Source organism: Musa acuminata, chromosome BXJ2-5 (genome assembly GCF_036884655.1).
Source record: "Musa acuminata AAA Group cultivar baxijiao chromosome BXJ2-5, Cavendish_Baxijiao_AAA, whole genome shotgun sequence".
Classification (NCBI taxonomy): domain Eukaryota; kingdom Viridiplantae; phylum Streptophyta; class Magnoliopsida; order Zingiberales; family Musaceae; genus Musa; species Musa acuminata.
In genome coordinates, this window is record NC_088342.1 from 11133069 (window position 1) to 11203664 (window position 70596).

The 70596-nt window shown below is 37.9% G+C and overlaps 7 protein-coding genes across 10 annotated transcripts; 3 read left to right on the forward strand and 4 right to left on the reverse strand.

The window, feature by feature from the left end:
• The first annotated feature begins 12791 nt into the window (after positions 1-12791).
• LOC103985025 (lipid droplet phospholipase 1) lies at positions 12792-18901 on the forward strand. Of its 2 annotated transcripts, XM_065108867.1 has the most exons (11): positions 13071-13087; positions 14800-14867; positions 15077-15191; positions 15552-15622; positions 15776-16018; positions 17040-17203; positions 17313-17368; positions 17467-17519; positions 17647-17767; positions 18559-18656; positions 18737-18901. In XM_065108867.1, the coding sequence occupies exons 4-11, from the start codon at positions 15566-15568 to the stop codon at positions 18806-18808; spliced, it is 864 nt and encodes a 287-aa protein (XP_064964939.1). In that variant the 5' UTR covers positions 13071-13087; positions 14800-14867; positions 15077-15191; positions 15552-15565; the 3' UTR covers positions 18809-18901. The 2 variants fall into 2 exon arrangements, with proteins under 2 accessions (XP_009400913.2, XP_064964939.1); XM_009402638.3 differs by lacking the exon at positions 15077-15191 and having other exon boundaries at positions 12792-13087.
• A 564-nt stretch (positions 18902-19465) lies between these two features.
• LOC135612495 (cell division cycle protein 48 homolog) lies at positions 19466-26913 on the forward strand. The gene is made up of 9 exons (XM_065108868.1): positions 19466-19623; positions 19743-19905; positions 20198-20426; positions 23581-24347; positions 24438-24659; positions 25023-25094; positions 25175-25456; positions 25538-25897; positions 26376-26913. The coding sequence occupies exons 1-9, from the start codon at positions 19589-19591 to the stop codon at positions 26673-26675; spliced, it is 2430 nt and encodes an 809-aa protein (XP_064964940.1). The 5' UTR covers positions 19466-19588; the 3' UTR covers positions 26676-26913.
• Positions 26914-39030: 12117 nt separating this feature from the next.
• Positions 39031-41125, reverse strand: LOC103985028 (alpha carbonic anhydrase 7). Its single transcript, XM_065108871.1, has 8 exons — positions 41065-41125; positions 40646-40957; positions 40323-40540; positions 40125-40231; positions 39892-39994; positions 39648-39815; positions 39488-39541; positions 39031-39388 (listed from the first exon to the last, which is right to left on the reverse strand). Exons 1-8 carry the CDS (start codon positions 41108-41110, stop codon positions 39287-39289), a joined length of 1110 nt encoding a protein of 369 aa, XP_064964943.1. The 5' UTR covers positions 41111-41125; the 3' UTR covers positions 39031-39286.
• Positions 41126-44769: 3644 nt separating this feature from the next.
• Positions 44770-46837, forward strand: LOC135583708 (probable inorganic phosphate transporter 1-3). 2 transcript variants are annotated; one of them, XM_065108869.1, is made up of 2 exons: positions 44770-44826; positions 45017-46837. In XM_065108869.1, exon 2 carries the CDS (start codon positions 45055-45057, stop codon positions 46621-46623), a length of 1569 nt encoding a protein of 522 aa, XP_064964941.1. In that variant the 5' UTR covers positions 44770-44826; positions 45017-45054; the 3' UTR covers positions 46624-46837. The 2 variants fall into 2 exon arrangements, with proteins under 2 accessions (XP_064964941.1, XP_064964942.1); XM_065108870.1 differs by having other exon boundaries at positions 44774-44821.
• A 6051-nt stretch (positions 46838-52888) lies between these two features.
• On the reverse strand, positions 52889-55371 carry LOC135612496 (probable inorganic phosphate transporter 1-8). Its single transcript, XM_065108872.1, has 2 exons — positions 55221-55371; positions 52889-54748 (listed from the first exon to the last, which is right to left on the reverse strand). Exon 2 carries the CDS (start codon positions 54684-54686, stop codon positions 53079-53081), a length of 1608 nt encoding a protein of 535 aa, XP_064964944.1. The 5' UTR covers positions 54687-54748; positions 55221-55371; the 3' UTR covers positions 52889-53078.
• Positions 55372-63260: 7889 nt separating this feature from the next.
• LOC135612498 (alpha-1,2-galactosyltransferase gmh3-like) lies at positions 63261-65076 on the reverse strand. 2 transcript variants are annotated; one of them, XM_065108873.1, is made up of 5 exons: positions 64526-65076; positions 64401-64433; positions 64207-64297; positions 63573-63833; positions 63261-63488 (listed from the first exon to the last, which is right to left on the reverse strand). In XM_065108873.1, exons 1-5 carry the CDS (start codon positions 64961-64963, stop codon positions 63388-63390), a joined length of 924 nt encoding a protein of 307 aa, XP_064964945.1. In that variant the 5' UTR covers positions 64964-65076; the 3' UTR covers positions 63261-63387. The 2 variants fall into 2 exon arrangements, with proteins under 2 accessions (XP_064964945.1, XP_064964946.1); XM_065108874.1 differs by lacking the exon at positions 64401-64433.
• Positions 65077-65158: 82 nt separating this feature from the next.
• LOC108952884 (uncharacterized) lies at positions 65159-66563 on the reverse strand. Its single transcript, XM_018826233.2, has 3 exons — positions 66366-66563; positions 66034-66107; positions 65159-65891 (listed from the first exon to the last, which is right to left on the reverse strand). The coding sequence occupies exons 1-3, from the start codon at positions 66483-66485 to the stop codon at positions 65513-65515; spliced, it is 573 nt and encodes a 190-aa protein (XP_018681778.2). The 5' UTR covers positions 66486-66563; the 3' UTR covers positions 65159-65512.
• Positions 66564-70596: the final 4033 nt, after the last annotated feature.

The window sequence follows — 70596 nt, forward strand, 5'->3', positions numbered from 1 at the left end:
GCATTTTTCCTCCCGACACGCCAACCAGCATCCCGACAGAGAGATGTCAATCAATATTCTGGTACCGACGCCCCATCCTAAGGGCGTGACCAACCTTAGCAGACAACAACCGATCAAACATTCTCGACATCGACCTGTGGACCAAGCCGTACTGATTCATCAGCCACAATGCATCAGTTCCTTAACAATTAGTACTAACAAAAAATCTAACAACCCCATTATTACTAGTATGAATAAGAAATCCGACAACTCCATCCCCTAATACATGATCAAAGGAGTCATCTCTATTTAATTTGAGCTGATCCTCAGTATGCATTTGTTATTTAACCCAAGTTTAAAGATTCTGAAGATTATTCTAGCTTTATTCCATCCCTAATGTATACAATTATCTTATAGAAAATAGGAGGAGGAGGAGAAGTATTTTCCCCTTTAAAAAATACTTTCATATAAATAAAATAGTATATAAAATTAAAGAGCTCAAAATTAATGAGCCTTGTCGATCCACCTCAGAACTCTCATTAAGTCATTCCCCATCATGCGAATATTCACTATGTTCTTTTTCAATCGCTCAAATGGATTTAGCAAAAGAGTAATTCATGAACAAATAAATTCATTAAGGTAACACACCTGAATTAGAAAATTGCCTATTTGATGCAATCTTTCATTGATAGATAATATATTAAATAGCATCTTCCACACACGAGTAATCCAAAAATTCTTCTATTTGTTATATTGAAGAAGCCATTTTGATCCCTCAAGTATTTATTATATACAAATCTAATTGATGAATACCCTTTCACCTCTAGGTTTTTTGATGGTCATCGATCTTCGTATGTGCACAAGGGGATGTCAAGCTTGGATGTTTATTATATACCAAATGCTAATTGCTATTCTAGTAATTATTATGTTTCCTCTTTGATCAATTAGATTTGTATATAATAAATATCCAAGCTTGACATCCCCTTGTGTCTGAATAAACAATGAATAGGAGTCGCACCCAAACCTACATTTTAAAGAATAACTCTACCGAGAGAAATAGTTTGACATCGACTAAGTTTCTTTTATATTTATTTGATTAAGAATACCTTCATTAATCTCCTTAAGAATTCTCCTAAATACTTATAGAAAATTTCTTCTTTGATATAAAATATAGAACAAATTTACTCCTAATGTTTCTAGTAGTGTGGCAAAGGAACAAATTTTCAGTTTTATTAGTATTAATATTTTAGAAGGTCAAAAGTTCACAAGTCTTAAAGATATCCAAAATAACATTGTACGATTTATGATTAACATAAAAATAAAGAAAAATATCATTGATAAATATTAAGTGAGAAATCTTATATTTATTCTTGAAATGAAATGGTGATAGCTTGCTCATGGTGCATTATTCAAAAGGTGGGTAAGTAATTAGCTTAAAAAATATATAAATAGGAGAGAGAAGGGATTTTTTTTTATGGATACCCCTATAATCTTTGAATTATATGGAGGGGAGCCCATTAACTAAGCAAGCATATGATGGGGATATAAACAGGAATAACCTTTGTATATGAACAAATACTATAAGACCATAATACGTAGTGGAATTAAATGGAACCACAATCAAATAGAACACCAAGATATACGTGGAAAACCCCTTCAATGTGAAGGGAAAAAACCATGGGGCAAACTAGAGATAATCCACTATGAGAATAATGAATATACAAATCTCAATCTCTTGCCCTAAACTCTAGTAACAATCACAAGAGAACAACTGGGATATAAGGATCATGTCACTGCCCACAATATCTAAAACCTCCCCAAGTAATCACAGCAAGAGTCTACTATAGATTTGATCTAACCTGAGATGAGAACACTACTAGGTGATTAAGAATAGTCTCTCTGTGTTGTCCTTGTCTTATTCCCTTTCTTTCTCTTCCTTTTCTACTTTGTTTTTTTCATTTTCTTTGGAATCCCGTGGCTCTATATACTTCTCCCATATTGCTGCCCTATTTAAGTCTTTTTCTGCCTCCAAAACGTAGTCACCATACCTCCCTAATGTTAATTAGGGTTAAGTTAAGAGGGGGTGTGGGTTGTGGGCTATCCAAGCCCACTATGGGCTAAATCTATGGACTGCCAACCCAACAGCATAGTAAGAAGTGGATATACAAATAAAGATGGGAGAAAACTTAAATACTAAAAAAACATTAACCACGATATCCCAAATGATCTTGAGCTTTTTCTAATCTTAATGATCACTCAATCAACGATTCTTGCCCCTATAAGTAAATGTAAAAGTGTGTCATCTCTTAAGCTATTATCGTATATATATACCTTTACCCGTCAAATACTTTAGCAAGAATTTTATAATTAATTTTACATAAAAAAGGGGTTTAAAAGTCAAAACTATACTATGGTCTTTACATTTAGATATAAAGGTCAAGTGTGTGTGTGTGTCCAATTTTGATGAAATTGTACTCATAGATCACAAATAAAGTCCCAACACCCTTGATAAAATTCACTTGTGAACCCATCAGGCCTAAGACTTTTTTTTTATCCTTAGGGACTTAATGACATTATAAATTTTCTCATCCTCAAAGAGTTTAATAAGGTTAACATTAGCATTATCAAAAATACACCTAACTAACTATAGACCAATGTAGTGTTCAATATTATTATTCCAAAGCTTACTATAACAAGAAGCAAAGAGTTCTCTAATTTCACTTGGGTGGATTTTAATATAATTATCATCTTTGATGAGAATTTGATTTTGCCTCCTACATTTAGTGTTATGATCTTCATCATTAATCCATCTAGTTTTATCTATGGCTCAATATTTTAAGTTAACCTATCAAAGGAGAGCTTGATATTTGTTATAAAGAGAAGCCAACTTTAATTTTAATTTTTATTTTTTGACAAGATTTAAGTTATTATCCATCCAAGTTACATGAACAATTTCAATTCCACTTTGAAAGCACCGCTAAGGTTTCTTCATAATCAATCCAAAAATTTTAAGATTTAACTTATTCACCTTATTATTTTCTCATATGTATTTATTGTATTCAAAGTAAATTAGGTCTATATTTAAATGGAAATCTAAGCTAAGCAATCCCTAACAAACCTATGCTTTAGCTCCCCTATAATTTCAACTAATAAGGATCACTTGGAAAGACTGAGAGAGAGAGAGGGAGGTAGTTGTTTCTAATAACAATTACTATAGAAAATCTAGCATCTTCTCTAAAGATAAAGATTTCAATAACAATCATCATAGGAATCTAACATCTCCTCCAAAGGCAGAGACATCCATTGCTTCTTACACTTAATAATTGAGGTGACAACTTTGAGCTTTGCATTGGTCATATCTCTCGATCACCACCGATGAGGCCACTTAGAAAATGATTGTGAGATGTCTTCCTCTCATCACATTCTCCATTTCCATGGGTTGCAAGTTTTTAAGCACCAATTCCATGCATTCGATTAGCATTGAAAGAACAAGTGGATTAGCATAGAAAATGATTGCAAGAATGACTCAATCACCCTCCGAGATATTATCCGTAGCCCCCACGCGATCCATGCACACATGTTGCTGCAATATCTCTTCAATACGTTGTTTATATGGAAAGTTTATACTCGGATTCGAAGTATTTATTATCTCTAGGATAGGATATACGAATCATAGGCGGAGATTGCTTTAACGGTGCTTTCCCATGCACGTTGTCCATGCGATCTCCTTGATAGCTATGGATCCGAGACTTTAGGAGCAAGAGAATGCATCTTTATCTCTTGATCTCCAAAGATTTGATCATCCATTCTGATCTCCATAAAAGGTTGTAAATCATGGCAATTAGTAGTGAGAGATAAGGTGATTTGTGAAACTTTGACATAGATTGCTCCATCTCACATTGTCGTTGCTTCGGATTTTCACGTTAGTTCCAATAATGACAACTCGCGAGCTTCCTAGATTTGCACTTGTTTCCATTGTTGAATCATATCCCCTTTCACCTACATCATCTCTAACACCCACACCTCCTTATTGCCTCATTTACTTGGTCATCGTTTAGTGATCCTAATCCAGGAACCATACACTCATCATCATCTTGTGGCATAGACGAAAAGTTTGAATTTGATCTTACATCATTCAATTTTTTTGGAGAGGTTGTTCTGATGCACCCAAGCTGCTTGCGCCTTCCTTCTCGGTGGGAGTTTGAAGATGAGCACTTTCACTAGAAGAAGACACGTTAGTCACCCTATTCAAGATATTTCCCTTATTCAGGACATTGCATATTTTTATAAGAGGATGACCAATCTAAATACCTTAATTTTCAAAATCAATTTCAACCCAAACACGAACAAAACAACCCCTTTCAAATAACTTAGATTTATTATCTATCTTCGAGAGTCTACCAATCAGCTAGGCAAGTTTAAAAATTCTTTCATTATTTCAATACTTAAAAGGAAAGCCTAAGCATTTGAAAATTAGGGTGCTAAAGAGTTTGATGGTCCATCTATCACAACCCAAGCCTATAATAAATTTCTATCAATTTTATTTGTCCAAACCATTAGTTAAAATACTTAAACTAAAATTTATAATAATATACTCATCAGATCCTTACAAACCAATTTTAATGTTGTCTACTTCCGATGTAGGACTAATCGTAATATTATAATTTTCTTACTCCAAGGGCTTGACGTCCTCTTCAAAACCCAACAGAGCCCAAGTCAAGCCCTAATATAGTGTATATTATTGGGAAATCTAAGACGATATCACAAGCGCAGCAGAATAATAGAAAAATAAAATCTCAAAATTCCTGTATAAAAGAAGGTTTCATCGTCGTGCAAAAGTTAGTACGGAAAAATCTACGAAACTGAAAAACTACACGTTAGATAATTACCTAAGGAGATCGTATATCATTGAAAACCTACATATCTATAGGAGAGGATGAAGGAGGACAGCTGTCCTCCTTCTCCCTAATAACATAGGTTACGAAGATGCTCCTTAAATTACTGTCAAAAACTCTTCCTCGCATGTACCATACAATCAAGAAGGAGGATGCCCTTTCTTGCTATCTGCATGCCCCAAATAGGGGCTACAATATGAGGAGGAGAGGGAGAAAGGAGAATAAGAACCTCTAGCCTATGGGTCTTTGGTTTTCTCTTATTTATAGAGACACTATGTCAACTTAACCCTAATGGATCTTGCCATATTGGGCACTGAATCTCCATCCAACTATCCAAGCCTCTTAGATTAGTGGATCTCTACCCAATAATTTATTATTATCTCTTATTGGATCTCATCCATACGATCCAATAATTTATGTGCTTATTAGATATCCAATAAAATAAGAGCTCCAATGAATATCTCATATCTGAATCTCTACTCATCCAACACCTACCATATGTGTGTGACTCTCTAGGCCCATCGACTACGGACGTACTAGGCCACTACGCCGCAGTCCTCAAATGATATAAGGGAATCTAATCCTTTGGACCTATCTATCCTCGGTTATCGTATATCTATAGTCTCTATTCCATCTAATGTCCCAGTGATCGTATATCGGGTATGGTGCTGTTAGGCCCATATAGTTTCTATATGAGTCTCACTCTAATTGGATTCTTCCGGAGAACTCTTTTTCTCTCAATTTGAATGACTCTGGCCAGGAATTTGTCTAAGCAAGAACACAAGAGATATTTCTCTCATGACATCGAGAATAGATGATCCTCTATCGATACTCAATAGCCCTCGTAAGGTTGGCTACCACTCTCAATGACCTGCTGTGCTAGATCTGGTACCTCCAGACATATAAGTCTGATATCAAAGAATAAAGTACTCATACAGGATATCCTAAATATCTCAAGTATAGGGACTAGATACACCATTGGAATGTCGAAATCACTATTTGATAATAAGGTATCATCAATCATCCGGTATTCCATGAGCGAATCAATCAATGAACTCATTCTCCAATGAGCACATGTCCTATATCCCTAGTGTCCCCACATGAGTAGCTATGAGACCAACTGCATCCATCATATTGATGGGTATACAATATACTAGTCTGTCTGGTTATCTTGATATCCTTCTCGAGTAACCTAGGATTATTTAGGATTTGTGTTTAATGGCGAATCGATTTCATTATCGTGATTTCATCACGATTCGATTTCCATTCCATAGATCCATGGACATCACAATATATTCATGTAACATGCAATATAAAGTGAAAAAATATCAAATAATAATAAGTAAAAAAAATGCGTATCAAGTCATATATATCATTACTCACGTGATTGACTTGTAGGGCACATATGACTAGCACATGTGAGATATAGCCTAATAGTGGCTCCACGCCATAATGAATCTATTGAATCTCATATTTTGATGATGAAACCAATTGATAAGTGTTTATGATTTGATCTGCATTTTTAGTGATGCGGAATGCTTCGATCAGGATAAGACAATTAAAGTAGAAAGAATCATATTAGGCCAAAGGAACATGTCAGAAGATTGGACGTCGAGCCGGAGGATCGGTCAACGTATCGATAAAAGGCTCCGGGCCATGGATTGGGCATCGAGCTAAGAAGAGCGGATATTACGTCAAGGATATCGGAGTTGCGAAGTCAACTGGCCGATTGGGCAATATGCCACAAGGGAGGACGATGCATCGAAGAATCAGACGAAACGTCGAGGGACCAATGACATGCCGGACAACATGATTAATGCTTAGTATTAATTATCTAGATCGAAGTATGTTTTTACATGTACATGATTAACTACGATAGCAAGGCATAAAGCAAAATGAAGTCCCGGAGTCAAGGACGTGATTTTGTTGGGAGTTCAAGAGTTCGTCAGAAGTCTAGATGTTCGTCGAAAGTTCTGTAGGAACCAGCCGAGAAGTCCAGGAGCTTACCAAAGAAACTCATCGGAACTCACCAAGAATATCATCGTGAAGTCCGGGAGCTTGCCGGAAGTCCGTTGGAACATTACCGAGAGATCGTCGGAAGATCGCCGGAAGCTCGCTGGAAGAAACTAGACTTACGGACTTGTTTAGCTTAGGAAATATCTTAGAATTCATAGTTAGCACGTGATTGGGATTGGATTTGGACCAACCCAATTAGGGGCTAGTTGGGCCCATGTAAGGATTGTGTTGGGCCCAATAAGAGGCCCAAACAGTGACCCAAGAAGTGGTACCGTCATGGCATAGTCTTCGAGACTATGTCAAGCGATAGTATCGCTAGTCTGGGCAGTGGTACCGCCCAGTGGCCTAGTGCCAAGCGGTGGTATCGCTAGACTGGGCAGTGGTATCACTCAGTGTAGTATCAGTGTCAAACTGACACTAGCGGTGGTACTGCCCAACATTGGCGGTGGTACCGCTCGAACCCAGGAAACCCAAGATGAGATGTTTTTATAAATACCCCTCTCATCCCTGGTTAAAACACACAAGCACAGAGAGTTTAAAAGTGAAGAAACGCTGTTGCAATCGCTTGAGAAATCGCCTCCTCTAAGTCTAAGTTTAGAATTATGTTCAGGAGGAGTGAGTGCTTGTAAGGGTTGTCTCTTAAACCCGATAAAAGGAGAAGAGGGATGTAAGAAGGAGGTTCATCTTAGCCTATTAAAGAAATATCGATAGTGGATGCCGCTGGCCTCGACGAAAGAGGAATCGGAGGAGTGGATGTAGGTCACGATGACCGAACCACTATAAATCGGTTTGCATTTCTGTTTTGATATTTATCTTAACTACAAATTGCCTTCCTTGCTTCACATTAACTACACTTCCATATGCTTTCAATTTAAAGATCTTTCCGAAACGATTTTCATCGAAACCATATTTTATCGTACGAAGGTTTTTCAAACCGACGTAGTTTTCACTAATTCACCGCCCCCCCCCCCCCTCTTAGTGCTGTTATTGATTCTAACAGAATCCTCTAACTCTATCCATGGGTAGTCCTTTCCTATTGAAATCTCCTTATCATACTCAAATACTAGACTAACTGATATCACATGTCCTAATAAGTTAACTAGTCCATCAATTTTGTTTGATCTAAACCATCGATTAAATTTCTTAAGCTAAAATTTATAATAATATACTCATCAAGTTAATTTTAGTTTTCTTCACTTTTGATGTGAGACTAATCGAGATATTACACTATAATTCTTTAGTGAAAACTTTTCGCTCTATGTTTAAAATAAAAAAAAGGGGAAGACAATGACCAAAGTTTATTAACAACATATTTGATCACACCTAAAGGTGGAGGCCTCCATAAGAATTGACCAACAATACTGAATGACCATTGACTCGAACATTCAATTAGTTTTTCAGGTTCAAACTCAATAAATTTCTTTGATGATTCCTTGATCTTTGTCATAGACAAAGGAGAAAAATATATCAGAGTGCTTATTCAAATTATTTATAATTAGAATCTATGCTCAATTTTTCTCATTTGTAGCACCATGAATGAATCTGCTTTGAGTAATTGGAAGTAGAGAAGGATAAACTGTCATTTTACCCTATGCATCGGTTGGATAAACTGAAGATCTTGTAGAGATTAAAGATGAAGTGATCATAGAATTCACCATACTATCCTTCACTCGGAGAGGAGAGGAAGAAGAGGGGGGAATCAATGAATAAGGATCCTTGTCGGGAGGATAGGAGGAGAGGGATGTTCACCGAAAACCAGAGACATCTGAAAGCAAAAAAAACTTTCAAATAGTGAAAATTAGGAAGAAGGCGGGAATACTCAATGGAATAATTGAGCTGAAACATGTAAATATTTCATATTGGAAACTTTGTTAGTTAGTGAGGTTACTGTATATGATGAAGAAAATTCTAATGATTCAGGAAAAACTCCTTTCCATGAGGCAATATTAACGAGTGGAAGTAGATAAAGGGTCTTGAATTATGTAAATTATATATATTTAATATTTGATAGTTTCATTATCCTCTGTATATTTTATCTAGAAAAGCCTTATTATTAAGCTTTTACTAAATGATGCCCCTAATTGATTTTTACATAGCGATATCTTTTTTATCAATTTAATGAAAACATCTTTCCGTATTCCATCCCTTGCCTTCGGTTGTCATCGTTGCCTCTTGCTCCCATCATGAGCAGCGTTTGGTCTCCTCCCTTCCTTTTTCTTCTCCTCCTCCTCCCTCTTCTCTCGTCGCTTGTCCTTTCTCATCGCCCCTATGCATTGTTGCCTATGGACAACAACTTTCACTAAGGAGGAGTCAATCATCTCTCCGCTATCATTGTTGTTAGTGCCTTAAGTAAAAATTAATTAGCAACATTAAATGATAAAAGTCTAATATTAAAAAAAATTTCTAGGTAAAATGTCCTTATATACATAGCTCGTATATAACTCATAGCTCGTATCTTATATACGTAACAAATGATCATGTTTATAAAGGAAGTACTAGTAAATGCGTTTTTTTAAATATATTGATTAATAAAAAAGAAAAAAATATTTTTTAAAAAAATAAAAATTCTTTTAATTAAAATAAATCATGGAGCGATTACCTTTTCACATGGTCGTTATTTTATGTTAATTAAAGTTTGATATGTATACTATGTTGATTTTTGACAATCATACCGTATAAAATAAATTTATGAAATGTTTTTTTATCATAAACTTGTTAAATGAATACGGAACTATTTATGTATGTATCTTCTTGAGTTGGAATACCCATTGTGTTTATATATATATATATATTCCTTTAATGATGTCTGTATACTTGCATCCTATGTTATTTTTGATACACTGATATTTGATACATTAGATTGCATGATGAGTTATCTATGATATTATATTATGTATGTTATATGATAATATTGATGACATGATGTTAATTATATATATTGATCTTAACCAAGGGGCAGGGAAATTAATGCCGGTACTCGGTTTGGAGATTAATGAGCTAAGAGACATGACAGCTAAATAGTCTCTTGCTTGACGTGGGGGATATATCTCTACGATGATGTCATTTTATTTGGGAGTGTAATATGGATTCACTTATTTTGAGATCTTGTATTAAAATATACTGTCGATTGTTATTATTAGAAGAGCTATTCATCCTGAGAGTTTAGGCATCCATTTGTTAGTCATTATTGATGATGTATGTGTACGTGTATTAATAATGGGTGCTCTTAAAATATTTTTATGTTGTATTGTTATTTACTGTCCTTTAAATGTGATTTAGTAGAAGGATTCCATCCAGATGATGTTTGGAACGACATTGGGTGGTTTTTGATCTGAAAGAAACGGTGTAATTTGTTGTAAAAGAAAAAAAAAAATATAATTAAAAATAATCAAGTCTCAACCAATAATCGAGTAACTTAGATAATTATATATTATTCCTTGTAATTAACTATGTTTACTATATACTTAAACAAGTAACATTCAAATTCCTATACTTATGAATATAAAATATTTAATTTTAATTATCCTTTTGTCGTCAATTTTGTTAACGAAAAAAATGTCAGGCCTATCGTACCTATTGTTGATCCTGCTTATCGTCGCACCCGCTCACCTGCTGCACCTACTTGTCCGTCGTTCTTCTTTCCAATCTGCTTGTCGGTACCTGCAACTCACCATTGCTCTTCTCTAGATTGAGTTATACAGGGGAGTGAGTTCTATATAGAAATGATTTCATCTTCTTTATCATTTTTGCACAAGTGGATATGCACATGATATATATAGATAGCAAATTGAAAAGAGGGTAACTCTTTTCTATTATCCTTGTGAATGACAAGCAAAGCTTCTGAAGACGATAAACAAGTAGATATGCACCAAAGTTGAGATAACGTGCATACTTCAAACTTCAGCTATGACTATTTTGTTTGAGTAAGAATCCACTTGTATGTCTTAGTCTCTTCTAGTTGTGATCGTCAACTCATTAATGCTGGCTGAAACAGAGAAATCTAACGAAGGAAGTTTTGAGTCTCGTAAGAATATCGATGAGAAAATTTAGATCTTAAGCCTTACAGTGGAATCCAGTTGACAACACTGACGACGATGGAAGATAGCCACACTGTAAGGAGTGCACCATCCCCACACAAGAAGACTGTAGACTTGTTCGAATCCCACTTTCATTGGAATGCCATCAGTTGCAGCATTTAGGAGACGATGACATGACTTAAAGAATGTTGAGACATACTTTCTCCTTGGGAGCTCATCGATTGAGTAGGTGATCGGTGAACGGGTTCGAATAAAGAGGGAAAGAGAAAATTGATCGAGAAATTTATATAAAATTAATAATTTAAAAAATAATAAAATTATATTTTTATCTTTTTCATTCACTTTTTTTTTACACGTATAATTTCTTTCGTCGACGAAATTAATGACAATTAAATATTTTATTTTTATAAATATAGAAACCTTTAATATTATTTTTAAAATATAAAAATTAAAATAATAATCATAATTAACTTAAAAAAAATAATATACAAGAGATTTAGCAGCACCACCACCCTCACATATACACTTTCAATAAATTTGATAAAGAAAATATACAAAAGATATGCCCATCATCATATTGCGTAGATAATATGAGTCGACTACTTCTTGAATGTGTATGTATAAGATATAAAATATTAGTCGACTTCTTGAACGTGTATGTATAAGATATAAAATATTATAAACATCCATTGTATTTCAAAAATATTCTCTTTACAAATAGTACATTCGTTTAAGATAAAAAAAAAAAATTGTATAAAATATTTTATGCTATCTATACGCCTCTTTTTTTTTTTTTTACATGTAGTGAGTTCATTCAAAATAAATAAAAAAAATATATTTTTTAAAGCATCCAATTCACATTCATTTATGATAAAAAAAACCTTTAAATCATTTGTATCTCATTTCTGTGTAATCCATCTTCTAAGGAAGCAAAGGTATGCATCCAAAATCATTTTTTTCTTGTGCGTTATGTATCGGTCCACAATAAAAAAATTTCTAAACCGTTCGATGCAATTGAGCACGTTCAAAACGTTCTTTTCTTCTTATGATATTTTAGTCCAAGATAAAAAAAACACATCTAAAAGCATCCTTTTTGGCATAATTTGTCTGCCCTACAATCAAAATATAACTTAATCATTTTCAAATATAGATAACAACACGGAGGTCCTAACACAATGAATGATTGTGCTGTTAGGTGAGCAAACCTTTAACTTAGAACATAATAAGGAGCAAATGATATAGTTATTACGTTCCCCTAAATTAGACTTGACTTGTGGAGTTAATTAAACACCTACTACTACCTATGCTATGTGTTGACAAAGACTCTATTAGATATATTATATTAGCATAATATTTAAAGAGAAAGACATACACATATTTACTCCTTTTCTTCATTTTTAAATTTACTAAACAAATACTAAAGTCCTTTAAACTTTTAACGGATAAAAGCAAACAAACACATAACGACTTATTCATCGGACAGATTTTATCAGATAAATATAATTATGTGACAAGAATACAAGACATAATTGAATTTATAGTTTTTTTTTTTCTCATTCCAAGTTTCGATTCTCGACATATTTTCCCTTTTCGGACACAAATATTATCTCAGATTATTAGTGATCAAATTTAACCATTTTGATTCTTGAATTATTACGTCAACCAAGCTTTATATCGAAACGTGCCTATTTTTGGATGGTGAATACGAGAGACTCCTGCTGATCCGACGGTTCTCATAATACGTGGCAGAAGAAAAGGCCCAATATTTAGGGGAAATAGCCTTCGCGTGGCTCCCCGACTTATCTGCTGACCCACGTGTCTACCCACCTTCCCCTGGCTACAAATATCAATTAATCTCTTACCGTTCTTTCTTCCCCTTTTCCTGCAGCTTCTTTTAGCCTTCTTCTCTCTCTCTCTCTCTCTCCTCTGCTGCTGCTCGTCTCCCTAATCTCTCTCTCTCTCTCTCTCTCGTCGGGCGCGCGTCATTTTCTTGCGGTTGCTGGCGGGTCAGTGAGGCCCTTGTGAGAGGGAGGAGCTGCGATCGATGGGAGACTCGGCAAGAGTCTGCTCCGAGCCCGTCGATGGCGGAACCGACATCTACAGCTGCCCGTCCTCCTCCGCTGATCATCTCGTGGTGATGGTCCACGGAATCCTTGGAAGGTATTGGACTTCTTTTCTTGATGTGACTTGTCTGAAACCCCTGGGTTGAGTTTCTGAGGAGAAATTGGGTGCGAGGGGATCGGTCTGGGTAATGGCGTGCGCACTGGGTCAATCGGGTGTGTCATGTTATCCTTGAGGGTGGTTCTGCTCAATACCTACGGAATTGAGTTCCTTGACGTCTATTTTATGCTCTTTGAAGAGTCTCAGTTGAAAGGCCAATGCTCGAACATTGCCGGAGACGGAAGGCACTCCTTTTCTTAAGAAAAAGAGAGACCACTTAGCCCTTTCATTTGATATGGGCGAAAGCATTGCTGGCAGATTCTGACTTTTTTCTCTGCGTTTTTTCAATTTTGATGTTCTATCAGATATCTTAGATTTTATGATGCTTTTTTTCTTAAGGTTTTTCCAAAAAAAAAAATCACTACTATAAGTTTAGGTTAGTAATCGTGTATTTTGTCGTCTCCTCAAGGTGTAGAGAGCCTGTAGCCAGCGTAAGTAAAGGAGTGGGTTGCAATCACACTAGATTATCAAGATGTGAACGAACTATTCTTACCAATTTACCAAACAGTGCTGGAGCTTTGTTGATTTCTGAACTTCATTAGCTTCTTTATTCTTTCTGTTCTTCGCTGCTGCTGAAGTGCAGTGTCTGGAGTCACTGGTTTCCCTTTTTTGTTTCCTTGTGTTAAGCATCTTCAAGTCTTCTGACATTACTTGAAATCCTTCTTTTAGCTTTGATCCTACCTATCAACAGCTGTTATCAACTTGTCATGAGTGTTTATTACTTATTAAAAAAAGAGCCTTTAATCACTTTCTGATTAAAATTGATTTGGTTGCTGATTGATTATCCCAATTCGAGTGTCATAAATTGGATAGAACTGAAGTAGAAAAGAAATCTGCAGGAAGACTTGATTGTCTGTCTTGTGATATCAATATCCATTGAGAATTAAAAGAGAAAACAGGATTATAGAAGCAAAACCTAATTAAAAAAATATGGACTTTTGAATTCGCACATGGAATAGGTTTTAGACAGTATCATGACATTTATAGTTGATGATCCTGTTAAGATCCTAACTTTTAGATGCCTAGGCTCTATACAACCACCAAGTTAGAGAAGCTCTATGTCTCTCTTCTTGGAGATCCATGGAGATTATTCAAAGAAGATCCCCTAGATAAGGAAGATAGTCATGCAGCTTCCCTTTCTAATGGTTTCATGTTTAATTTGATGATGGTGCCATATATAGTTGATTGGTAAGACTGGAGTAACTAGTTATTGCAAGCAACGACGTGTTGAATTGTATTTTTCTAAACTCTTAAAATAGACCAGTTAGAGATTGATAGGGGAATGACCTCAAGATGTTGCCGTCTTCCTAACTCTGTGAATATCAGAGTTCTTGTTTCTTCTGTGAAATATAAGCTCTATATTAAGGATATTCTTTCATCTTCTTGCTGTAAATTATATGCTGTTATGATGCAAAAGAAAAACATTGTCTTAATGACTGATTCAGGTATTCTTTTTCTCTATAGTTGGAAAAGAAAGCTAATTATATACAGGATTCCCCGAGTATTCTTCTCTGCTATAATGCTGTGGAAAAAGATGTTACTTCCAACTGTGTCCTACATGATTAATTTGACTCTTCACTTATGTGTGCTATTATATATTTGACCAAATCAGACATTTTCATCATTGTTATTCAATTTATCTTATTTTGCAGTGTCGCTGATTGGGAATTTGGAGCCAACCAGTTTGTTAGAATGCTTCCAGATAAAGTCATAATTCATTGTAAGTGAATCTAATTCATAATCAGTGTGTGTATCATTCACATGGCATTATACTATTTTGTCTTTTTTTTTTTCACTTGGAATTGCAAGAATGCTTAAAAATGGTGATGATGAATAGGTATGTGTTCAGTTACCTCTGAAAGCAATTTTCCTGTTATTTGCTATCATTAAGTATGTTAGTTTCTTTTCATATCTCTGAATGTTTTGTAGAAACATATCTAGCATACTTCTCCATGGTAGTTAAAGTCTGATAAGGAAAAGCAGCAGAATCAACCAGGAGACAGAGTATCTGTATATACTTCGCTTGCTATATGTTTCTATTCAAGTATGGACTCCCTTACTACATAGTTATTATGTCAATGGAATTTGGTTTTTTGAACAGTGAGAATCTGATTTGTAGTCAGAATGGTCAATTGACATATATGATTATGGATGATTAGTTCTATGAAATAGACTCTGTTGTTTTGTGTAAAAGAGTTCAAGATCGGTCATGGTTGATTAGTTAGCCTTTTATAAAATCTGCACTAAATATTTTAGAATTGGCATTATACTGTCTTTGTCATAAATTTTAGTATTTGTATATGTATCAAATTACTTGCTATTTATACAAGATTTAGTTCATGGTGCGATTGAGTTCCTCCCTATTTTCTAACATCCAAGCCACTTAGCAAATGTTTTCTTCCAGGCAGTGAAAGAAACATGCACAGGTTATCACTAGATGGTGTTGATGTTATGGGTGAGCGATTAGCAGAAGAGGTAAGTTTGCCACTCAGACAACATCACCATAACTGTGGCAACCATTTCAATTTAATAATTTCTGAATTTCCTAAATTGTTCCATAATTCTTAGCAATAAACACAAAATTTTTCATGCCTTTATTTTTGGTCTTAAGAAAACCTTCTTGAGCAGGTTGCTGAAGTAGTCAAAAGCAGGCCAGAACTTCAAAAGATTTCTTTTGTTGCACACTCGGTCGGAGGATTGGTTGCAAGATATGCAATTGGGAGACTATACAGTCCCCCTAGGAGGAAAACTATTGAGGACCCTCTACTTGATGTCCATAATGATTCTCCTAGTGGAACCATATGTGGCCTGGAAGCAATCAATTTCATAACTGTTGCTACACCTCATCTTGGTTCCAGGGGAAATAAGCAGGTATACCTCATCATGTGGCCTATATGGGTCTTCACTTTATATGCTTGGGATTAAAAGAAATTAGTTTGAGCATCAAGTTCTAATTTGACTTTAACTATCTTATCTACTGATTAATGTAAAAACATGCTACTCAAATCACCAAATAAACTGTCTTGGATCAAAGAATAACATGTTCACTGTTTGCATTTGTCTGTGTTTTCTTCATGTACAAAATCAACATATTATATTTGTGATGGTGGATAACAATAATGATTCATGTTCTATGATATTTGGGTGGTGGGAGCCTGTGTCAACATGCCGGCCAGTACCATGCAGCTGTTCCGTTAATGTGATGGCATGCATTTGATTAGAACATCCCTGTACCTGTACCATGCAGATTGTCATGGCACCAGTAGGAGTTTGTATGGTTGAATCTTTTTTGTGCTGCAAGATTATCTTTCCATGAGGTATTATTGGGTTTAATTCATGGTTTTTGACTTTGTAAGTTTACCTGCACAATGGATCTCTCATTTTCAATGAATTGAACTTTGTGCTAGGCTCCAAAATCTGCTTCTGTTATTCTATGAACATGTAGCATCCAACATTGTGTAGCATTCACACGGAATAGGCATGCACCGTTTAACAATTCCAGGTTGCTTCATGTACATATTGCACAACTATTATCTTTCCTCCTTGAAATGTTCTTTGAACTGACTATTTACATGTCTCATACTGCTAAATATTTGCTCATTGACAGCTGGTAATATTTATTGTGCTGCAACTTCCAAAGCATGAATCGTTATGCTTACTGATTTTTTGTTTTTCTTCAGTAAAAAAATTTCCTCTGAACTGTTGCATTCGCATGACAATTCTGTAAGCTTTGCTTATGATAATTGTGAAACACTTTGTTGTAGGTTCTCAAGATTTACTGATTCTTAGATTGACTAGTAATGTTGCCATAAATTGGACCAATGGAAGAAGAAGATCCATGCAGGGAACCAAGTTAACTGGGACATTACAGATTGTTGTTGTTGTTTGGCAGGTGCCTTTTCTCTTTGGTGTTACTGCTATTGAGAAAGTTGCTTCACATGTTATTCATTGGATATTTGGAAGAACAGGCAGACATCTTTTTCTGACTGATGATGATGAAGGAAAGCCTCCATTGTTGCAGCGGATGGTGGATGATTATGATGACCTTTGCTTCATGTACTTTCCATCTTTGCTTGTCTTTGTTGCTTTAGCTAAATTCTAAGTTGCGAGGTGTACATTTGATCCTCTGCGTTGCGTGATGTGTGTGTTAAAATCATTAATATAGGTCTGGTCTGCAAGCATTTAAACGTCGAGTGGCGTATGCCAATGTTGGCTATGATCGTATCCTTTGTGTGAAACATTTTGGTGTATATTCTCTATGTTTTTTGTTCACTGTTCACTGTGTAAAGTAATTGTTTCCTTTACGAGATGAATTCAAGATATAGTTGGATGGAGGACGTCATCTATCAGACGGAACTCAGAGTTGCCTAAAGTAAGATATGTCTTATATTTATTTTGTGAGATTCATATTGTTCCAGTTTTGCATATTCTTCCCTAATGACTATGGTCCTACTGTGTTTTGTTTTGTATTAACTTAATCGTGACCTTTTCTTTTGTAGTGGGAGGGTTCCTTGAGTGAGAACTATCCACATATTGTATATGAAGAACAATCCAAAGGAAGCATCACTGACGAGTGTGCTGATCTCTCACTTATGGATGATGACTCTGACATGTTGGAAGGTAAGCAACATCATTGTTACTTCGTATTCAAGGTGTTTGATATTTATTATGAGCAACATTCTCATTCCATGTTGTTCCAGAAAGTGTTGGTAGGATTTGTATTTTCTGTGTACCTATTTTTTCATTCCTGCTCTTATGAATGAACAATTACTTCCTTGCTGTAACAGGTCATCCGTGTGTAAGATATATGGTTTTCTTGCAAAGCATTCGTCAATAGCAATCTCTGTTTCTTTAAAGTTTAAGAATAACTTATCAAAAAACAAAGTGCACAAAATGATTTATGGATCGGACACTATATTTGCATGCCATGTATGTCACGATAAACACATCTTTTTCTATCAGAGCTTTCTTAAGATGAAACCATGAACTTTTTTTTATATAGATAGTCTTACTGATATTTCTCTTTAATGTTGTATGAATGAATGAATTCTGACAAAAAATTTCGATCTGGCCTCAAAATTCTTGTGTGGTTGGGGCAGGCCACTTCTCTGCCCACCACATGTACTTGTCGAATTCAAATAGCAGCATGGAATGGAATCTTGTTAGTAACAAAATCGGTCAATAAGTGGCTGTCACTTTCTGATTTATTAAGTTGGACAACAATCTACAAATTTCTTTATAATCTTGTTGGCTGACAACTGCTTAACCTATCAGATACGTGTCATATTCATGCATGCTTAAAATAAGTTTTTATCTATAACATCAGGGCCATAATAACCACTAATATCTGGTTGACATTTTAAGAAACTGCATGTGGTTAACGATCGATGGATGGATTCTCATATTTGCAGAGAAGCTAGTGAGAGGCCTCACACGCGTGTCATGGGAAAGAGTGGATGTCAGCTTCCACGGCAGCAGACTTCGGTATGCTGCTCACAGTGTCATTCAGGTCAGCACTGCCTTCCAAGTCATGCATATCATATATCCACCAACCCTACTTACAATGTACCAACAATTGTTGTCTGACAGGCCAAGTTTTCCTTCATGCACTCGGACGGCGAAGACGTCATACGACACATCATTGATCACTTTCTTCTTTGAGTGCGAATGCTTGCTTGTATTCATATGTTGTTGAATGTTGCATTATGTTGTAATCCTAGCTTGATTAACAATAAAATATCGATTTTTTTTTTTGTTTATAGTTTTTGGTCTTCAAATTCTTGGCCTTCACAGGCTGTAACGACACATGTCAACAGAAGATGCCTGATCATGGACTCCCTAATATATTTTTTTTGCTGCATATTTATTAGTTTAACCAATGATATCTCTTTCATTTGTGATGATTGTGGAAGCTTATCGAATTGGTTTATGACACACGTATGAATTTATGAGACAACTTGGGCTTTCAATATGTCAAGCATAAGTAGATAGATATAACTGCGCTCACCTACCTACACGCCTTCGCTGACCCACCTACCTCTCCTCCGTATCCCGACCCGCCTGGACCACCTCTCCCACCGGCCCAATCAACGGCCCTGATTTGTTCGTTCCAACGATGACACAGCGGTCATCGCCGATGTCAACATCTATCGGCCCACTTTCTCCGAACGCGGCCCATCTGAAATAGTCCGCATACTAATTTCCAGTGAGATGACAGATCCACCGCAGATGCGTACACGGACGGTCGATTTACACGACCGCATAATAAGTATCGTGAGCGTCGGAAAGGAATAGCTCATTCCTTAGCGAGCACGGATTCGGTGCTCGACTATCTTCGGGCGCTATAAATAATCCCTCTCTGCCTTCGTCTTGGCCCCGTTTCTTTGGATATTGCGTCTGCCCTTTGCTTTCCGCGCTCGGTCGTTTGTGGATCTCGATCTGATGGCGAACAAGGGCGATGCCTCCTCTTCCGATCCGTGAGACTTCTTTTTGTTTCCGCTGGTTTCTGTGTGCTTCTTGCCTTCCTTCTCGAATGTTCTTGGTCTCGATTCTTAGGGTTTTGATTTGGATCATGTGGGTCTGGAAATTTTTGCAGTAAGGGTAAGAAAGATTATAGCACGGCGATCCTCGAGAAGAAGAAGGCCCCTAACCGTTTGATCGTGGATGAGGCGGTTAATGATGATAATTCGGTGGTCTCGATGAATCCCGAGACGATGGAGAAACTACAGCTCTTTCGAGGCGATACTATACTCTTGAAGGTACCGATTTCTTATTTGCTCTCTTTGATCGATGTATAGTTTCTACATAAGCTATTCAACTTAAAGGTTTGTGGCCAATTCTGAACTTAGGGCTTCTGTCAAGGGTCGTCTCTCTATCTAATCAATTAGTTATTTAATCGTCTCGTTATAGCTCAATCTGGCTTAATATATGGTTTCATTTGGTCTATTTTACATCTGGTTTTGACAATTAGTGCGTTAAACTGAAGTTTCTGTCTCTAAATTGTGTGATTTGTGATTGCTATCCTAAATGTTTAACATCTTTCATCTATAGGGAAAGAAAAGGAGGGACACTATTTGTATTGCTCTAGCCGATGATACTTGTGATGAACCAAAGATCAGGATGAACAAGGTTGTTAGATCTAACCTCAGAGTGAGGCTTGGGGATGTTGTTTCAGTCCATCAATGCCAAGACGTCAAGTATGGGAAGAGGGTTCACATCTTGCCTATCGATGACACAATCGAAGGAGTCACGGGGAATCTGTTTGATGCTTATTTGAAGCGTGAGTTTTCTGTTTTAATCATTTGATAACTTTTGCTGACTGTTTTTCATAATTAGATTGCTCGTATGATTATTCATGGCATGGTCTTTATTGTCATGTAAACAAAGCTCCGTACCATCTTCCGTTTTTAAACCTGTAATTCAATACCTCCCTGTTGTAGTGTATGACTTAAAAGATCAAGATATTAATCATATTTTGATGATGTTTTTTCTTGAAAGCCATGTCTCATTTCTTTTATCTTTAATGTAGTTTTTCTTACACTGTTGCTGTTTGTTTACTGGGCTACGTTTTGTTTGTCAATTTGGCTTAGTGAGACAGCATGGTTTGAAATAATATGGCATTGCAGGAATGATTTCATAGTCAACTATTAGGATTTTTATCTGACTCGTATTAATCTTCTGCTGAAGGAAAAATGTTTTATCTTGTGCAAACTCCAATGAGCTTTTTATGAAAAAACTAGTTTTCTATCTGTTAGATGAGTCTATATTTTTCTTGTATGTCATTTTGATTGTATCTTATGTTTTTTTTCCTTTTATTGGTAAAGTTGCAGCTCATGTATTCATGTAGTCAATTGTTGCAGCTCATGTACTTATCGACCTTGTTGTATTGGTATGGTTCCTTAGTGTTGTACAAGTGTAAAAGGCAAGATCTTAGTATACCAATAAAATATGTAGCATACCACATGTTTTATAACGGACTGTTGCATATTGCCCAGTACCAGATATATTCTAAGCCATGATGCTTAGTCTAAAACCTTTGGCTTCTAAATCTTATCCTTATAAAACTTTAACCTAACCGGTTTTGACTTGTCAACTAAAATGCCAATGGCGAATAACATACAAGCTAACAGACTTATTGGAAGTTCATCCCAATGTTCCCATTAAGTTCATTTATTATGATAAAAAAAGGAGATAGAGTTCAAAAGATATTTTTTATGCAATCATGTGGTGTGATAAGAATCATGTTAAGACACTATTGTTATCTAAAATTGAGAACAACTCCATCATACATGTCACTGATCATTTCAATTTAAATTGATCATGTTTTTCTAAAATCACTGCAGTATATGTTTTCGAACCTTATTTTTCCAACTCAACTAAATTTACTTGAGAAATAGCTTTTATTGCTGATTTTGTAGTATAGAAGCAAGATTTCCAAGAACACTCTAGACTTAATAATAAATCATTAACCCTCTTTCTCATTATGGTTTCACTAGTTCAATTTTTTGATAACTTGATAAATTATGTTGATCTTTTGTATTTGTATAGTTTACCCTTTGATTTCCAGTCATTTTCTTATTTTTTAAACATTTTAAAATAAGCTAACTAAACAAACTACCTTGGGATTTCTGAAATGCTTCCAGACCTGAGGAATTCCACATGTGACTTCCTTGACAAAAAATATTTATCAGTTGAAAATCTTATTCCTTTCTATACAGAGCATTCATTATCTTCTAGACACAAAGATAGTACACTTTCAGCTGCACTTGATAACTCATCGTTGCTTCTAATTCTCAATGTTCAGATACTTGGTGGTAATTTTGATTGGTATTACTACCACGAACATGTCCTAATCAGTGTAAATCGGAACTGTTTTGTGTTTTATTTGATTCAAGGATTTTGTTTGGTATTAATCTGGTTTATGCTCATAGAATTTCATTGGATTTCTTGGTGTGCCTCTTGTGTCTTCATGTATGCGTCCCTGTTCCTTCCCTCATTTCTGCTTTATGTTATCCGAAGCTGGGTGGTTCTGCTATCTGGGAGCTGATTAAAACATGTTTTAATTTTGTTAATATGGAAATGGAATTGGGCCAAGAGTTGCCTGGGAAAGACGTGGTCAGTGCAGCAATAGGTTGCTTGGTTTCCCATAACATAACATATTGCCCATGCTTCCCTTCATTTGCTTTGGTGTAGTTGCTTAAAGCACATCCCTTCTTCCATTGACTTAGTCAACAAAGTAACTTACAGCTAAGTTTTCTCCTTATCTTGGTTGTGGAATGTTTTCTTTTTCAGATTAGATCACAATAATTGACAGTAAGTAGTTAATGAGCATTTTGAATTTATTCCTTAGGAAAGAAGTAATTTCACAAATATTATAAAAAATTTAGAAAAGGTTTAGAGCTTATTTATGAGTGATGATTTCAGGTTAGACTGATGCTTGATACAGTTGGCATCGAACAATATATCTAAAAGGTTGCATCAGTTATACATCTTAATGAAAAAAGAAACACATGCGCAAGAAGTATATACATTTGATGCTTTTGGTTAGTACTTGAGAAAATTGGACAATTGGATAAGTGTTTGAGGTACATCAAATACATGTATATCATAATATCCAACATGTACTGAATATGTCCTGTGGTAAGCCTGGTCTGGGGGGATAAGGAGAATAAATCAAATATTTTTTGTGATCGAGTCTTATTGACCTTTTTGAATCTACCCTTTGGCTCTTTTTATTGGAATATTCATTTCCATTATCAGGAAGTGTGTCCTTATATTCATTTTTTAATTTCCAGTCAGTACTTGTATAACTGACTGGGGTCTTTGTGGCCAGTCAGTTATATATTGCATAAATTTACAGGATTATTTTACTCTGTCATGTATAAATAATTCCATCGATGGTTGAATGCTCTATTGAAACAATTGGATCATGTGTAATAATCTGATTTGATGTTCTTCTGGATTAAGTTTCTTTTGTATCTATTGTTGTTTTCAAAATGGGATGATATTTCAAGCTTGCCAATTGTATGCAAATATGAGTCTTCTGTACAATATCATTGTTGATGCATTTCTCAAAGCAATTTCTGGATGGTTATCAGTTGACTTTCGTTCTTGCATGATTTCCATATTTAAGTGTTTTATGTAATTCATGGCCTTTGTATTTTGCACGGTAAATATCTTGTATATTTAATTGGATGACTATTGGTTCTGTATGTAATAGATGTTTGTGATATTATGCATTTGCTGGTACATGTTAAGTTTTATATGATTTGTCAGTTCTGTTTGGATATAATTAAACCAACCACGTCAATGTTCATTTTGTGCTGACCTGTCAAAACAAGTGTTTTGCTGTGAAATTTGCTAGGTCCCCATGTGGTTTATAACTTATTTTCTGATTTGTGGTTTCTGTAACTAAAGTGTTGACTTCTTTGCAGCATATTTTCTTGAGGCATATCGTCCTGTGAGAAAAGGGGATCTTTTCCTTGTTAGGGGAGGTATGAGGAGTGTTGAATTTAAGGTTATAGAAACTGATCCTGCAGAGTATTGTGTTGTTGCTCCTGACACAGAGATTTTCTGTGAGGGGGAGCCTATAAAAAGGGAGGATGAGGATAGACTTGATGAGGTGGGCTATGATGATGTTGGAGGAGTTAGAAAACAGATGGCTCAGATAAGAGAGCTAGTGGAACTACCTCTTAGACACCCTCAATTGTTTAAGTCAATTGGTGTCAAGCCACCAAAAGGTATTTTGTTGTATGGGCCACCTGGTTCTGGGAAGACACTGATAGCTAGAGCAGTCGCAAATGAGACAGGAGCCTTTTTCTTCTGCATTAATGGCCCAGAAATTATGTCAAAACTAGCTGGTGAAAGCGAGAGCAATCTGAGGAAGGCTTTTGAAGAGGCAGAGAAGAATGCACCATCAATTATATTTATTGATGAGATTGATTCTATTGCTCCTAAGAGAGAAAAAACTCATGGGGAAGTTGAGAGGCGTATAGTGTCTCAACTTCTGACGCTGATGGATGGGCTGAAATCTCGTTCTCATGTAATTGTTATTGGGGCTACAAACAGGCCAAACAGTATTGATCCAGCTCTTAGAAGATTTGGTAGGTTTGACAGGGAAATTGACATTGGTGTCCCAGATGAAGTTGGGCGTTTGGAAGTTCTTCGGATCCATACAAAGAACATGAAGCTGGCTGAAGATGTAAATGACTGTTGCCCATCATTTCTTTAGCCATTGTTCTAAATGTTTTATATTGATTGGTAATAAATGACACTGATTCATGTCATGCAGGTTGATTTAGAAAGGATTGCTAAGGACACTCATGGATATGTAGGGGCTGACCTTGCTGCTCTATGCACTGAAGCGGCCCTCCAGTGTATACGTGAAAAGATGGACATAATTGATTTAGAGGATGAATCAATTGACGCGGAGATTCTCAACTCTATGGCTGTCACAAATGAACATTTTAAGACTGCTCTTGGATCAAGCAATCCATCTGCACTCCGTGAAACTGTAAGGCTGTGCAATGATCTTCTCAAGTCTCAAAACCGTTATGGTTCTCTTTCCTTCGCTTTACAAATATGTCAGCCTTGTTTGTTAATTTTTTTAAGCATTTGGTTGTTAGAAATGTTTAGAATAAGATATCTTAAAGTTGGAAAATATTAATCAAGGGTAGGAATTTTTAACTCAAGAACTTCTATACACCAAAACATCTGAACTTATAATTCATAATTTGCCATTAAAAAAATGTGAATTGGCTGTGCATCTAAAACCTGAAATGTTTCATTTCATCTTCCAAGTGTTTCATACTTAGTGATGGGTTTTGTATTTGTTCTTGAGATATATTTAACTTGTAAAATGATGGTTTTTTGTCAGGTCGTTGAAGTGCCAAATGTCTCCTGGGAAGATATTGGTGGATTGGACAACGTCAAGAGAGAACTGCAAGAGGTAGTTTGGTGATGGATGTAGTATGTTACTTCCACAAAATGTTTGATGAGATTGGCTAATTTTTTTTCTCTTTCTCTTAGACTGTGCAATATCCAGTTGAGCATCCTGAGAAGTTTGAGAAGTTTGGGATGTCCCCCTCAAAGGGAGTATTGTTTTATGGGCCACCTGGTTGTGGAAAGACCTTATTAGCTAAGGCCATTGCTAATGAATGTCAAGCAAACTTCATTAGTGTTAAGGGCCCTGAACTACTAACTATGTGGTTCGGTGAGAGTGAAGCAAACGTACGGGAGATCTTTGATAAGGCTCGTCAATCTGCACCATGTGTTCTCTTTTTTGATGAGCTTGACTCCATTGCAACCCAGGTTAGTTGCAATTTCTGTCAAATGCATGCCATTTCTTTACTGTATGTCCTATGCTAATCATGGTTTCCACTCCCAATGCAGAGAGGTAGCAGTGTTGGTGATGCAGGAGGTGCTGCTGACAGGGTTCTCAATCAGTTACTTACAGAGATGGATGGCATGAATGCCAAGAAAACTGTGTTTATTATTGGGGCAACCAATAGGCCTGACATTATTGATCCTGCTTTACTTAGGCCAGGCCGTCTGGACCAATTGATTTATATTCCTTTACCAGATGAGGCCTCTCGTTTTCAAATTTTTAAAGCTTGCCTGAGAAAATCTCCAGTATCAAAAGATGTTGACCTGAGGGCTCTTGCCAAGTACACTCAAGGATTTAGTGGGGCTGATATTACAGAAATTTGCCAGCGTGCATGCAAGTATGCCATTAGAGAGAACATTGAAAAGGTATGTCTTTGTTTCATTATTTCTCTTCTTTTCTGTTAATACAGTAGGATGTTTTTTTTGTCATTATAGTTAATTTCTGATATTGTGTACTAATGAGGTTAGCTGCAACAATAGTTTGTTTGTTTCAGTATGATCTTGGAAAATATGCATATGCAGCCTGAATGTATTGGCATCTTACACAAGGAGATTAAGAATTACAATAGATCTTGCATGCCCTCTTGTTAGTATCATTATTTTGGAGATTCAGTACTTGTTATAACTTGTTCGTTGCTTGTTCGCGTAATTCTGTAATGGTTGTCAGTATATTGCTTTTACCCCATCTTAAAAAGACTTAGAATTGATTGCATTTCGAGCACTTTTGGTGACTTGTCTTACAATCATTTTGCGGATAATATAAGTAATTGCCAATGGTACAATTTTTCTACTAGAATTTGGTCAAACAAGCAAACTTAAGTTAATCTTGGTTCACATCATGCAGGATATTGAAAGAGAGAAGAGGAAGAGTGAGAATCCTGAAGCAATGGAAGAAGATGAGACTGATGAAGTAGCAGAGATCAAAGCTGCTCACTTTGAAGAATCGATGAAGTTTGCTCGTAGGAGTGTCAGTGATGCAGATATTCGGAAGTACCAAGCTTTTGCACAGACTTTGCAGCAGTCAAGGGGGTTCGGCAGCGAGTTCCGCTTTTCAGAGCGATCTGAGTCCGCTGCTGGAGGTGCAGGAGCAGATCCTTTTGCAACATCAGCTGGTGCTGCCGACGATGATGATTTATACAGTTAATTTATGACAAATCTTTTGTCGCTCTTTGTAAAACATGGACTCTGGTACAAAGTAGGGCGATCATCCTGTTTTAGTTTATTCAATCCCACGTGGGACTCATCAAAATGGCCTTAGGATATTTATCATCATCCTGAAGAATACCAGGACCAGGGCATGGTTGGTCGTGGGCCACATCCCCCAGCCATGGTTGCAATTGATTTTCTTAATATCCAAGTAAAACTTTTTGAAAGTATTATTATATTGCTTTAGTAGGGTTTATAACTTGTGAAAGTTGTGTGCGCCACTCTGTTATCTACAGGGGGGGTGTGCTCCTCTATGATCTCTTCTTACGTATCCATTCTGTGTCCTGGGCTTCGATGGGCTGTACCCTTCTTTCCGATATGAACAGAGAGCAACCTTCTGAGTTGCAGCAACGTTGTTGGTACATATCCCGGTCGTCTGGCATGAGGATTCATGCGTTTGGTAAATTTTTTTTTTTTAAATTAGATCTCATTTTGATGTTATATTGAAAATTCTGATAGTTAATAGAGTATTAATATTTTAATATTTACAGGATATTAATATAATTTTTTAAGTTCGAAAATATCCTATAATTTTATGAAGTACTATAAGATTGTCAAAATGATTTACTGAAAAATTAATATGATTTATATTTTTATAAGATAAAATTTTATTTATTTATTTTTTAAAAAAATTATTTTATATTTATTTATATGATTATATTTTCTTTATTATATATTTGATCCATATGAAAGGTTTATATAAGATTATATATATATATATATATATATATATATATATATGATCATAAAATATTAAAAATATTGAATGAACTTTGAAATATAATTTTATCAAACAATATTTATCTCAATATTTAAAATAATAATAATTTAGAAATATTATTTATCGAAGCATTTCATAACTAACTACGCATTGGATCAAATCTTTCCCATCGACTACATATTAAGAATATAAATATATTTTCTAACGCAGTGGATTGGATCGTTGTCCACTTACACTTGTTTCTCTAAATTAATGATGGCTACCTTATTCGTGCAAGCGTCGAACTTTGATTCCAAAGGGGGCAGCGAATCCACAAGTGATGTGAGCGTTGCGGATCCGCATGGGTCCCGCTGAGACGCCCAGTCGTCGCCTCGCTAACTTTGAACCTGAGAGAGAGAGAGAGAGAGAGAGAGGGCTCAACACCATTATTTGGGAGCCATGCAGGTCCCACACCCACACGTGCACTGCTGCCTATTTATATGATGTGCCCTCCCATTGAATTGAAGAGAGGGTCCCACGTCCCACCTCCATCTTTGACTTGGGAGCGAAAGCTTGCCGTCCACTTTTTACAGCGCTGCCTCCCACCCCCCATGGCCTCCCCCGGTTATGGCTTCACGCTGCCTTAGCGATGACATTACATGCCTGCCTATTCGACCTTTTCCAAGCTATGGGTACGCCTAGTACATGTGATGTGTCTCAGCATCCATTGACAAGCTATGAGAAAAACAGTGGTCGCACTACTGCAGCTATCATCACTCTCCCTTGTCCCTGCTGCTTGGGACTCTTAGCCGCCATTTAATGCATCAAAGGGTACATATAGCTCACGTTTTAGTTACGCCCGATCCACTGTGTACATGATCCAAGCTTCTTACCATAAATTTGCTACTTATACATTAAAGCAGAGTTAATGCCTGATCCTTGGTGTTCCTTCGAGTGTTATTGATTCATCATCGATATACACAATGCACGTCAAGTGTGGTTTTGTTATATATCCTGCCTGATCTAGTAAATTAAATTACATGGGACAAATAGTAGTTGCTTGTTGTTGCCTCTTCTTCTCAAGCTAGCTCACAGCTGGTATCCAGTATCCACTTTGCTCCAAGCTTGATGCGGATCACGGACATGAGACCGCTGTTTCACTATAGATGATTCCGGTTGTCTCTCTCATGTTGTGATGGCGTTTCATAGGAAGGGTAAAGATGTCCCTCCCTCCTTCTCTCCCAGTACGAGGTTTAGCGACACCTCAATGAGCAAAATATTCTTCGCTTAATTGCTTCCACATGATGTGTTTACTCCATCAAATAATATCAACAGTGTCAACCAAGCTGGTGATCCTTTCGTGTTAATCTATCTATCTATCTATCTTTTTTTTCTTTGATTTCTGAAATCATTACTTACGCATCCAAATTATTAAGTGTCCCACTATTTATGCGGTCTTCCAGAAAATATCTTCAAGTACTACAAATCTGTCATATAGTTTTTCTTCCTAAATTTTACAATTTGAATTAAGTTTTTTTTTTTTGATGAATTATTTTTCTTGAAATAAAAAAAAAAATGAAAATGAAAGACAACAACAACATGTCGGGGGAGAAAACCTCGAAATCCAAATATCAACAACAAGCCATAAGCCACAAAGGCTGATGCAAGATTTATGTGGCTTTCTACTTCTTGCTTATGAAGTAGAGTAGAGTAGAGTAGAGTAGAGAGAGAAAACTAATTTTTTTTTTACGACATGAGAATAAACACATAAAAGAAATGAAATATTCACTTGAATTAAGTTAAACCTAAATCTAAACTCATTTCCATATTTAACCGCTGAGAAATTGTTTTCGCAATCCTCTTGCGTATATTTTCTCATGCCTTAATTTTACCGACATCTTAAGATACATATGATGTTTATAGAAAAACTAGATCTTAATCGATCGAGTATTCTTTTCATGTTTGAATATTTGTAGTTCTTCCAACAATTTGATTCACATCATAACTCAACACATAAGAAAATGTGATCCCAATCATAGAGCGAGAATAGAACAAAATCTAAAGATAAGGTTGGCAGCTAAGAAACACTCCATCTTCTCTCTTTAACTCTCATCATTTATTTGACGAGCCAAAGGAGGAATGGAATGGAAGGAAAGAGAAAGAAGAGGAGGATGGATGGACCACACGCACGGGTGGCCGAAACACTCGGTGAGCTGTGAGAGGCCGTAGTAGTTTGGGCGCTCCCTTCCATGGATTCCCGCTGTCGGTGTCCCCTCCTCCCACTGCTATCAGACAAAACCCTACTGCACAACTCCTCCTGCATCCCTTCCCTTTTCTTCTTCAATCTTCTGATACTCCCAACTTGTGTTCTCATCATAAATGCAGATGCCATGGCTCGAACTTACCTCCCTCTCTCTTACCATTTATGATACCACTCACCTTATATATATATATATGTATGAAAGGGTGAAATGAGATGGTGCTTACAAAAAAGATTTCGGACCATAATGGAGATGTCACGCATCGACCATTTCTTCATTTCGGACAACACTCATCCTGTGGAAGGAATTGATAGCTTCAACTAGAAAGAGTTACCACATTTTTTCCTTTTACCATGCATGTATGTGGCCCTACAATCGTTTCACGTACATGGGCTTTTCTTCCTTTGCACTGCATCTGACAGCACCCTTCCTATAGCTAGTTTTGTTGCATGGTCATGACTTGGTGTTTTGCAATGCTTCTTCAACAAGGTTAAAGCATTCAGAATTCCCAAAAATACTAGTTTTGAATTGGAACCATAGTAACAACAATTTATTTAGTTCAATCATAGTCTGTTCACTTCTCAAATTGCTTCTGCACATGTGAACGAACAGATCATTTGTCAGGAGAAATACCTCTTAAAGTATTGTCGTATGCTCACTTCTGTCATTAATTATTAGGATCTACTTGTTGATTTCATGTTTTTTAATCGAAGTGGATTGGAAAATAATGAAAGGTCCGGTCCAGACAAGAAAATAAACAATGGTTAATGGTGGAGTACTTCAACTTCTTGAGAGCTTCATATTCCAATGGTTAATGGAGTACTTCAACCAAGAAGAGCAACTCCAAGGTTTATCCTCATATCTACTCCACTTTTGTGAACGATCATTTACAGTAGCAACATGCAAATCCAATCTTGGCTTGGTTGGTAGAACCCTAACTCAGTATATTACATTAACAACACTGGATTACTGACAACATCTGGCTAATCATAAACACGTAGAATTAATTGCTTCAGCAAACAGCCAGAAACACATCCTCAAGTCCATCATTGCCATTTTACCGACTAGCGGTCAATATTCATTCCGGTCCAGTTGTCCTGACAAGTGTAGCTGTTACTGCTGTACTAAATTGTACTCGCGATGAAGTTTTTGATGAGATTATGTAACCAATAATTTATGATGACAACATGTAATTAAGGAATCTGAAAATGATTGTCACATGATGAAAGCATTTGTTTATCAGTGTGATTAAGTACAGCATTATCATACCGAATTAATCTTTCTTTAACTTTCACTTTCCGCCAAAGTCCTGCACTATGATCCATATCCATCAGATGAGTAGAACTTGAATTTGCAGAGCAACAGGAAGTACAAGATCTACATTTCCAGTAGGAATCACCCACAGTGGCAAAAGAGCCACAGCAACCCAACCCACCCACCCAGTCACCATGACCAAGAAAGTAAAGGAAAAGGTAAAGAAGAAAAGCCTACTGCCGACGACAAAAAGGATATACACATTTGACCGATCAGTAATCTTCTCTTGGACTCCACAAGTCCATATTAGATGCATGTAAACGACCATCACGTACTTGTCTCTGTCATGTTGCCATCGCCAGCTCTGTAATGATCATTTGGCTGTCAGAAATTATCGACTTAATTACCAGGATGTTCGATCTCGCAGTTTCTGTTCGTGCGACGGTATCAAGTGATGAGCCGATTGTACTGGAAACAGACGTCCAGCTTGAGCATGAGCTTCACACGGCTGCGGGATGAAAGCCAAGGCATACTGATATGACAGCACCTGCATCGTGGTCGTTTGAGTTCTCCTCATCCTCTCACCGTCAGAGGGTAAAGACACGCGTCAGATCACTCATAGCGGTATGGATGCCTCTTTCGTTCTTGCTATCTCATCCAAGCTAAGCTCGGTCGCATGGATGCATGGAATTGGGCATGGAGAGATGGCAGCTGAGAAGCTCTCATGCACACCAAGCTTATTGAGTACCAAATCCAGGTTATTTTTCGATGGTGAACTGTTGGAGCGGTGGCTGCAAATCTGAAACCAGAATGGAGACATGAACTGTAGGCGCGAAGACAAACTCGGCATTCATTTTCCTGATGAAGAAGATGACATGAAACCGCTTCTGCGATCGGATATCGTTAAGACTCGTTCTAACATCAAACTGTAACTTTGATGTGGTGCCTTTCTTTCTTCGATCATCTCAAGAAGAACGTGTTAGTTCGGGTTTTAACATCATATTCGATATGATTGCTCGGTACCTAACGCTCCCTACTAGTTAAATATTCTTAAAACAATGATAGTACAAGATATCTTCTCTGGACGATAGGATCCATTGTTTCTACGAAGGGAAAGCAGGAGAGAGAGAGAGAGAGCAAAGAACTCCAAAGGGTAGGCAGGAAAAACAAATGATAAGAAAGAAAGTAAACTAAGTTGGAAGAAGCTCGTCTTTGGAGTACCTGCTTCACATCACATGTAACTTCTCTTACTTGGTGTCCAGATGTACCAGATGTGGATCCAAATTGCCAGAGTCAGTCAAGCACACCTCTGCACAAGTAAATAACAACATAAAGAACAAAAGCAACTTGCGATATCGATGTGCACCGCATAGCCATTAGAATTAAGTTCCATGATTTATGTTCAACGAGATATACATGAGTTGTATGGCCTCGTGAGCTACATTTCCCAGAACTAAAGCTCCTCCACATATCACGCGGAATGTAGTAAGTACTACAACGTGTACATCTCTTCCATGTCCTCCTCATAAACAAGTATCAGAGATCGCCGCGATCACTCCAGCAAACCAGCATCATGATGCACCGCCGGAGTATGTAGAACCGAGCCTTCTGCTCCCTCACCAGCAGCCGGCACCGGCGGCTAAACGAGGGGCACGGCAAGCCCTCCTCTGATCTCTTCGCCGTCGCCATCTCCTTCGCTTCTGAGATGGTGCGATGAAACTAGTAGGGAAGAGGAAAGGAGCTGAAAAGGAAAAGAGACGGTGGTGCTTCTTTATAACTTGTGCTTGTGGCTGCTGCTTTTGGAACATGAGAGGTCTCTCATCACACAGCAAATGACTTGAGAGCTGTGTTTCCACCATGTCAGCGATGGTGGCAGTCTTCCACGCGCGGTGATAGTAGCTGACAATGCGTGGGGTCCCAGACACACGGGTGTGGGTCTAGATGATTAAATTGGCTGTTGTGGCTGCCATCACGCATCACGTTGCTGTTGATCTAAGACAAGATATCGACTTGCTTCTTTTGTTTTTGGACAGAAAATGAACTCAGACCGATAACAAAAGTAGTCGACCACAGTCTTTCTTATTGAGCAAATCTTATGGACTTCCGATAGTCAAAAGACATTTTTGGATTTTCTTTCGATTCAAATGAGACTAATCGTTAAACTGAATAGAAGAAATGATAAGGACAACATCTTGGAAGACGAAAAAGGATAATGTAATGAATGCACTTTGAATCTTTTTTATCATAATTTTACCGTATATATATATATATATATATATATATATATATACACACACACACAATTAAATTCCTACATCTTGCTGGGGTCTGACACACAAGGAGAGAAGCTCAAATTGGGAGGACATGAGAGAGCAGGACGGGTTACTATCAGATGTGGTGCAGAAGGTCAACATAATAGTGGAAGACTGTGGAATGATTCAGTTCATAGCATGTTAAGGTTGAAAATTTGTCTCACTTGGATTCCGGTCTCGATGTCCACAAAACCGATAAAGAGTACAGACCGCAGGTTTTGATTTGGGTTGGGACCAGAATAACCTCAGAACAAGGGAAGAAGGGCTATGGACACAGTCATTTTGGGCGATCGAGAAACAAGAACTAACTACACACCTAATCTAATTTCAATTAGTACAAGTAATGTTGTTTGAGAAGAGTATTTTTATCAGACTATATGGAAATAATAATATGAACCAAAATCATATATGATCTCTCTGTCCTCCCTGTGGAGTTTTACCGGCCTCCTATAAATATCATAGATGGGAAATTTTAGATTACATAAATCACACAACTAAACTCCCATAAACCAAAATACTGACTCGAGTAAGAAGAATGCAGAGCTACATCAAAAACCTGGCGAAATGACAAGGAGAATCAGATCCATTTATGCAGATGAGTAATTGTAGAATGGGTTTCCACTTTGTCAGTATGGTCACAGCCACAGCAGTCAGGCTCTCATGAATATTAACCCAATCGACAAAAGAAAATGGAGTTCACCTTCTCTGGACTGGCTTGTAGAGCACAACTGTAACGTACTTTGACCGGACACGGTGGGTGATCCCTAGAGCTACAACAGATCTCGGGCCATCTTGGTTCCCTATGTAGAGGTGATTCAGGATCACATTTTGAGGCATGGAAAGACTGCTTGGATCGTCTTGGCCGTGGGGGTAGTTCAGCAACGTATGGTGCAGATGGGTAGGAACAAGTGGAGGCTCTCGAGCTTCATCTTCATTTCCCGGTATCGGGTTGTTGTAGCTTGAATCGGGCGACCTTGGTACTTCGAAGCCTACGACACTGCCTCCTTCCTGCACTATGAGTGTTCTTTTTTACAAGGCAAATTAAGCTGGTCGAAGATTGACCGAGCTAAGAGATAGCACTTACATGATCACCTCCATCGGTGCGATCCATGATTCGGGAAAGCCGAGTGACAGCAACAGTGATATGCCTGTAATGAAACCAAAACAATATGCTTATTGAGGTAAATAATAAGTACTGATAAAATATAAGGTGGAAATATGAAAACAAGCATCCAATTTACACCACAAATTTAATGACAATATCTGATAAGATAAGCTTTCATCTGGTTGTGACCAAACGAGTGTCATTTGATACCAGTCTGATGCAAAGCGTTACTAGATCAAATCAAGATGTTCAGCTTTTAAATGATATAAACATTTTCTATAGAAATCCAAGATCGAGAGAGATTGACACAAGAACCAGGCAAAAACAAGAAGAGAAACCAACACGTCTTTTTGACATCAGAACCACCAAAGTAAAGCTATTGTATAAGCTGTATAGTCCAAGAAGGCTGCTCTAAAGAAACAATTAAACATTTTTGTTTCGCATACAAAGTGTGACTTGTTTGCTACTGATCAGGAAAGATTGGGTTCTACACTTATTTAAATTGTCTCATGAGTTGTTTTCACAAAATAAAATGCTACTGAAGTTAGTTAGGTAAATAATCTTCCACAACTAGTCATTACTAAATGTACCTACAAAATGAAGTTACTAAAAAATATGTACTAAATGCACAAGGCTCCCACAAATGCTCTTGGGATGGTCAATCTTTGCAACCTTACCACCGTAAATGAAGTTACTAACAGAGTCCAAAAAAATAGCTCATGCTTTTCTGCTGCTTTGGTTAACAAATTTGCTTTTGTATTTCTAAATCAGGTGGATACTTCATGGCTCTTATCCTTGAAGCTCTTGTGGATTACTTCCCTCATGAAGAAATAGTTGATTTTCTAAACTGTCTCAAAGAAATACCTAAATATTTCAAAGCATTTTATGTATATAAATGGGGAGATTATATCTCTTATATACCAGATAAAAGAACTACATATCATTTCCGTAATCCACTGTAATAATAAGGAATTTTCAGTAGTGACCATTTTCCTTTTGTACTAGAGGATGCCTAAAAACTCATGCATCAGGCATGATCCATAAAGTCGCAGCCTCAATCATTCATCAACCAATTTGACATCGTAACAAGCTACATGAATATAGACATGATTGTATGACCATGAGAGCAATTTGGAAAATTCAGCCTAGTCTTGAGAAACTTGTATGTTCATTTGTGAAATAATCATATCCATAGTAGTCATAGACAATGGCTACTACAGGTTCCAAGGTGTGAGAACCAGTAACAGAGAGACTATTCTTTTGAACTGCCTATAAGGACTGTTTGAATGCATAAGCCTCAACAGAACAATTTAACGTTGAATATAAACAAACAAAAAAAAAAGAAAGAAACCACTTATTATAAAGTGCAATCAGAAAAGAAAAAGATTTATCTAAATATAAAAGAAATCATGTATGTTGCCTTCTAATCCTTGGTAGCTAAAGAACTTATCATTGTCTATCATACTACAGTCGAAAGGGTAACAGAGTGCAAGAGGCAAGAGACCATAGCCAATGGCGGGTTTGGGAGAGTCAAACATAGCAACTAGACTGAACCCTTTTCATAAATTATTAACATTGAACTATGATGCTTGGACCTGCTGCACTTAGTATCAAAACAACAGGATGCTACGTTAGTAAGTGGTATATTAATTGAATTCATCCAAAACCAGACCAGGAGCTTGTCGTCAATTCCAACCTATTTGCTTTGCTGGAAAAGGGGAAAAGAAAAGAGCAATGGCAGTAAGTGAACACTGTTGTCTGTCATTGAGGCTCAATAACCAAAGAAAAAGAGGTGCATGCCTGGCCTGCCTCCACTTGCCCACCACCCACATATGATGCATGCAAGAGAGAGGACAGGATATACAATCCCACAACATGAATCAAAATACTGTTAGATCCAGTGCACTGGGAATTACATTACTCCTAGGAATTCTTACATATTAACTGTCCAAAAATAAATTTAGAAAAAAAAAGAAAAGAGAAGACAACATAGCAATCCAAGAGAGCAGAAAAGATTGAAAGATCTTTTTATAAGTCATCATGCAAGAAATGATTACAAAGTATCTTCTAGATATCTTAAAATATTGTGATAAATACTTACAAAAAAATTATTTTGAAGAAGCAGTAGACATGTATTCAAGAAGGATCCCAGAAACATCATAACTTGCATATAGCTGGTACAGATATAGAAAGCTACAGAGAGCATCCTTGTTTCACATATTCTGCTCCAAAATATTTTCCAAGGTTATCATAGGAGAGAATTTGCTCCTCATACTCCATTTTACATTTTCAACATTTTTATTTTGATAACCTAATTCTGACTTCCTTGTAGGTAGTTCCAGTTAACTTTCCCTATCCTTATATCATGGTTCGCCTTATCAGTTCGTACCACTGTACCGACCAACCAATGGTACAGTATGTACCAACGCACCGACACACTGTATGATGGGGTGTATTGATAGACTGGTATGTACCGCCCATACCAATCTTCTATTGGACCAGTACATACTGTTCGTATCGAGCGGGACACCATGGTACAGTGAACCTTGCTTTATATAACATTCATTTCACTCCATTAATAATGACTCCCATGTAATTAAGCATTCTTTAATCCATGCCCTTGTTCTCCAAACCATACATAAGAATCTACATGCATGATTTTATGTATGTTCTTATCATGTTCCATACATTTACATTATGACAATAATTTTTTTTTTATGTTTTTGTATAAATTGTTGAGCACAAGAACATTCTTTCACGGTCAACTTCTTACTGTATTTGCATGCATCCAACATATCAAGGATTGTTCAAGGTGCAAACTCCAAAGCACACCTCACTTCATACCATACATGGCAACCACCACTTGCACAACTTGCAGTAATAACAAGGTGCTACCATGAAACGCAAGCCAATGCCTCGTGCTGACCATATTTACAACATTATACCATCATGATACAGGTGTATATTTAGTGCCCAGGATGAGGTCAACACTCTCACTCCCTAAACACTGCCTACTTGAACAATTGTGAGGTTTTCCATTATAGCAAACGGTTGAAAAAGAAAATTCATATTTCATCTCATAGGTCTAAAAGGATAAAGGAAAATGTACACAAGACAAGAAGAACATGATTCAATAAAAATAATTAGTGAAAAAGTGTGATTAATAAATATGGCTAGTTTGAAATTTGAGATATTAAGATGAAAGCAAAATGTCATGGCTCAACATTCACAGTAAAGTACCAATTAACCAACTGCACAACAGTTACCATAAAATAAACACCATAAAAACCATTTGAACAATCAAAACGACAATAACAAAAACATCTACACGAGAATAGTCTGAGATCTCCTAGGTACACTGAATCTTTCACAGGCCAGTGAAGATTGTCCAATTTAAACAAGCATTAAGAAAGATTTTAGATCAATGACAACCACATGGGATTTCAACAGTTAAATATAAAACAAAGGGAAATTGCTGCATAATGTTAAACAAACTAAAAGAGGATTTTTCTGCACTGTGTTACACAAACTAAAAGAAGATTAAGAGATAGCTACACAAGTAAAGCAAGTTCAATAACAAAACAGAGAAGGCTGTCTCCAACAGGAACAATTCAGTTGTCGTTTATGAACTAAGCAACTATTAAAAAAAAGGATATAGATAGCAGTAACTACATGTCTATAAACTATTTGTTTTTGGTAGTGCCTTTTCTAAACTAGGTACAATATAGATAGAAAATAAAAAAAGGAACCATGGAAAGCGAAATCTCTGCTTGAATAACTACGCATGCAACGTCAAAATTTTCTATCACAAATCAGAAAGCAGAAACTCCCACATAAAAAAGAAACAACTGAAAAGAAAGCAATCGAACAAGTATAGTATGAGCGAAAACAATTTGAAAGCCACATGAACAATCTCAACACCAGGACGCAACAGCTCCACTCTCCATTCGTCATGGAAATCTGCCCGCGATCTGGAGAGACGAAGGTGTAGCATCGAAGAGGAAAGCGACTTCAAAAAGGAAAGGAGGGCGGAGGTAACAAGGGAAACGGTCGATCGGAAGAAGAAGTACCAGCGCTGCGTCTCAGTCGGTGGGCGATAACGTCAGATCCTCTGTCTCTGCCGGTGGTAAGGGCTCCGGTGTCCGGCGATTTCCTCGGTAGACCACCTGTTCCTCCCTTGTTCTTCTTCCCTTTCTCCCCCTTCGATTAGGGCATGAACGATGCAGAGGACGGAATAAGGCGAACAAAGAAATGGCCGGATCCGATCCGATAAGCGTCGTGATTGAAGAAAACGGATCGTTGTTTCGGGGTCTAAAACGGCAAAGCCATGCTTGGTGGGGTATCACACAATAGACCGTGCCCCGTGTCCACTGACTACGTATCAACGAGGAGGGCCAAAAGAACCCAAGCAGTCCCCCATGCTGCGAGTCAGGGTGGACAAATTGGATAGTCCGAGCCCAACTCAGCCCCTCCGATCTCACGTTTCTGGGTTGGGTTAACTAGATTGGAATCGATGAGCATCAAGTGGACTGTATACAGTGATCTACTGGTTCTGACTCCAATTCAGTGATTTCAAGCTGATTGTATACTGTTCTTGAATCAGCGTGAATCAATGTAGAAAATGAGGCAAAGCACACAATTGCATCAGCTCTTTACAACCATTAACCTTGTAATATAAGTGTGTTCCATATAATGAGTAAAAGGAAATAAGCATAAAGTCTCCAACCATAACCTACACTCAAAATATTCATGGCTCACCGGGAAATCTCATAGTGATAACCTACCTCATAAATACATACATAATACGCTGAAAACCCACCCAACCCATACAGTGCCTCCAAATAAGACAGACGTGAAGCAATATAACTCTGTACTATAGCTGCGATTCTATCGGGAAATATATCATCAGCTGCAAATTTATGGGTGGAAGATCTCATCGTTTTTACGAAGCCGAGGTGTGTAGAATTGGATCTCGCGTCCGTTAAGTGGTTGAAGCGGCCTGGCATTGTTCTCTGCATCCTGGAAACGACGATGTAATGTGATGATGTCAGGATATTGTCCTCTCTTCTATCGAAACATACAGAAGAATTGCTTTCTTGCAGAGGAGTAAAAACTTACATCATGCACAGCCTCTCTCAGCAAACTCACTTGATCTTTTGATACGGTTCTGATCTGTGATCAACAGTGGATTCAAATATATGTTTCAGCAAAGACAATTATGAGAATGGAGAGAGGAGATTATTGCAACTGCACTAGTGGCTTAAGGTGCAGACTTTACCTTTTCACTGATGGTCCACACCACTCCTTGAGTACAAGGTGGTGTAGTAAGAGAGCCCATGTATCTGTAGTACTTCCTACTTCCTATCTTTATGTGTCTTGGGTCCACAAACCCCACAACTCTCTCTTCTTCTTTGTTCCCAGCTATCTCTTCGATGTACTCCATCAGCTGCAAAGGAAACATAGCAGTGTTTGTGATTGACTTCCTGAGTACATCAGTAATGGTGTAGAGAAAGAAAGATCACCTCTGTTAGAAATGAATCTGGTCGGCCAATCTTGTACATGATGCCAACTACAGCTACGCGTTCGTCGGCCGATTGGTGTACCATGTGGAGCTCAAGAGCAAACCTGCGGAAAGATACCAGGAAATAGACTCAAAACTCTATGCTAAGGTCCGAATTGGGTTTTCTCGTCGTGTATCATGCAGAAAAATGAAGGGAAGAGAAGAACAGTGATGTTGTTTTGAGTAGGAGAGGACCTCTTGCCATTGATACTGTGCTCGGAGGGAGAGTGCCAGTGGCATTGTTTGAGCTCATAGTCCGTTCCATCGATGTGAATCCTTCCTGCTTCTTCCGGCCATTCCAACTGCATCAGTGTATGTAACACAGCAAAATGAGGGATGATGAACTAAAGAGGATGCAAGAAGATGTTTGCTCAAAGAATGTTCAGGAGCTACCATTATGTCATGGCCGCGGTTCTTGAGCGTCGCATTGGCAGCCCTGTAGCTCCTTCTTAGTCTCCCTAACCCGGGCAAAACCTTGACCCTCTCATGCAGCAGATCGATAGGAGACTGCATGTCGCCGTTGTTGCAGATCGCCCATTCCTCGCGAATCTCTCCCCAGCGTTGGGGGCCATTAGGACTCCCTTCCTCGTAGCTGAACTCGCTCTCGTCCTCTGCACTCAGGAACCAGAAACCAAACCCATCCGAGCTCGTTACATATAGCAGATGCAAACCTGTTCCAACATCGAACACTTGGTCGACGGAGCATCAAGTCGTACCAACTTCTTGGGATGTAGCTAAATGGCTCCGAGACAGGAGGAGGAGGAGGAGAAGGAGGCCGATGGCAGAGAACAACCCCTCGATCTTCATCGTCATTTTGCAGAGCCAATTCCTAGCTTTCTTGGTGTGAAGGGAAACAGAGTCCGCGGAACCTTTTAAAGATCTAAAACCCGAGGTCCGCAAGTCAACAGCAGCGTCGTCACGCGGGGAGAAGGTGAAGAACGGGGGAAACGTTTCAATGCGGCAAACGGAGTCAGGTGTTCGTCGTAGGACAAACGGTACAAAGGACTGCTCATCCGTTTCTCTTTGGACTGCTCAAATGATGGACGAAAGAGTTGCAAGACTAGCACACTGTTGTTGACATCATTGCTTTCTTCACGCACAGAACAGAAAGGAGAGCATCGATGGATACGCATACCATGTGAAGAAGACCTGGTCAATTGTCCCAGAAGCTTCTGCTGCATCGTCTGGCCAAAAGTAGCCCTGCTATATTGTGTCGTGACGACGACTTCCTGGCAATGAGAGAAGACATCGACTATGACTTGTTGGTGAGAGTTCACCTAGAAAAGAAGACAAACTAATAATGCTAGTTTGAATTTTCATATGGTTCTAAGAAAATATATATTATAGGAAATAACAAAATAATTGTTTTCTGCGATTGAAAATTACAAACAAGGTAGGTAGAGCTACTTTTCAAAGTTCGATTGCACGAGATTTGAAGAATTGCATATTTTCTTTTCTTTGTGCTTTTCTCATAGACTGGTCTCCTTTGGATGTTTAACTTGGCTTCTTCTTATTTCGAATTTAAGTGGTTTGAACTTGATTGTTCGATAGCCTGGATTTTTCTCTCAATTTTATTTTTTTTTCTGATTATTAATAAAGATAAATTTTTTTAATACAAACCATCGAGTCTACGGGAGTCAATAATCTTGAAATTATATTTTTTATAAAAAAAATAATTTATTAAAACCTCGAGGATCTATAAAAGGATTGGTTTAGGTCGTCGTGTAAAATATAAATAAAGTTGAGAGATACACAACCCATAAAATATTATATAGAGATCACTATTTATAACCTCTTATTTATTATTTAAAATCTTATTTTAAAATTTTTAATATTTTAAAATTATTTTTTTCTAAATGAATATCCTTTTCTTCTTTCCTCTTCTTCTTCCTTCGTGTTTTTTTTTTTTTTTTTTTTTTTTTGCTCTTCATCTTAGTATCGACTAAAGATGCATAATCTAGGCGAGAAGGGGAAGGCAATTATTGTAGGCGATATGAGAAAGAACACGAATTGGAACCGAGGACAATCAACAAAGAATATGGATTAGAGAACAACAACAATAATGAGCATTGGAGAGCATCATATAGGCAATGATGGGAGGTAAGAAAGAAAAAAAAATCAAAATTAGAGGGGGTTATAAATAATAAAATATTATTTTATTAATTTCTTAATAGATTTTGAATAGTAAAGAGGTTGTCAAAAAAAAGTAAAAAATGGGCTCTAAATAACAAGTTCTATATTATATTTCTCAGTTCTATGTAACCCAATTTTCACCCAATAAAATTTGGATTGATTGAAAACACAAGACTGTTTGTTACATACAGATTCTAGGCAAGCATCAGAGACATTTTAGTGATTAGAATATTAATTCTTGATTTGCATAAAAATGAATTAGTTTGAGTTTAGATTCCTAATTCGAGAGTTAGGGTAAATGGTATAATGATATGAGGTAGAGTTAAAATTGAAAAGTATTTTAAATTAATTTTAAAAAGATAAAATTATTATTTTAGTAAAATTTAAAATTATTTATTTTTAATTTAAAATTTATTCTGTTATATTTTATAATGTTGATTACAATGGTGTTTTGAGAGGGTTAATTATATATTACAATGGGATCTTTTAAGTTTATCAAACTGAAACATTTAACCGATTACTTTAATAAAATCTCGCTCTTTCTTAATTTTTAATTCTATAAAATTATTTTTTTAATCATATTGAGAATCATACAAAACATACAAATTATTTTGAATTATAGCCATCTTTTGCATTTTATATGAGAAAAACTTATGGAGGAGATTTCATTTCCTCTTATCATTTTATTTGAGCAAAAACCTATGGAGGAGATTTCGTTTCCTCTTAATCATATCATTTTGCTATTTCGTTTTCCTGGACGTATTATAAATAAAGTAGTTAATTGAGACAAAAAATAAAAATAAAAACAAAAATAAAAATGATTATTTACTTAATTGCCCCCATGCAGACCAGGCCCATCGCTTGCAAGCCCACGCGCTTGGCCAGCCTACTTGGAATCGAGGGGTCCTTATTTGCTTCGATTACCGGAGCCTAAACCGCAACATTACTTTAAATCACCATAAGGAGAATAATGTTGAGATGAAGCATTACTCTAATGGCCGCAATTGTCAAGAAAACTGAATCCAGATGAAAGCTATACATTGTTTTCTTCAGTATCCGAGTCCGAATCAAACTGTTTGCGTGCATAATTAACTCAAAAACATATCCAACTCTCTTTAAATTTATTTATTTATTTTTTTTGAATACGTAAATATTTTATAGCGATAGAGTTGTCAAAATCAATTTATGAGGAATTATTATTCCGGAATCTAAACACAACCTCAGAGATCACCAAAAGAGAACTCGTTGACCATTCTTTCTAGTTTCAGAAAAAGACAAATAGTTGTTTGTAAATGGGCCGATGTTTTTTGTCTTAATTATTATCTTCATCAATCATTCAACGAAGGAGGAGTTTCCGTACTTGATCCTCTCTTCCTCTCTTCGTGCTCCGTTGACGTCCGCTGCATGTTGATATGCAATGAATGACCTTCTATACGAAAGAAAGATAAAGCAGCAAAATGAAGTAATAAATAAAGACAAAGAAAGGGAGAATATATTATGCGTTACGGAATGAAAGCGGAGGACGAAAAAGAAACATATATTTTTGATATGCAATGAATGACCTCCATTTCATAATTATAATTATCTCCCATTGATTACATAAACTTAGCGTGTCCTTTTTGTTGGTGGGCCTTTACGCTATGATCGAGGTGTTAGCACGGCTTGATTTAATTTCGCATGCGTAAGGTCACCCACGCAGATGCTCGGGTGAGCGTCGGATCGGGTCGAGTTCGAGCATCGTCTTCCGAGCACGATTTCTCTCTTAACGAGTGATCTACTTCTTTATCGCTGAGCTCTTACACATAGGTCGGGGTCGGAAGGAGGATTTCCTGACTCGATCATTCCGAAGCTAAAGTTAACTTTTGGTGAAATGAGAGAGAGTTGAGTGTTTGAAGTGCATTCCCTGATCAAATCGAACATAATTATAATTATATGAGTACAGAAAAGCTGAGATAAGTCAAATCGAACATAATTACAAAATATTATAAATAATAATAACAAAAAAGGTCAAACAATAATTTATCTAAAAGAAATAATACCAGTCATTGTCAAATTAGTCATACCCAACATGAGCACGATCAGCAAAAAAATCCAAGTAGCAATCTATCTTCTTTAAAAGAAAGAAACAAAAGTCAATTCCTCGAAAGGAGAACATGTCATACATACATACACATATAAAACTTTATTCACTGATTAATCAAGTAGAACATGTTTGCTTAGTCGATCCATTTATGTGCAGTCTGCAACGAGGAATTGAGAGTGATCTTAGCTTGCTTAAATTCATATCAGAAAGGGGAAAGGGGAATTTATTTAATTGAATGACTCATCTTTAATTCTATGGCAACTGATATCCGGAATTAAACGAGAATAATTGATAGTGGTCAGCTATCGAATCCGACAGCTACTGGCAAAGTAGACATGCATGCACATATCTCTCCCAAAATACGTAAAATAAATCGACAATCAATTTTTCTCTCTACTTTATTTATTCTCCGACTACTAAATAGAGAATATTCTCTCAGTTACCCTAAAGCAACCCTTTTGACTTCACCAATAGAAAAACATTGGGTTGAGTGCATGACTTGGTTAGGAGATAGTTGACCTAAATATTCTATTTCCTGGCTTTTAATTAAGTGATTTAGCTTATCTTCTCGACGTTATCTCATGTAATATATAAGCCCTAACATGTCGAGAACAACCACCATCACTTGCTCGCCTCTCCTGTTGGCCCAGCGTTCCCTGTCTCTCCGCTCCCAGAGGTCAGGTGAAACCTCACATCTTTGCATTGGGCTTATGTTTGCTCTTCTTCTTTTCTTTGTCCCCCTCATTACATATACTTAGAGACGCACTGTATACAGTTTGCTATATACATATGTACATGTATTGCTTTGCACTTCATATGTAAAATTCTTTTGAGATATGAACCTTCTCTCTCGCATGTGTGTATGTTGCAGGGTAAAGAATTGTACGTCCAAGGAGGAGGAGTGCAGGGATGGCGGGAGAACAGCTTAAGGTGTTGGGCGCGCTCGACGTCGCTCGGACCCAATTGTACCACTTCACGGCGATCGTCATCGCCGGGATGGGCTTCTTCACTGACGCCTACGACCTCTTCTGCATCTCACTCATCACCAAGCTCCTCGGCCGCATCTACTACTACGACCCCAACTCGACGTCCCCCGGGACGCTCCCGCCCAATGTATCCGCTGCCGTCAACGGCGTCGCCTTCTGCGGCACCCTCTCAGGCCAGCTCTTCTTCGGGTGGCTTGGCGACAAGCTCGGCCGCAAGACGGTCTACGGGTTCACCCTCGTCCTCATGGTCATATGCTCCGTGGCCTCCGGCCTCTCCTTCAGCTCCTCCCCCAAGGCTGTCGTGACCACCCTCTGTTTCTTCCGTTTCTGGCTCGGCTTCGGCATCGGCGGCGACTACCCGCTCTCCGCCACCATCATGTCGGAGTACGCCAACAAAAAGACCCGCGGGGCTTTCATCGCGGCCGTCTTCGCCATGCAGGGCTTCGGCATTCTCGCAGGCGGGATCGTCGCCATCGTCGTGTCTGCGGGGTTCAAGAACAGGTATGACGTTCCGCCGTTCAGCGTCGACCCGATTGGCTCCACCGTGCCGCAGGCCGACTACGTGTGGCGCATCATCCTCATGTTCGGCGCCGTCCCCGCGGGGCTCACCTACTACTGGCGGATGAAGATGCCGGAGACGGCCCGTTACACCGCGCTTGTGGCCAAGAACACGAAGCAGGCGGCGGCCGACATGTCGAAGGTGCTCAACATGGAACTCGAGGAGGACGCGGAAAATGCACAGAGGCTGGTCGCAGACCGGGCCAACAGCTTCGGCCTCTTCTCCAGGGAGTTCGCTCGCCGCCACGGTCTCCACCTCTTAGCCACCACCACCACCTGGTTCTTCCTGGACATCGCCTTCTACAGCCAGAACCTGTTCCAGAAGGACATCTTTACCGCCATCGGGTGGATTCCGAAGGCGGCCACCATGAACGCAATCGAGGAGGTGTTCCGGATCGCCCGGGCGCAGACCCTCATCGCGCTCTGCGGCACCGTGCCAGGCTACTGGTTCACCGTGGCCCTCATCGAAATCATGGGGCGGTTCCGGATCCAGGTCATGGGATTCTTCATGATGACCGTCTTCATGCTCGGCCTCGCCATCCCCTACCACCACTGGACCACTCATCACATCGGCTTCGTCATCATGTACGGATTCACCTTCTTCTTCGCCAACTTCGGGCCCAACAGCACCACCTTCATCGTGCCGGCGGAGATCTTCCCCGCGCGGCTGCGGTCCACGTGCCACGGCATCTCGGCGGCCGCAGGCAAGGCCGGGGCTATCGTGGGCGCCTTCGGGTTCCTGTACGCGGCGCAGAGCAGGGACCCAGCGAAGAGGGACAAGGGCTACCCGGCCGGCATCGGCGTCCGCAACGCGCTTTTCGTGCTCGTCGTCACAAACTTCCTGGGGCTGCTGTTCTCGCTGTTGGTGCCGGAGTCGAAGGGCGTGTCGCTGGAGGAGATGGCCAAGGAGCATGAGCGAGAAGAAGGAGCATGAGCGAGAAGAAGTTGCGTGATCTCGTCTGCTGCTTCCGTTGGCGTGCCTTTGTTGGTTTTTGGGGGTCCACTTGTCTTTGTTTGCTGTGTTCATGTTGCCGAGTTGGGTCCAAATATGTGTGTTTCCTATGCTGGTTAACTATTTATATTCTTTACTGCTGGTCTGTATGGCTATTTATATTCTCTGGTAATTAATGGCTGCATTTAAAGCTCAATACTGTACACCTTTACATGGCGTAGTGCAGCTTCTTCTTCTTCTTCTTCTGTCGTCTGCAAGACTCCCATTCACAATGCAGCTATTTATTTTGCAGTTCGAATTCAACGATATAAAGGGTACTGACTTAATTTATCTGCTAAAAATTTTGGGCTCCAATCCAATCTTCCGAACTTAATCCTAAAACAAAACAAAAAAAAAAAAATCTACGAGGTCTCTGTGAGGCCACAATTAGGCCGTCCGAATTTGTCCAATCAAATATTTTAAAAGATGTAATATATTTGCTTAGCTCTATACTTATTATATAACCTTCAATATATTTCTACCAGAGGTGTTCAAAATGATCCGAACCAATTCAGCACAATAATATTTTTGTTTTAAAGACTATAAACACTTTTGATTAGGGAATACTCTTTGATTCCATTATGAGATATCAATTCACTTATGCTATCAATAATAATATCATAGAAAAATCTCCTATATACAATGGTATTTGATAGTTATGCATATGTTATAAACGCATAATCTTAAATCACACATTCATATACTATCCAAAAGTTATGTACATAAAAAAATGTGTCCACAGGTCATCACCTATATCTTCTTTGGCATGAGCATATTCCTATGAATAGATTAATAGTGTTATTACCTATAATGTAGAATATATAATCAGTGATAACTCAGTGACTATAAATATTTATAATTTCATTTAGGTGAATAGGTATCGTGTCATATATAATATTTCAAATCATATGCATAAAATATTTTATGATACATCAATGTTCTTATGATCTTTTTAACAACGTATAATCTTATAATGTGATAAATACATAATAAATAGGTAAAACTTTGATTCAAAGTAAATCATAATATATTTGTGCATGAGTAAGTTATAGTACATATAACTGAAAATCATAAATTATCATCACATATGTGTGCATATCTATACTGCACATTGTATATATAAATATATAATATATTTCATGATAATTACATCTTCTTATGATCTTATTGGTAATATATAATCTCATAACATGATAAATGTATAATAAGGAGGTAAAATTCCGATTCAAAGTAAAATAAAATATCCATGTGCAAGAGTAAGTCATAGTATATGCAATAGATAATTACAATACATCTATGAAGTCCCACATCATATATCATAATATATACGTGCACTCTCATACCATACGTCATATATATAAATGTATAAAATATTTTATAACAAATATCTAATAAGGAAATAAAATTCTGATTTAAAGTAAATCAGAAAACACATATGCAAGAATAATTCATCGTACATGCAATAGAAAATCATAATACTTTCATGAACTTTCACAACATATTTCATAACATATAAATGCACTCTTATATTATACATCAAAATATGTACATCTACTCTCACACCATATGTCATGATATATGCATACACTTTCATACCGTACGTCATAACATATACATATACTCTCACACCGTACGTCGTAATATATATATATATATATATATATATATATATATATATATATATATATATATATATATGTATACTTTTACATCGCGTATTATAACATATGTATGTTCTTTCACATCGCACATCATAATATATACATATACTCTCACGCTGCATATTATAATATAAACATAAATTGTATATCATAACATATATGTATACTCTCATACTGTATGTCATAATAAATACGTGTATCACACATCATCACATATACATTCATATAATATATTTTTATTAGAATTTATATATTTTTCTTCTTATGCAATGTATACATTAATATCATGCTTATAGCTAGTTCACGATGATCATCTAATTTAAAATATACTTTCAAACATATATTTTAAATGTGTATACTGTATGACCACTACTTTATAGTAATTTAAGCTTTTGCATACCTAATTTGTCTTAAAATGAAAGTATCAATGAAGGGCCATGAGTTTAAATATGCAAAAGAATTATAAATATATCAAATTTAAAACATAAGGTTATGTTATATGTAAATTAAAAAACTTATATCTTAAATCATTTATAACTCTCAATGTAATCATTAATTTATAGCAAAAAGTTTTGGTGGAATCTTCCTTGAATAAGACTATAACCAACTTATAAATTCACCTAAAGTCTCATACCAATTTATCAATAATTCAACCTATAATCAAATAATTGAATGATTCTACAAACTAATCATACTTCACTAATATCATAAAATTTTATAGGAACTTAAGAGACATATAAGCTAAATATACATAAAATTTTATCTAAAAATAGAATTATTTAGAAGCCCGGCTACCCACCCAATTTAGCTATCATTATCTATTCTATTATGCTAAGATTAGGTTGAGGTCGCTTGAATTTTTAAGGCTTATATTTTAGTGCATAAGGATTGTACTTACATAATTCCAAAGTCTACATAACTCTAAGGAATCCTTTAAAGATATTTTAAAAAAATTAGAGCTAATATATATCTAAGGATGATAAATCAGCTTTAATAAAATCTTTTTATAGTATATAGGGGATTTTAAGTAGTTTAGCTTAGAGAACCCATAACTCTACACACATTAATCATATCATATTAAAGCAATATTAAAAACCTTAGAATTATAATAATTCATTCAAAACATATAAAAAAATATAGATCAAATTGAATTCTAAATTATTCAAAGGCATCTAAAATTTTTTATCTACAATATTAAAACCTAGCTTATATGTAGGGAAGGGTTGTCTTGTTCTTCCTTAGAGTTAGGGTTCTTGTCCTAAGTGAAGATAAGATAAATAATTGGGAGAATGGATGGCGAAGAGAAAGGGGCCATGCCTTTAGGTTGATGAGGAGGATAAAATTAACATAGAGATAAGGTACTTAAGAGGTTGCCATAAGGTCTTGGGTTTAATCCCATTAAGTCTTATTTTAGGTTTTTTAAATATAATTTTAGGATTATTATAACCTAAATTGAGCTTAATTTGGATTGATAATAATGATTTTGGTCTAAATTTATCCTTCAATTTTACCTATATATTTTAATATTTTTATGTAGCATTCTTTTTTTATTCTTATCTCGACTTAATTATCCATTATAACATTTAAATATAAGTAAATTAATTTATTATCCTCCACACATATGATGTTTAGATCTCAAACTCACTTACCTTAAATACAATCAAACTTATTTAAACCTTGAGAATTATTATAGTCGTGAAGGTCTCTTAACCTTCACTTTATTGTCATAACTTAATCTCATACTTAAATCCGCTAGTATATTTAGACTTATTTGATCAAACGATCATATCTTTTTGCTGCAAAACATACTTAAAATATGCATCTAACACTTATATATACCTCAAATATCATTTGGAAGAACTTTGTACATAACAATTTTTGAAAGCATATATTTTAATTTTAAAAATTGATAATATAAGCATGTCATATATCATGTTTTTGAAGCATATATGTCACAAAATATATCTTTAAGTAATGATAATATATGTATGTTATTTATACTTTCATTAATAAGTTAGGTGTGTCATATGTGTAAGCAACTTGGGCACTACAATTAGTTTGTTCCAGTTCACTTAAGTCTATAACCGATTAAAATTGATTAATCAAACAGGCTCAAAGGTCCCAAAAATTCTAAAATTCCTAAAATCAAATAGGTTCAAAATGTGGCTCTCTCTCTCTCTCTCTCTCTCTCTCTCTCTCATGTGTCGGTGCCACATTACGTAAACTTGGCGTCGATGAGTTCACCGCTCGTTCTCTCATCTGCGCAACTCCTTCATCGTCGACCACTCCTTCTTGGCTTCGTTTTCTCGTACTATGAATGAAATCTCATTTTTTAACTTTCTATTTAATTATTCTTGATTTATAAAAGGAGAAAATAAAGCTAGTTAGTTTTTGAATAGAGAGAAAGAAGAACAATTCTTTTGTGCTACTAAATACTTATATATCAATTCACTCATCGACATGCAATATTGTACTTTTTTTTAATAAGACGTGATTTAGAATGGTGAACCTAAAGTACCCCAAAAAAATTGCATGCATGATACATAAAAGCCCTCTCATAACTTCACCATGGAATGTACATAAAAAAAATTGCCTGCATGCTCTTCTTTTATTTACGTTACTCAGCTTGCATAGAATAGTGAATATATTTTTGTTAGTTAATTGCATATATATATTTTTCTATACCAAAGTGTTCCTTCGTTTTGAGTGTTTACATTATTAAATTCTTTCTAATATCAAGAGATCATATATCATTACTTGACAATAATACGGAGGGCCTATGCATTAAGATGGTTGATTCTTCTAACCTTACACCTTCTGTTCGAGTCATATATACTCCTATAACAACCGAGGCATCTTCTACATCTAACATTATTGATAGTTAGGAGATGAAAGAAGTTCTCAATATAATAATAAACAATGATGCTACCGCTAATGATTATTGTCTTAAAACAGTGTCATTTCCACATGCATTGTTGTGCATATTGTAAATTTAATTGTGAAAGAAGGATTGAAGGAGTTAGATGAATCCATTTTTAGAATTCGTGTTGCTTTGAAGTATCAAAAAGCATTTCGATTGCTTGAATTGTAGGATAGAAAGTTCGATAAAGAGGGTGAAGGAGACATGGGAAAAGGAGTGTGCCTTTGAAAGATCTTTTATGTTGCTACTATGCGTATTTTTTTGTTCCTCTTTATGTCACGGGCAACAGATAGATAGATGAAGGAGGTTTTTGGCATTGGGACCAAGATTAATCGATGTTGTCAACATGATGATCAAAAGCATTCGTTTGATGGTCAACAAAACGAAGACAGAGTTCGATAAATATTGGAGAAACCCCCATACTATTAACATATCGTTGCTGATTGCTGTGGTGTCTGATTCAAGGCATAAATTAGAGTATGTTAATTACTTTATTGGTCTTTTCGATGATGATGATGATGATAAGACAATCGAATCATTCATTGTACGAGCAACATAAGATTATCGAGATAGGGGCTCAACATTTATTTGTGTCAACATCGGTATTTTTGCAAACGCCAATTCATGATGAAGATGATCTGAAATCACATCGTATGAATATGCTTTCACGAGCAGTTGAGAGCACAAATCAGAGCTAGAAGAAGTATTTCAAGCTTAATATCAAATTAGATTTGTTGAATTGGTGGTGGAATGTGAATTCATGTCGATTCTTCCGAGGAATGTGTTGGTCATATCCATCTCTACTATATCTTTCAATAGTACTTTTACCCATATTATAGTTGAGAAAATCTCATCTAGTTGAAGAAATCTCTCTATTATCAAATTCAACTATAGCATACTATATCTTCCAATTACAAAATTATTTTGGTTTCATGAATTGATGATCAAACTAGAGAGTTCGATAGCGAGCGATGTTAGCCCAATTTCAAAAGTCTTATTGTTCTAATTCGATAAAGATTCCAATCGAACCAAATCGATTAACCAAAACTAACTGAATCGATTAATTTAAAATATATATATATATATATATATAATTATCAATTGATTAATCAGATTAATTGATTTTTATCCAATTTAATTAAATAGATCCGAACCGATTGGATTAAATTCGACCATTATCGGTTCAATTTGAATCGATTTCAACGCCCCAAAAATATTATATATTGAAGAGCAAAGGTTTGTGTGGATTAGGTGGGACGGCAGCCTCCAACATCTGACTTCAGCCAAACATGCCAAAAATTCCAGAATGTGACATTTCTTGCCTGTTCAAGAAACCAAAGCGACATGACTTGTAGTCTAATTAATACGAGAAACTGTTCACGAGTAGTTTTATTGTCATGTTCATTCTCCTTAGAAATCCACGGAAATAATGGAGTCGCCGTGTCTCACAGTGCCTTCAACCGAGCTAGCTTCCCTGCAAGTGCCAAGGAGGTGGGTTCCTTGTTAGGATCGATATCGATGAGGGAGTGGAGCTTAGTCAACTCTACGGCCGTGATTCCAACGCAGGTCCACAAATGCACAACCTTGTGCTGCTGACCACAATGTCAACTCTATGGAACATAGATGATTCAAGCATGAACGGAGGAGCGTAAACCTTGATGCCAAAGAGCACTTCCACACATTTACCTGCGACACCGTCTCTTCTTCCACCGGGAAGAGCTGCGTCGGAGGAGTTTGGAGGGAATAGAGAGAATTACAGACATATCAATATGATATTACTAGCCAATGAGGGAGGGAGGGGATGTATAATAATAATATTAAGCAGGCATCGTCCTGTTGTGAGGGGCTGCGGATTCCATCTGTTCCTCGTCTTCGTTCTCGCCGGACATTTCCTCGAGCGACCTCCCCTTCGATTCCGGCACTAGGAAGGTAAAGATCACGCCCAAAAAATTGCACGCCGCGAGCACGAAGAGCGCGTTGCGGACGCCGATTCCGGCCGGGTAGCCCTTGTCCCTCTTCGTCGGGTCCGTGCTGTTCTGTGCCGCGTACAGGAACCCGAAGGCGCCCACGATGGCCCCGGCCTTGCCCGCGGCCGCCGAGATGCCGTGGCATGTGGATCGCAGCCGCGCGGGGAAGATCTCCGCCGGCACGATGAAGGTGGTGCTGTTGGGCCCGAAGTTGGCGAAGAAGAAGGTGAAGCCGTACATGATGACGAAGCCGATGTGATGAGTGGTCCAGTGGTTGTAGGGGATGGCGAGGCCGAGCATGAAGACGGTCATGAAGAAGAAGCCCATGAGTTGGATGGTGAACCGGCCTATGGTGTCGATCAAGGCCACGGTGAACCAGTAGCCCGGTACGGTGCCGCAGAGCGCGATGAGGGTCTGCGCCCGGGCGATCCTGAACACTTCCTCGATGGCGTTCATGGTGGCCGCCTTCGGAATCCAACCGATGGCGGTGAAGATGTCCTTCTGGAACAGGTTCTGGCTGTAGAAGGCGATGTCGAGGAGGAACCACGTGGTGGTGGTGCCGACGAGGTGGAGACCGTGGCGGCGAGCGAACTCCCTGGAGAAGAGGCCGAAGCTGTTGGCCTCCTTCATGGTCAGCTGCTCCACCTTGGTCTGCTCCTCGACGATATCCACCTGGAGGACCTTGGACATGTCGGCGGCCGCCTTCTTCGCGTTCTTGGCTACCAGGGCGGTGTATCGCGCGGTCTCTGGCATCTTCATCCGCCAGTAGTAGGTTAGGGCGGCCGGGAGGGCTCCCAGCATGAGAATTATGCGCCAGATGTAATCGGCCTGCGATACGGTGGAGCCTTCCCGGTCGAACTGGTAGGCCGGCGCGTCAAAGCGGCTCTTGAAGGAGGCGGAGACAATGAGGGCGACGATGCCGCCGGTGAGGATGCCGAAGCCCTGCATGGCGAAGACGGCAGCGATGAAGGCTCCGCGTGTCCTCTTGTTGGCATACTCCGACATGATGGTGGCGGAGAGCGGGTAGTCGCCGCCGATGCCGAAGCCCAGCCAAAAGCGGAAGAAGCAGAGTGTGGCTATGACGCCCTTAGGGTCGTGGCCGAAGGAGAGGCCGGAAGCGACGGAGCAGATGACCATGAGCATGAGAGTCATGCCGTAGACCTTTTTGCGACCGAGCTTGTCACCAAGCCACCCGAAGAAAAGCTGGCCGGAGAGGGTGCCGCAGAAAGCCACGCCATTGACGGCCGCAGACACGTTGGGCGGGAGCGTGCCGGGGGTGGGCGAGTCGCGGTCGAAATAGTAGATGCGGCCAAGGAGCTTGGAGACAAGGGAGATGCAGAACAGGTCGTAGGCGTCGGTGAAGAAGCCCATGCCAGCGATGACGATGGCCGTGAAGTGGTACCATTGCGTCTTGGCTAGGTCAAGGGCGTTGAGCACTTGGAGCTGGTCTCCGGCCATTGTGGCAGCACTTCTCCTCTGCTTCCCACCTTGTTAGCAGTGCACACGACCGCAAACAGTAGCTGTAGTAGAACAAAGCAATCGTGAAAGCTCTGCAACTCTGGTCGAAGTTAATCACTCGAAGTTTGATGTACGTTGTGCGACAGTTCCTTAAGACGAGCAGAAAGAGTTCCAATCTCCCTTCGCCAGTGTGACAGGGAAAGCCAGAGACAATTGGGAATCCACAGCCTCCGAAGATGTAGGGATTCCCCAAAAGGTAGAACCCAGAAAACTCAAGAAGCAAACAGGAATCAATGACGGAATATTCTGTATGTTTGCTTATGAAGAACAAAAGAGAAAAGCTTTTTATGTCAGAAAAATATCTTCGAAGAGAAAAGAGAACGAGAAGCCATCGAACAACCAAGACACTAAAGGTTAGTCTCTCTCACTGCTTACGACGAGATCATCCAAAGTGATCCTAACTAGTTCATTTTCGTCTACGAATTGGGCCGAAGTAAACTGAACAGAAGCAAAATAAGATCATAGCCTTAGTACCTGCTCTGCAAGTGGAGCAAGAGGAGAAGACGGAACCCAGGGCACAGGAGGAAGAAGAAGAAGAAGACGAAGCGGAGATGGGGAGGAGCGGAAGAGAGGAGGGGGAAGCCGCAGGAGGCTCTGAGATAAACTGAGAAGGGGCGTCGATGGGCCTATTAATAAGCACGGCTGAATCTTTGCATACATCGCTCGCCATGTCTACCCAAGGTCAAGTCAACGCTGCGCAGACGCAGACAGTGGACCCTTCCTCTGCTTCCCCGCCTACTCCCTCTTCTGGCCTCCATCCTACGTCTTCTCTCTCTCTCTCACACACACACACTAAAAATATAAAAAATATATATACACTAAAAATACAAAAAATAAATAAATATTTTATTAAAAAAAATCTTCTCTATTGATTTTTTTTTTTTTACCAAATGATACTCTAATATTCGTTTTTACCTTAGGTTGTCATTTTTTATTTAGATAAAAAATCCTTATATTTTTATTAAAAGAATTTGATCACATATGTTATTAAAAAAATCTCTAATTTTGATAATTAATTATCATAATTTAAAAAAAATCCAAAAAACTAATTTTTTCTGATGAAATACTAAAAAAATCTAGTTTTATATTTAAAAATAATACATAAAAAACATTTTAGATTTTTACTACAGTGAATGCTGAGGTCAGATAAGAAACGTCTTATTGACTTTAAAATATGATTTTACTCTTTAGTGTGAATGAATTTAAACTGATACAACTCAGTATTTTTTTGAATTAAAACATTATCATGGAGAAGAAAAAGGATGCTCTGCCACACAAAAATAAAAAAATAAAAAATAAAGATATCTACAGTAAAAAAATTCTTATATTTATTTATTATTTTGTTAATACGGAGAATATAGGCACATCTTCTTCAACTTTGGTAGTAATGAATGAGACAGTCCGTTGCTGACGTGCGGTTTAGTCATAAATTTTGTAATTTTTACCCGCATGAACCCGCCTTACCAACCACTAGCAGGTGCGGGTCCCGCTGAAGTTGCCCCACTGGCACGTCTATGAAAACCCCACCAGAAAGGTAAGCGGAACGGGTAGGAAAACTTGCCATTCATAAAATAACGCTATTTTTCCCGTTATATCGCCAAATACGTTGTAACCACACAAAAGTGGCACCATAGACAGACACCTATCATCTATTATTTCGTAAATCATCACGTAGAACATGAAAGATGGAATAAATCACAAGCACTACCTTTCCCTTTCTTTTGATTTCAACAGTGCATTTTTTGTAGAGTTTCTCATGTTATGGATCAAGCTTTTCGAGTCCCATCTTCAGTATGAATGATATCTATAGCATCCCAAGAAATAAGAGATAGGGTCATACAAGCAGGAGAAGACCAGCGTCAGCAGCAATCCAAGCGGTCGCAAGAATCTTGGACGGCAGCCCAGTGGTCAATCAAGCACACATTATAGAGAGAGAAAGAGATTTCATACCAATAACTTAATCCTGTGGTTAGTATCGGTCTCGTCGATGATCTGAGAGGAGTTCACGAGGGAAATGGAACTCCGTAATTAGCTAAGCAAGCAATCTATTCTTACTCCAACTCAAAGTCATCTAAACGAACCCTAATCTTATCAGGAACACCGTTCGAATCTAAAAATCTAAATTATCTAATAACCTTGGTTAAATCGGAATATGAAATTATCTTTCTTGTTCGTTCCCGTTGGATCAAACAAGACAAGTTTACAACCTCGTCTCTACTTTCTTTCTTTCTTTCTTTCGACTTGGTGACTTGCATCGCTCGTCTTTATCACTTTTCCCTTGACAGCCTGTGGATGCCTATCCACCGCATAAGACCCACCGGGAAAGCTTCTCCAAGAAACTTACCTGAATAATGGCATTTAAATATATTAGTTTCTCTTTTCATCACCTAATCGAAACTTTTATCAATTTACAAGCCTTATGCAATACCCATAAAATTATATAAAACAGATTAGTTAGATTAAACATCTTTGATGTCTCACGAGAGTTAGATAATAAATAACCTCGGAATTAACTCGATGGCCGAGTTAGATTAAGTATTATGATATTGTTTAACCATGCAGGATTAAAAACAAATAACGTTATGAAAAAAAATTCACGAAGAATGATAATAAAATAAAAGCTGTAGAAACATTGCAAACTAATGGATTTAGGCAATCTGTGCCATGTCGATTTCATTGGGGTTGTCGAGCGAGTGTCATCATTGAAGCCTCCGCAAAATCGAATCCATTCTGTTGTCAGGATGAAGAATGTGTAGCCGACGCAAGCGGATTCGTCGTGGCCATCCGATCACCGATGCCATTTGAGCATTGGCACATGAGTTGGATCGATCGGCTTAGCCTGTTTCCGATGTTGACTTATTCCAACGCTACAGCCTTAGATTTGACGATGATGACGTTATCGTGAACTCAATCCTGGTGCTGTCTGTCGATTCTTCTTGGCGCAAAAAACAAAAACATTCATTTTTTCATTTATTTCACTATTTTTTCCCCTTTATTTTTAAATATAGTTCCATTATTTGTAGAAATTATTTATGCCTTGGTCTCCCAAGACGCGCTTCGCCGACTCTCGAGTCAACCTTGGCGGCCGCGTGGGCCCCACAGCACTGGCGGACACTCCGAACCCAAAGAGCCGAACTTAAATGTCCCAAAGATCCCTCCTCAGTCCCGCGTGGCAACCTCTCCGGCCTACCTATTGGTGAGACAGCTTCGCGTAAGTAACCTCGAGACCCAACGTACGCGGTGCGACGTGAGGAAATTTGGCGAGCAGAAATCTATCTAAATTTGCGTATATGGCAGAAATCAATCGTCAAAAGATAATTGGCAATGGCAAATATTTTATTAGTCACAAAAAGATCAGGAAGCAGCCATGGCGTTCATCACCACCCCATCATCCTTATCCGTTCCGGCCACGATGGTTCCTCGGTGGTATCACGGATTATTGTCAGCATCAAAACCAATTGCTTCTTGTGAGTGTGGAGGAGACAAAACTCGGGAAGTCGAGGATACCAAAGCCTAACAACGTTAGCATGAACGCCTCAGTGAGTCAACTGCACTGGCCCGGACGTCGATCCCAAGCTTGACGTGGGTAATGGGACATGAAGCTCCCATTGTCATGACAAGTTGTTGACACCATTCACTATACTCGGTTAGTTTTCAACTCAGTGAGCTTAGAGTCAACTCAAGACTGCTTCTTATCGTTTGGGTGTAATTTCAGAGGACTTCTGCATGAGCTATATATCGAGATTCAAATATTATACATATAGAGTGAGAAACAAAACGAAGTCAATGCCAACCGAGCTCTCACCATAACTACAAAAAGTGCGTGGTGAATGGTTGACTTTCGAAGAAAATAATAAAGATAGACGACAAGAAGATGAGGAAACATATAAAAGTCGTGTTATTTTTTGACCTCAGCGAATCAGAATGTACGTACGAGGGTAGTGTTTTTAGCATTTAGTTTCTTCTTTTCATGCTCAATTTCTTTTTCGTATTTGTTGTATCCTCTAATCTTTTATGGCTTTTCGGCGCCGCAATAGATGAAAAGTCACAGAGTCTCCACCCGTCGGTCGACATCGCTTGCAATTGTCAACTTGATCGGAAGACTCCTTGTTCCATTTTTGGCATTTCAAAGTATATTTTTTTAGCACACTTGCATCGTTAATGGATGAACAGTTTTACTGTCTGTTGTTTTAACTGTTAATAAGTTAAAAGCAATGTACATTAATATTTTATTATTAAATAAGATTTAGATAAAATTTTAGGAATAAAAAATTCATAGTTTAAAATATCTTTTAAAAGATTTCAAATAAGATTAGATAGAGTTAGAGAGATTAGAGACTCTTATATTTTATAGATGGTATCTAAATTCAAGTCTTAAGTATTCAAGTCGAATTTAATAGTCGTTCAAGATCTATAAGTTTTTTTTTTTTGAGGTGTTTGATAATTTTTTTTCCTGATTTGAGAAAGGATTGCAATTGCATGTGATCTTCCATTTCTTCACATGGTATCATAGCCACAAGAATGGTAATATGTGTTTCAAGATCTTTTCGGTGAAGAAGATAATATTTTTTGACAATGAAAAATTATAGTCGAGTTGGTGGATTTGATATTGAACTTCTCAATCAATCTAATTATAAGATCTAGAAGACATATTTGGAGTCTTATCTCATAAAGGAAGATCTATGAGATGTGATCGGTAACAATATAACAATAACACCAAATGTTGTAGATGGAGACCCCAGGAAGATATGGAGAACTTTAAATGCAAAGGCTAAATTTATATTAAAAAGATATATTTGTGATGATCTCTTTGAATATACTATTCGTTGCAAATCAACAAAAAAAATATTTAGATTACTCTTGATATATCGCTCAAATAAAAAGAATATGACTCGATTTTAGTATTTGGTAAATACTATCCAAGGTGATCTCTCAATTTCTCAAATTAAAAATTTATACTTAGAGATATCACTCATAGATCCAAATGAATATATTTCTGATGCACAAATAAAATATTATATTATTTATGGTCTTCAAAAAAAAAATTCTTATGTTATATCTATTTAGGGCTAGGTTCAACAACCAAGAGTTGAAAAATCTTCTTGCTTCTTAGTAATTCCTAGCTCATCAATTGGCGAGAGCTTTTATTTCATACGGAGATGGAAATATTTTTTTTATAAATAAGAAAAAGAATAATGATAATAATAATAAAAAAAGATGATGTTGATAGTAAGCAATAGTCTTATTCAAACAATAGTACAAATCAAAAGAAGATCAGGTGTTAGGTATGACAAGTTAGGCTATATCAAGAAAAATTATCGTATGAAAATTAAAGGTGAAAATATTAGAGACAAAGAAGATTATTCTAATGCTACCGATAAAGATCGAGGTAAATGCTCTATAGTTGAAACTATTAAGGTCATCACGTCTATCAATTTTAAAAAATAACTGGATTGTTGATTCAGGATGTGATTATTATCTCATTGATGATGGTATCAAATTCACCCATCTTCGTCAACGTGAAGATAATGATACAATTATTACAGTAGATAGTACTGTTCACTATGTGGAAAAGGAAGGCACTATCATAAATATTAGATAAAGACAATGATCTTATTACATTGAAGAGTGTATATCATATTTCAAGTATGAAGAAAAATATCTTCTATATTACAAATATTGTTGATGCTAAAAATTATATTCTTTTTTGTCCTAATGAAGTTAAGTTTGTTTGCAATATAAAAGAATTAAATGAGACATAATACATATTGATAAAAAGATCAAAGATTTATATATTTTATCAGCATCAACCTCTTATGTTGATAATATGAGTAAAAATGATAGTGCATTAATTTGGCATACTAGACTTGATCATATAAATTTTCTTAAATTAAAGATTATGACGTAGAAAACCTTAGTGAATGGTCTTTTCATTCTTACTAGGTAATGAAGTTTGTAAAGGTTGTCAATATGACAAAGCACACCGGTAATATTTTGATAGACCATTTTCAAGATATAAATTTTCTTTGGAGTTTATTCGTACCGATCTAATGGCCCATACTCAAACATTATCTTAAATTTGCATAGCATTATTTGTTCCACAAGTAAAATATGACGGAGAACTGAGACAAGCATGATCGCACATCGTTGAAGTTAACGCAATCCAAGTTGAGTAGTATAGTGGAGTAATATTCAAAGAAGATATAGCAGAAGTCAATCTGCACATTTTAGACCAAATTGACAGAAGAAAACGATGAAGGTGGTCCAAATCTCCCATGGTGTGACTCAAAAATGGGCCATGAGAGGCCAAGTTCTACTTTGTGAACTCTCAAAGCTGACCTTGCTTCCTTTCTTTTTGAATCGTGTATTGATAGAGCTGCTGAAGAGAAGCTCAGAGCTTTCAGTGTCACTGTTCCTTGAAGCACCGGGTACAAGGGGCCAAAGAAAAGATTGTTGGTCAAGGTCAGAGGCTGTCGCATCCATGGATGGCCTCTCTCTCTTACCTAAACTGTGCAAGCAGGCAAAGGTAATGAAATCTAGAGTTCATGTTCACTCTAATGGAACATTTGCAGAATTTATATGCATCATCAGAAAGATCGTTTGTCTGCCGCTTCAGGAAGGAGGGTGCAGTAATCTGACACAGCTTATCAGTTGACTGAATTGTGCTTACACAAAAGCATCGTCATGCTTTGTGGATGTAGAAGAAGAGAAAGAACGAAGAAACACGAGATACTGATTAGGGTTCTAAAAGATCATTGCAACCTAACTGGATGATTCAAACTGGTGCTGTCACCAACATGACAGAATAATCCTCATGGAATAGATGAAACAAAGAGAAGAGACGCAAAGCAAAGCTTACGAGTCCTCGATTCAGTAGCTGTCACACCTCAAATACATACCTCAATCCACATCCTACTGAAGAAAAGCATTGCCCTTAATCTTAACCTAGCATTCGCAGGTAATGTACAAAGTTCGGAGCTAGCTAGCGTCCGAAGAGAGTCGAAGCCCTTGAGGTGACATGTTGCGAGTGGGAAACCACAGAATGAAACATCCAGAAGTGACTAAAACAATTGGCTTGGCGAAGCTTCAAATGAGAAACAGCATGACAGATATGTTTTTGCTTCAGTTTTCACTTCTCAGACAGGAATACTTTGGGCAAGCTAACTGTAATTTATATTAGCAATCAGGATTTGATACCAATATCCCATTGATCTTGCAAAATCTGGCAGAATAATTATGATTAATTTCCAAGTAGAAAGAACTTGATACCTCCTATTTTGAGGTATTTGAACTTGTTGGATTCGATAGGAACATGTCTGTTCCACACCCAAAAAGTCAAAAAGTGGTGCTTGATAGCCACTGTATGACGTGAATACTAACCCAAAGAGCTCGACAGGGCTGTCTCCGTAATGGAAATCTCATCCAGAGGGTGAATGGTCGAGAAATTATAGGAGTAATATCCTCAAAACAAAGAAAAGAAAAAGTAGAAACAAAAAGGCTTAAGCATATTGATCGTATAAAAGATTCTGAAAGGATCATGATGGTCCACAACTGCCCAGAAAATGCACTACTCCAGATGAGAAAATATTAACAATCAGGACTTGATGCCTCGGGGAAAACCTTATTGGATGACTATTTAATGTGAAGGGTTGATAGGTTAAAGATGCAAATGGACCACTTGGAAAAGAAAGAGCCATATTTATCGAGTTTTTGAAAGGTGGCAATGCCTTCTGGAAGTCGATCAAAAGCTTTTTGCGAGGGTATTTCTCATGAAAATGCAATTTCTAGATTCTGACCTTATAGCCGTATCTTATGTTCAAATTTTCCGGAATATGATGATATTTATTATTTTATTTTATCTAATAATAATTATAGGGTCTCATGGCTGTTTATAGGGTTCAGTTTTGCTTCCAACCATCCTTGGGTGAGCTAAACTCCAACTGTTGATCCGAATTTGTTCTTTTAGTAGGGTTCACCATATTTTCTGCTGCTGATTGTATCAAGTTGCTAAACATCACTCTCTTTGTTTGCTTCTTGGGGATTTCAGATACTAAAATGGTGAAGTTATGTTATTGCGGTCAATGTTAGGTTTTCTGTAGAAATTTAAGGATCTACACATTGTGAATTTGGAGCTGATTTGTATCTGCAGATACGTTGGGCAAAAGGTTTTCATCTTGCACTCTCGATTTGCTTCTGGACTACTAAAAATCTTTCTACAGCTGAACCTGCTGATGGGGCCTTACCTACTGCAAATATGTTAGGCCAAATGTTTCAACATTGCTAGATTTATTTGCTCCAAGCATCCAATTGGATCAACCGAAGCTCGAGGTTTTGACCTATCCATTCTATGACTTTTGTCATTATCTTCAGTTTTATAATGCGATTTCATGCAGTACAATCTGCCATAAATTTTAATCTTTAGACAATACTTATTTTCTTCCATCATCACTCAGCTTATGCATCATCATACTCTACAAGATGGGCACATATTTTTAGTAGTGGAACATAGAGATGTCAGGGTACGAGTCATGTCCGTAAATCCAACCAATTCATACAACACAACATGGCTACTGTTACATAACCTACTCAAAGTCAAAACCGCTAACCTGTTGGCTTTGGTGAAAAGGTTGCATCTCCTTTTCTATTCCGAAGCTCTCAACTGTTCTAGTATCACCTCAATCCATTTCTTCTTCTCGTCTAAGCCAGCAAGGTGAACCATGAAGTCCCCATCAGAGTACACTCCTAAATGCCATAGAATAAGCACATCCATTTTAATTAATTCAGTTCCATCACCATATAACCAAATTGTAGGAGTGTAGTGACCACCTTGCCAAGTGACCAAAGGCGAGGAAATCAATCGATACACAGACTTCCAAGAAGGAACCCAAGGATAGGAATTGAACAGGCATTGCATCCGAGATATGTGAACATGGACACTCAATTCCTCTGCTGAGAGGCTGTTGATGAGGTACTTCATCGCAGCATTGTCACCACTTTTGGTGGACCCAAACTGAACAAACGATGTTTGGTTCCACCATGCGTCCAAGAAATTCTCACTCCATTTGGATCTTCGAACAAAGAACAATCCTACACAGCAACCACAACAAAATAAAAATTGTTATTGCCCAAATTCGATGATTTATATGTGACAAATTTGGGCAGCCCACAGAACAAGATTGGCCTGGCCTGACAAATTTGATGCTTTATGTGTGTTTGAGATATCTCAAGCCAATTCAAAACTAAAGGTGGTTTCAAGTCGACGCCAAAGCCAAGCCTAACAACCAAATCTGAACCCGAACCAATCCAACTTAGTGCGACCTAAACATAACATGGACATGTATATATAGCCCTTGATCAGTATGATCAACCATAGAAAGAGATCTGAGGGGTTTCCATACAAGTAGTAAACGCTAGGAGAGTTATCTCTGAAATACGAATACTTGAGAGGGATCGAAATCACCTGAATTAACTCCATTAAAATCCTCCGTCACCACCAAGTCTGGTGATGACTCGAAGTCTCCGTGCTCAAGTTCGACTTGCAGAATACTCTCCTGCAAACCCACAGATCAAACAATTCTTCTGCTCAAGAACTCAGTTGACAGCGGTAGATTAGTGCCAAAACTAAATTGAAACAAAAGCTTTTGTTGCTTTTACCAACGATGTATTGGGATTCGTCACCACCGTGTCCTAAAACCCACAGAAAAAAAAATAACCGAATTAAATGCGCGCATTTTTTCTTTCTTGTTAGATTTGAACGAGACGGAGTGAGTGCGACTCACGGCGTCATTCCAGAAGACCCAGTCGTAGAGCGGGAGCTGCGATCGGACGGCCAGTATCTTGCTCCAGTTGGGCGGGCGGCTGCGATCCACCAGATTCCGCGCGTCGACGTACCCGTACCCCATCTGCTCCGCGTACGCCCGCTTGTTCCCCTCCACCGCCGCCTTCACTCCCCGGAACGACCGCCGTCCCCCGCCTTCGGACTCGTCGGAGAAGCTGACGATCGCGATCCTCGGAGGCGGGCTCGCCACATCCCCGGCGGTGCATTCCGCGGGCTGCGGCGCGCACCGCCGGCCGAGATCGTTGGCGCGGCGGAGAAACGCGGCGACGGCGTGGAGGGAAGCGACGGCGAGGAGGAAGGAGGAAAGGAGTAGGGGGAGCCATATCCGCCGTTCCGGAGGCCGGTGCTTGGTCCACCGAGTTGGCGGCCGCGGTGCCATCGACGAGGCCTCTCTCTCCTCACTGCTCACCGGGCGAGCACCGTTTGGGGTTTGGGGTTCGGGGGCGCCCTGCACACACAGCCATCAACAGTTTCTTTATGAGGCGATGTGTCGTTTAGCCTAATGGCCAAAAGGTGAAGGGAATCTTGAAGTGCGCATGCCTCGAGAATTGTAGCTCGGCTTACCTGTGAGGACCAAGGCAGGGAACACGGAATCTCCTCGAGAAGCCTTAATCCACGTGTCGTACCTTCTCAAGTTTACGTTCAAGCCGTGCGGGCACCCCGGGCAATTCCCCTGTTGTCTGAATCGGCTAACACAGGAAAAGTTCACGCTCAAAACAGAGTCATCCTGCTCGCTTGGTGGTAGGTCGTTCCATGTTGCGCAAGTTTGTACGAGCTACATTCTTTTGCATAGTTCATTTTCGCTTCTACATTTCAGCAATATATTGTATGTAATACGACTTCTCTTCACGGTGATACCTGCGACTTCCCCCAACCTCCCTACGGCTAGAAAGAGCCGAGTGGCTATTTAATCGAAGTGAGGCTACTCTCAATAGGCATCGAAGGGGACACCATCTCGATCAGGACCGTCCATTTTGTCATCCCCGCCGTCCAAATCTTCCTCCGCCGGTCCACGTCTCGCTTTCGTCGGTTTGAACCCGTCATCCGCCACGGTTTCACCCTCCGCCTTCTTCCGTGCCCGCTTCGCCGCGTTCATCTCTATGTTGACGGAGGACGAGGAGTTGCGTGCCCGGGACATAGAAAGGTGGTGGTCGCAGAGGGAGCTCCCTTCCGCCGCCACCCGCTTGCACTGCCACCCCTTCCCGTTGCTCCTCTTGCAAGTGATCTGCGCGACCGAGTTCCTCTTCTTCTTCGCCTTCCCCGCCTCGGCCTCAGCGTCGGATTCTGATTTCGGTGGCTCCATCATGCTACCAGAAATAGGAGTCCTCATGAGGTGTTCTACAGTTTGTTCTCTTAATCGAGGACAAGAGTATGACATTAAAATCATCCGATACGACGCAATAAAACCCTAAAGGAAATATAAGAAAAAGGTCGGTTTAGTTCAAGCACCATATCTGAGGCACCATCGGACTCTCGTTTCCTGTCAGATCGGTCGTCTGCTCCGATCGCTTTGATCCTATCGGCTGCTTAAAAGCAGATGTTGATCAGTTCAAACTTCGAACAGTGAGATCGACTGGGGATTTCACCAAGTGTTCAGTGCACGATCGGAAAACCAGAACAAAATAGACAATGAAATGAAAAGTGGAAGTCATCCCGTTTTCAAGAAAAAGAACACAGGCTGCGAGGAGATCCAAGACCAGAACATCGAAGAGGGCGAGGACTGTGAAACGATGCCGATACGGATCAAGAACAGAGAAGTGACGGTGCCTTGGATGAATTACCTCGTGCGATGGCGGTGGATCAAACACAGAGGTGGAAGGAGGAGGAGGAGGAGGAGGAGGAGGAGGAGGAGGAGGCCGAGGGATCAGCAACATCTTGGAGGCTTGCTTTCGAATCCTCATCGCTCTCTGCCGCTCTCGAAATCGCCAGCCAAGAGCGATTTCGAGCGAGGCAGAGAACTCTCGCAAAGTGCTGCGACCTCGCCGTCTCTCGCTTGCATCACTCCGAGTCCGAGCGACGACCCCTTTTGTAGTTGCCACCCGCATCGCACGATTCACGAATTACCATACTGCAGCCATTGGTCGTGATTTGATCTGCTGTCCAGCTAAGAACAGCAAAGAGCTTAGTCCCACCTACAACGTAAACTAAGGTTGCCATGTCAGCCAAAAAAAAAAAAGAAGCTAATAATAATCTTTGAGTTTATTTGCCGGCAGACGTTACCCGCAAAACAAGTAGTTCCGAACCCACATTTTAGATCCAATGGTTCCACAGGTAGACAAGGCGGGAATTTCGAAACGGGTGGGAAAAGATGAAAATGCTTTTTACCGAAGAGCCCCTACAGCGTTTTAAACCAATCATCATTCAAATCCCCCCCCCCCTTCAGCGCTAACTTACACGGCCTCGTGTAAGTTAGGCGGTACATCTTGTAGCTGCAATTATTATATTAATATTGTGAGGGATTTTTTTTTTTTTTTTTGTGGGAGACGATTAATATTAGAATGAAACGAAGGAAAATTGATGGCGGATTAGAGCGAAGGTAGATACACTAGAGCTGTCTTTTAAAATAAAAGATTTAAAAATTCTCTTAATGGGGATATCAACTTATGGTTAATGTCAAATATGATGGGGATTAGCACTAAAGCATAAGAAGGTGAGTTAGTTGGGTTTGAAAGTTGTTGTTGGCCGCTGCTGTTGTTATTGCTGTTTAGTTTAGACTAGAGTATATTGGGCTTGTTGTTGGGAAATATTTTAAATATTCTAACTTTATTTGAGGAGCTTAAACTAAAAAAAAATCGACTAGTAAACTATGCTAAGATTCATATACGTTTTCGAGAGACTAGTAAACAAGATCTGCAGCAAAAAAAAAAAAAAAAAAAAAAAAAAAATTCTGTCAGAATTTATGCTGACAACATATGACAACAGTAATTCTCTTGGTATTATAAAAAGGATATTCTGTCATGGTAAATGACACTTTTGGACACTCTAAAGTTTCATTATCTTGCTTCTGATTTCATCAAAGGAGGATTCCATTGAATGCATTCTTGATATCCTCCTTGTTTTGAATACTTGTTCAATTTCAAGACTCATCTTTAGATCCATCCCATAGTCCTTCGTCCACCCACAAATTCCTCTGGAAGTTTATGGTACTGTGATTCCAGAGAGGAGACAATGTCAGCTCCAGTCTTCTACCTTTGATAAACATCAAAATCTAGCCTCGTCGTAGCTATTAACATTTTCTAAATCATGGCAAAGTTATCTAATTGTTTATTATCAATTCAAAAGGAGCAATCGAGGGCAATGATCGATCCCCTCTTCTTTTATATCACAAATAAAGCATAGTAATTATATTTTGCAATGAACACTTATAGAATATCTTGATCTCGTACTGGTGTTCTTTTTAGTATTGACAAGATTCTAACCTTATTTCATTACTTTTTCTATCTCTCTGTGGAACAACAAAAGTATTTTTTGTTGTTGTTGTTTATTTCTGTTACTAATCCTTTCTCTTTGTGTGTTTTGTTTTTTTTATTGCACAAGATTACAACTTAGCTAACCCTTTACTAGAAATTATCACTTAGGTGGCACATTAAAGTTGTAAGGTAGGCATAATGTGATGTAATGTTAGAAGAGAGAGAGAGAGAGAGAGAGAGAGGGAGCGAGAGAGAGCTTAGAGTTTGATGTATCATGCTTCTTAGAACCATAAACCCATTTTTTTGCTAATAAATACAAATTCTGACACAAATCTCATGATCACTAACGATTTTAGAAATGTGAGATATAATCAATAAGAAACATTTACATTTGATCCTAAATTACCAACGTGAATAATCAATATATGCCTACGAATGAAATACATAATTTCACAAGGCATTTGAATGATGCGGTGAGAAATGCAAGTTTCAAAACCAATCTTCTATCCTTTCTTGGCATTTCAATCATCCTATCATTTTAAATAAAAAACATCTTGATTCAATCAAATTTTTAATGAAAATATTATAAATTAAAACTTAACATCATCTGATGTGACCTTCCCCATTAGTGTCACTTTGAACCAACAAATCTAGATCAAGAGGTAAATCCTTCTGCTAATTACAATCAAAACTCAAATTTCTAATAAAGTTGACAAGTCAATTGGTTGCATGATTACCCTCACACCATACATGAGTAATAGTATATTTTTTAATTAAAGAAGAAATCCTCTAAAACAGTATTGAGTTATTATTTAAGATATCAACAAGAACTTAAGAATCTAATTTCATAATCAACAACATTACTCCTAAGTCCAAGCCTTCTTCATCCCCTCCCTCTTGTATAGCTTGTGCCCGGTGGAAAAATTCATTTTTTCCTCTAAATATAAGAGCTATTAGAATTTCTCAAAATAAAATAATATTCTCCCAAGTTTAAAGAATTCTTCTACTAGTGGAATCTATTTAATAATCCTTCAAATTGGTTAACTAGCATTGTAGAGTGAAATAGGGTAAATCCTATATATAATAGATTAAAGATGCGAATAAGTATTAAAAAATAATTTCATAAAACTTTCCAAAAGAACCAAAGAACAATCGCAATAAACACCCGACTCGGATTATGTCAAAGGACCCAATTTGTTAGTTCATTCAAAACTATTCACTATCGCACATGAAAGCATATGAGGATGTCATCAGCATATAGAAGATGATATAATTTGTATATATTTTTGAAACAAAAAAGAATGATTAGATTCCTCTCACAAGCTTGATTTAAAAGCACAAAAAGATATGAGAAAATAGATCCTTTATCCAACGCCATGTCTCCCCTAAAAGAAATGAGAGGATTTACTTGCTAAGGAGAAATACATGAATAAATCTAGCATATGACTTAAGAAAATTTGGGTAGTTCAAGCATTGTAATAACATCCTCGCAAGAAAGTTTATTATAAGTTTTCTGCATATCAATTTTAACAAGATATAAGGATTCATAGTTTTATAGCAATGCGTACAACTTCTTGGGCTATAAGAATATTGTAATAAATACTATGATTTGTAATAAAAGTATATCGTTCTTTGAAAATGAAATGATTAAAAAAAAATCTAATTAATTATTAAAATGATAAAAAAGGACAAGATTAATGGTTTTGAAGAAAGACCCCTTTTTCAAGTTTTCTTATGCACAGGATTTGCATGAGGACAAAGGACGAGAAAGTAGTACTATTTGCATGTTATGACAAGGAGATGAGGATGAAAGTGGTAATATTGGTATGTGCTTTTAATTTAGGTTTTCTTGGTAAAAGTTTGATGAATATAATATTATTAAGTTGAAATTAAATATTTTGGATTAGTGATTCATACTCAACAAATTAATAAAGTAATTATCTTATTGTAATATTGTTGAATCTCATATTTTGATGATGAAATTAATTGATGAGTTTGTGATCTCATCTGTGTTTTGAGTGATTGAATACTAGCTTCGATCAAGGAGAGGCAAATTGATTGAAGCAGCAGGAATCAGATATTGGGCCAGAGTTGAACATTTCAGGGGATTGTACGTCAGGCCGGAGGATCGATTAACATGCCGACAAAAGGACTTCGTGCCGTGAGTTCAGGCATCGGGCCGAAGGATCCGACATTGTGCCAAAGAGATCAAAAGTTACAGGAGTCAACATGCCGATTGTGCAATACGCCGAAGGAGAGGATGATATGCCGAAGGATCGAATGAAGCGTCGGAAGAATCAATGACATGCCGGACAGCATATGATTCATGTTTTGTAATAATTTGTCTAGATCAAGTTAGTTTAGGTCTAATTGAGTCGGTTTTAGGGTGAAACAATTCCAATTCAATTAGGAACCAATTGGGCTTGAATCAAGGTTAAATTAGGCTTGCTGTTTGGCCCATTCGGTGTCCTATAACAGGGTTTGATGGTTGTACCACCTAGACTGGGTGGTGGTATCGCCTAAACATAGTCTTCAAGATTGTGTCAAGCGGTGGTACCACCTGGTGTCAGTATGTCAAGTGGTGCTACCATCAGACTGGGCT

Excerpts from the sequence above, each read along its gene's own strand:
- LOC103985025 (XM_009402638.3), top strand. The coding sequence starts at position 12,972 with ATGGGAGACTCGGCAAGAGTCTGCTCCGAGCCCGTCGATGGCGGAACC. Across the intron at positions 16,019-17,039 it reads GTTCCAGGGGAAATAAGCAG|GTGCCTTTTCTCTTTGGTGT; the intron begins GTATACCTCATC and ends GTTGTTTGGCAG. Across the intron at positions 17,520-17,646 it reads GGAACTCAGAGTTGCCTAAA|TGGGAGGGTTCCTTGAGTGA; the intron begins GTAAGATATGTC and ends TTTCTTTTGTAG.
- LOC135612495 (XM_065108868.1), top strand. The coding sequence starts at position 19,589 with ATGGCGAACAAGGGCGATGCCTCCTCTTCCGATCC. Across the intron at positions 19,624-19,742 it reads GATGCCTCCTCTTCCGATCC|TAAGGGTAAGAAAGATTATA; the intron begins GTGAGACTTCTT and ends AAATTTTTGCAG. Across the intron at positions 25,457-25,537 it reads TTGACTCCATTGCAACCCAG|AGAGGTAGCAGTGTTGGTGA; the intron begins GTTAGTTGCAAT and ends CTCCCAATGCAG.
- LOC103985028 (XM_065108871.1), bottom strand. The coding sequence starts at position 41,110 with ATGCAGCAGAAGCTTCTGGGACAATTGACCAGGTCTTCTTCACATG. Across the intron at positions 40,541-40,645 it reads AGCTACATCCCAAGAAGTTG|AGGACGAGAGCGAGTTCAGC; the intron begins GTACGACTTGAT and ends TCCTGAGTGCAG. Across the intron at positions 39,389-39,487 it reads TGAGAGAGGCTGTGCATGAT|GATGCAGAGAACAATGCCAG; the intron begins GTAAGTTTTTAC and ends CGTCGTTTCCAG.
- LOC135583708 (XM_065108869.1), top strand. The coding sequence starts at position 45,055 with ATGGCGGGAGAACAGCTTAAGGTGTTGGGCGCGCTCGACGTCGCTCGG.
- LOC135612496 (XM_065108872.1), bottom strand. The coding sequence starts at position 54,686 with ATGGCCGGAGACCAGCTCCAAGTGCTCAACGCCCTTGACCTAGCCAAG.
- LOC135612498 (XM_065108873.1), bottom strand. The coding sequence starts at position 64,963 with ATGGCACCGCGGCCGCCAACTCGGTGGACCAAGCACCGGCCTCCGGAA. Across the intron at positions 64,298-64,400 it reads CGAATCCCAATACATCGTTG|GAGAGTATTCTGCAAGTCGA; the intron begins GTAAAAGCAACA and ends GTGGGTTTGCAG. Across the intron at positions 63,834-64,206 it reads TTTTAATGGAGTTAATTCAG|GATTGTTCTTTGTTCGAAGA; the intron begins GTGATTTCGATC and ends GTTGCTGTGTAG.
- LOC108952884 (XM_018826233.2), bottom strand. The coding sequence starts at position 66,485 with ATGAGGATTCGAAAGCAAGCCTCCAAGATGTTGCTGATCCCTCGGCCT. Across the intron at positions 66,108-66,365 it reads ATCCACCGCCATCGCACGAG|CCGATAGGATCAAAGCGATC; the intron begins GTAATTCATCCA and ends GCTTTTAAGCAG. Across the intron at positions 65,892-66,033 it reads CCGATGGTGCCTCAGATATG|CATGATGGAGCCACCGAAAT; the intron begins GTGCTTGAACTA and ends TATTTCTGGTAG.